A 71,555-nucleotide genomic window follows, 5' to 3' on the forward strand; every position below is an offset into this window, starting at 1 on the left:
CAAATATTCTTAGCTGGAATTAGCTTTCTCAGAGATTTCTGTGTGCATGGCTTCATCGCAGGTGCTAAGTACTTGTTCACAGCCTTTCATTTCCTTAGTCAGAGAGATCTCTGTAAGTAAAATAAAGCTGTGTTTTCCCTGTGGCTGCACTGATATCCACATAAATCCTACAAAATGCAAAGTAGTGGTGGATACAGTCCTGAAGTATTTGGGGGTCTCCTAACCTATACTCTCAGGTTTGTGCTGGCAGCTTATGAAAAAGAGTAGTAAGGTGCCCTTTGAGGAGTGCATGTGCTGGAGCTCTCCAGGATCTCCCACACTGTATGTGAGCCACATGACTTTGACACAACCGTTCTTGACCACAGCCCTGTACGTCAGGAGACTCACCCATGCTGTGCTTGTTTTCACAGCCCCGAAGCCCCAGCTGATGCTCTTGACGCTCTCCCAGTGGCCAGGCACTCAGCCCTGCCGTCCCTTCCACCCACCACCCATCCACAAGAAGTCCCCCTCAAAGCATTAATGGGATCAGGCCCTAAAACTTCTTTTCAGACCTTGCCAAACTGCAAATTCTGGATGGTTTCAACTCAAAACCAGGAATCTAACCAGATTTGCTTGAAAACAAGCCCAGTTTCATTCAAACCGTGTTACCAACTTCAACAAACAGAGTCTGGGTTTTGATTTTCTTGTGAAACTTGAAACCACATGTGTTCCACATGGTTTAGGTTTTTGTTGTGAATATCTTACACAGCTCTATGGGAATAGCCTTTTCTTGTGGGCTTTTAGCATTTCCTATCCCAGCCAGAACCATAAAAAGCAAAGGCTGGAAAATATGAAAACTACAATTATGTGGAAAAAAGGGGGACTTAACTTTTTAAACCTTTAAGACAACGTTTGTGTTCGTTTAGAGCACAAAGTGAAGTTTTGAATTAATTCGTGTTTTATTTTAACTGTTAGCCTTAATTAGGTGCACTCAGGAGAAATCACTTCCCCTCTAATATAAAATCATGGAGCTTGCGACACATGGAAATTATAAACACTTTGGAGTGACTTGAGAGATGGGTGTTGGCTTTGCAGCAGCAGAAGAGCAAATATTTACAGTACATTAGGCTTCGCTTCACTTCTAAATTATTATCTTCCCCTTTGGAATAATCTATTTTCCAAAGACAGACTGCTACTAATGCTAGTGCCCTCCTCATCCATTTTGTTGCAGGCAATTAATTTTCCTTCATTTCTATATTGAAACGTCTTGCTCTAGCTCTCCGCAGAGCCAAATGAAAACTGAGGAAATCCTTAATTTGCTGTCTCTTTTGTCTCTGAATCACACTGTGGCCTCTGGCAAATTATTACACTTCTCTGAGCTTCAGTCTTCTTTTTTTCAAAATAAAAATACCAATGCTTAACTTCCCAACAGATGTGTTAATTAATTCATATTCATGAAAGGACTTTAAAATAGAAAGTGATATATAACGTTCATTAGCGGTATTGTGATTGCTTATTCCAAAAGCCCAAAGAAGCTGTTACTTTATGGATTACTTAAATTAGTGTTAAAATATTCCCATCTTTGCTCTCACAGGGCTCAGCTATGGGAAGTTAAATACAACGAAAGCAACCCTGTGACATAAAGGGGAAGAAATAATTACATATGCCGTTTTTGTTCCCCTGATACATCTTTTGCAGAGCGTGATGTGCTATTAGGTTTTGCAGTAAAAGTACAGCAACCTGGCTTTGCGCTTACAATAGCTAAAACCATCTGCGTACGTGTAAAACCTTTGCTGGCAGGTTTCCATGTGCGGTTCATGCATTCCTTCGCCTGTGCAATTTGAAGCTGTCAAAAACTAATTAAATAATTATGTGGTTGTTACTGCAGCTGTGTGTATTCTTCATTACGTTATAAGGCTGCGGTTTGAGGCACTCTCCTGCTTTAGGTTTCAAAATATTAGTAATGGAAGGTGTGTTGTCGGTGCATGTTCGGCTGCTGCCAGAAAAAGCAGAGAGGGAAGGGAACCATCCTGAACGTCAGTCTATCATTGCACTTTATGCTGTATTTCACCGTATACAGCACAGGGGTGAAAATACAAATTGGCTTCTGGCAGCCTTCTGACGTTGGGCAGAATTCAGCATGGCCTGGCCCATCCTGAGGACAGGACAGAGACAACTCCCCACAGTACCTCCGCGGTGGATGGGTATCTGAAGCATGTATGAGGCTTTGTAGCACCTCTCAGCCTGGGCAGGTGACTTGGAGGGTGACAGCAGAAGGAGAAGAGCAAGGCTGTGGAGAAGACCACCTCCTCTCCTCCCCAACGAAGAAGGGGACTGCTCTCAGTCCTGCTTTTGTCTCACTCCCTGACCCCAAGGAAATCGCTCCCTGAGCCCACCTGCCCGATCAGTAAATCATGGATAACACTGTATTATCTCCTCCAAGAACACATCAGGTGGGTTTGTTCATGATAGTAATTCAACTTGATCTCAGACAGAGGGGGCAGCACAATATTACAGTTTTCTCTCATTGGCAATGATGCCGAATTACCACAACATCACTCACTAGCACTAGATTTTCAGTGGAAGAATAAGGAGCTGTCACTGCAGTAAAATAACCCCTAGTCCTCCACCTCCTCTGTCCTGGTGGAAATTACTCTTGTAAACAGAAAAACATAGCTATTACTTACAGTGACTAAAATAGTATATATGTGCACCAGGGGTCAGCCCTATAGACATAACCCTGCCTCATGTCTCCTGGCCACAGTGTAAGATAGAAAGAAGGGTAGCAGTCCTAAATGAAAAGGCATCTGAGATCTCTTTGCTGAGGAAGACATTTCTCAGGACTACTTAATGAGGCTACTGAGGCAGCATAAATCCAGGTAGTGCTGCTTTTTCTGGACCAAACCAGCCCACATCAAAGATCACAGAATCATAGAATCATAGAATGGTTAGGGTTGGAAGGGAACTCAAAGATCATCTAGTTCCAAACCCCCTGCCATGGGCAGGGAAATCCTCCACTACACCATGTTGCCCAAAGCCTCATCCAACCTGGCCTTGAACACCTCCAGGGATGGGGCATCCACAACTTCTCTGGGCAACCTGTTCCAGTACCTCACCACCCTCAATGCAAAGAATTTCTTTCTTATATCTAACCTAAATCTGCCCTCTTTCAGTTTAAATCCGTTGCCCCTTGTCCTATCACTACATGTCCTTGTAAAAAGTCCCTCTCCAGCTTTCCTGTAGACCCCCTTTAGGTACTGGAAGGCTGCTATAAGATCACCCCGGAACCTTCTCTTCTCCAAGCTGAACAGCCCCAACTCTCTCAGCCTGTCTTCATAGCAGAGGTGCTCCAGCCCTTGAATCACCTTCGTGGCCCTCCTCTGGACTCGTTCCAGTAGCTCCATGTCAAGATGGTTTTCACTGTCACAGAAGACATGCCCTGGTTGCACATACAGTCTACAATTTAGCTTTTGCAAAGCTGCAAAACACAGAGTGTCTCCAATTTATTATGTTTATGAAGCAACTTTACTTTTAATAAGATTTTCCTCTAATTTATGGAACCGTCTCATCACATCACCAGTTGTCTGCTTGGCTAAATGTTCAAAAATACTAATGAAGGGAAAATTCCAGATGCTAATTTTCTTTAACAATTTTCTTGTATGCACCCACAGTGCACACATAAGCGCAGATGCCCTCCTCCTAATGTCTTCATATGATTTATGACTATCAGTCTAGATGCCACGCAGCCTTTTTCGGTGTACTTAGGCAGCCACAACAAAGATGTTTAAAACTATGTTAACTAAAACAACCTTTTTTCTAAGACCGTTTCTCAGACTTTCCCTCGGAAAGCTTATAGATGAATTTTAATAAAATTCATGAAAATTAGAAGTAAAGGAAATAGGCTACTTTCTGAAAACCCAAGTTGGAAACGGACGATCCTTCAAGTTCACAGGGACTGCTGGAAAGCAAGGAAGGCGCGTCTTTGGGTCCCTCTTGTGGTCTGGCAGCAACAAGCTGCCATCATCGACGTACCACCATAAACGTAACCCTTGCATGATCCCAAACACACCAACACAAGGGGAGACACGCACGTTCCCAGAGACACAGCCAGACCCCGCACAGACCAAGGAAGAACAAAGATGCTGGTAACCTGCATGAGAGCTGCTCCAAGCCCATTTTTCATTATTATTACAAATGTTGGAATTCCATTTTACACAGAGCCAAAGAGCTCTTCTGCATTTTCATGTTGAAAATTACTTTATGCCACAGTATCAGGTAAACATAATGAAACTACTGCAGGTTACAATCCAACATGCATAAAGTTATCAGGACATGACTGTGTTTCACATAACTTTCAGATATATATTCATGTACATTTAAGATTTTGAATAGATATATACTTAAGATTTTGTATATTCAAAATTTGTATACCATATATGTGTATATTCAAGATCTTGAAGGCATTCTTCTTCTTCAGCATAGCCTTGGGGATCACTACAAAGCAAAGTTTGTCTGGGCCAATATAAATTTGGTTGGAGGGGGGGGGAGTCTTGTTAATGATTGCAATAGGATAAATAACCTTATCTGCTCTCTCTGAGCTCCAGCTTGTTTACCAGCTAACAACCTCAGAAACAACTTCAGACAAGTAGGTAGTAACTTGACATTGTAAATTTGGGGAAAATAAGAGGAAAATGAAGGGGTGAGAAAATATCCTTAAAAATGGATGGCCTTGGCCAAAGCAACAAGCTCCTTTTGGTACCTGTCTCCACCAAGCACCAAGAGGTAGCACAAGAAAGGCATGTGCCATCGGGTCCTGTGGGCATGGTGTTTCAGAGTTGCCTAAGCAGTGTTGTCTCCTCTGTCCAGCTCCTCACACTACTGCTACAGATCCTCGTTGGGCATGAAAGGGTCAAAGAGATGTGAAGAAACAGCTGGGCAAAGAGACCAGTGCAACATCTGAACCCATAAAGAACAGCATCATGCAGGTTTGAAGGATTGTGTGCTAATGAGGGAGGCTCACCCCAGACAAAAAGGCTGCTTGTTGTTGCCCTCCCTTCACCATCATCCACCCAGCTGCCTGCACTGGCTGTGACCATGCTCACCTTTGCTAACTAAAGGGGAGCATGACAACCTCAGCAATCTCCTTACCTCTCCCAGACACAGCTCTGTGCAGCTTTGGCTATGTTCCTCAAAAAACTTTCCTGAAATGCCACTCGTCCCTCCTCTCTCCTCCAACAGCTCCCCATAACTTCCAGGGTTTCTTCTGAGTGCCTTTCTCCTACCTCCAACTAATTTCTCCCAACTTTCTTCCTCTACTTGCATCCTCCTCCCCAGCAGCAGCTCTGCCACTACCACAAAGGCACACTTTTCTGCCCCCAAAGAGCTAACTTGCTGTCACCCATAGGGAAGAGCTAACATGCTGTCACCCATAGGGAGGCAAAATTCAGTTTTGCCTATGCTACAGAGAAGCCTTAAACTACTCTGAACTTATTTATAATGTTGGCTCACTGTTACTTGTCACAAAGGAACTATAAAAAGCAGAACTGATTTGCTTCAGACTAAGGGCAAATGTACTAGTACATGTATCAAACAAACCAGCAGTGTTTTGTGTAACAACTTGCATTTCCAATTTTGGCAACTAAACTGCGAACCCACTTTCTTGGAAGCTATAAATAGCAATATATATCACTATGTCCAGAAAAAAACTTCATTGTTTCTTTCCAAATAATCCTTTAATCCACATATCTAATGACCAACATCTTAAAGGCAGTCTTAAAGCTTTTGGCTTAAGACTGTCCACTTCCCTAGTTTGCCCATTTCAGAAATATTTATGTCTTCCTACATTCCTCATATACTCAAGGGGCTTTTTAAACTTGTCTAAATACAAATAAGTTGATGCATGTGAAAAGGTTATACAACATATTTCTAATGTTGGATGTTCTGTGAGGTATATTTTGATATGAATACAAAAAACATAGTAAAATTTGTTTGCCTTTTATACATAATTGTTGTTCTGCTTCCTTTAGTAGGAAGGCAAACCTTTTCCATTCAGAGACAATTTGTCTCCACTGCTTGGAAAACCACCCCATAATGATGCTAGCAATTCCCTAAATGCCAGCACTGCGTAGTTAAAGCTGACTGGAGCTAAACCCACATTTCCTCATGTCAGCTGCCTTCTTAAGAATACATAAACTTGCACGGGAAAACAAGTCTAAAAAAGTGACCTTTTTCAGTAGTTCTTGCTACTCCTTTGTGTTACCTCCAAAGAGAAATGTTACTTAATTTTTATCAGCTATGTGCTCTTTTCCAGCTTGAAATCTTTTCTGGGGAGATATTGGGGACTTCCAATATTTACATTACATTTTCAGGCATCCAACAGCCTCAGAAGAAAGGCAGTGCATGTTCCCAATGCACACCTGAAAACCCTCCACATGCCCCTCAGCCACAAACAGGCCATCTGACATCTGGATTCCAAAGCACTCGCAGTGGAAAGCTTGTCCTTCTCTGTTTATGCAGAGCGGCCAGAGACAGGAGCTGCAGCTACAGAGGCACGAAGGACGTGCTGTCCCACCGCAGGGGTTGGGGCCACGGGACGAAGTGTGGGATGAAGTGCAGGTCCTCGAATGAGCCCGTGAGGACCACATCCAACACAGCTCTGTTCACCTACACCTGTGCTGTGCTGCTACATGACACCCGAAATACTCTTCAGAGCGGAATGATTTTCTGGGTCTTGTCCTGCTGTGTAACTGTAGATTGTTAGTGCTCCAAAAGCTGTTTTTGGAGAAAAAACATGGGAAACTCCCCCCAGAATGAACAACGGTACAAAGCCTTGTCCCTCTTCATTCGTCTGTAGTTTCTCACTTAACTCATAGTACAAAATCACAGCAGCAACAAGAGTTTGCTTTAAAATGTAAGCAAACATTTTCAATTTAAATACCTAAAGATAACGCACAGGTCTTACATAGCCAACCTGATCTTTAGAGATACTAAACACCACCACTGAATGCAGGAGGAACTGAATGGGAGGAAGATCAGTAATTTCATAGCTCTGTCATTATAGGCAATCATCTTGAGAAAATCTTGGCGTAAGAGGATCTTTGGTCCATACTGTTTCCTGAATTGTGGTTATTGGAAGTCAATAGAGATATGTTGGTTCAAATTAACGGAGCATCTGACCCGTCATACTTATGTATTCACATATGCACACATACATGTATGTCTACCTGTGTGTACATAGGCTGTATTTAATGAAAGTATTTTATTTAATTCTTTTTACAAAGTATTGCGTCTTATAAACAGTAAATTAGGGAAGTCAATACTATCTATATACTTTTTACAAGAAATTCTCACAATGAGCAACTTGTCATGTTCTCTACCTCTAATTTATTATAATGTTCAAAAAATCCGTTAACCTGGGAACTAAAAAACATGTGGGGGTTGTAAAACTATCCACTATAATAAAAGACTTACAACATTTTTAGCTAGCTGAGAAACTGGGAATTACGTTGATGGAAGGGATTATTGCTTAATATTTTCCGTAACATCAGCAATCTTGTCAAAATCCCCTGGCTGCTTTGAGAGCAGGAGACATCTGTTTTATGGAGTGAGCACATATCCTGGAATGTCTGCCATGAGGCAGCGTCACAACCAGGCTTCATTACCCCTTCACACGATAGGCCTGGTTTACACTTCACAGCACCGTGGAAAAATCACACTTTCTGCTTATGCCAGCAAAGGCCTTGCTGCAGACACAGTCCTACAGATTAGAAAGCCCCTTTGCCAGTAACATTTAGCTCATGTGGGGAATGACTGCAGGCTGTACCAGCACATGAATGATTTTGCTGTTTCCGTTGTACCACGGGTTTGCCATGTAAGCAAATTTGCTTGTATAACTGTCTCTCACTTTCTAGCTTTCAGGTTGTGATCAGTGGCAAGAAGTCCAGTTCCTACTGGTGTGCCCCAAGAGATAATACTGAGGCCTTTACTATTCAATGTTTTCATGAATGACCTGGCCACTGGTACAGAGTGCACTCTCACCAAGTCTGCAGACAGTACAAAGCTGCGAGGAGAGGCTGATACACCAGAGGGTCCTGGACAGGCTGGAGAAATCAGCCCAGAGGAACCTCATGAAGTTCAACAAATGGAAGTGCAAAGTTCTGCCCTCGGGGAGAAACAACCCCAGGTGGGAGGACATGCATCTCCATCCTTCAAGATACTCAAAATACAACTGGACATGGTGCTAGGTAACTTGCTCCAGGTGACTCTGCTTCAGAGGGGTGGGTAGGCTAGATGACCTCAAGAGGTCCCTTCAGCCTCAGCCATTCTTTGACTCTGTGACAATGGTATTGACAAACCTTTGGCAACTGGAATGGAGTTTACAGATCTGCGTCCTTGAACAGACATCTCTTCTAGTTCCATCTATGCCAGCAGAAAGTGCTACCTTTCCATTTATGGAATTTTTCTTCCGACCCTTTATTTCTCAAGTTATCAATTTTATAACAAGTATAAGCATGTTGCACGTCTGAGGCAACTGAATCCATTCTCAAGAAAAGATCAGATACGGTGGTCATCTAGAGCTTTTTGATAGAATTGTGATAGTTAAATGTATTTCACTCGCATCTCTTTCACAGGCTCTGTGCTTCAGAGCAAAGAAAGTGTTCAGGTGACAGTACATTAGAACAAGACAGTGTTTCACAGAGTGGGAATCTATTCTAAAATATTCTCTTAGATGCTACTGACACGGAGAACGAGTGCTTGGATGTGGCATAGGGAGGTATAGGCATGCTAGCCTTAATCTAGTGAGCCTGGGGAACGGCAGAAACCGCAGCCAGGGAGGACAGGCAGAGTGCAGGCTGTATGGAAATCGTGGCAGACTAGGCTGAGGATTGTGCTGTCATTTTTCACCCCCCTTGTCGTCCTTACCCAGACTAGCTAAATTTTTAATCACATTTTATTGTCACACCTTAATTTCACTGCATAAGCTTGTCTTTAAATCCTGTCTTCATGGGCAGAGTGAGCTATAGTTTTTCAGCAATTCTTTTGAATCTGCTGCCATCTAGTGAGCAGATATCAAGCTGAATCATAGAATCATAGGCTCATAGAATGGTTTGGGTTGGAAGGGACCTCAAAGATCATCTACTTCCAACTCCCCTGCCATGGGCAGGGAAACCCTCCACTACACCAGGTTGTCCAAAGCCTCATCCAACCTGGCCTTCAACACTTCCAGGGATGGGGCATCCACAACTTCTCTGGGCAACCTGTGCCACTAGCTCACCACCCTCAGAGTGAAAAATTTCTTCCTTAGATCTAATCTAAATCTACCCTCTTCCAGTCTAAAGCCATTGCCCCTTGTCTTATCACTACATGTCCTTGTAAAAAGTCTCTCTCCAGCTTTCCTGTAGGCGCTCTTTAAGTACTGGAAGGCTGCTATAAGATCACCCTGGAGCCTTCTCTTCTCCAGGCTGAGCAGCCCCAACTCTCTCAGCCTGTCTTCATAGCAGAGGTGCTCCAGCCCTCGGATCATCTTCGTGGCCTCCTCTGGACTCGCTCCAGCAGCTCCATGTCCTTCTTGTGTTGGGGACTCCAGAGCTGAACACAGTATTCCAGGCGGGGTCTCACGAGAGCTGAGTAGAGGGGCAGAATCCCCTCCCTCAACCTGCTGGCCACGCTCCTTTGGATGCAGCCCAGGATACGGTTGGCTTTCTGGGCTGCCAGTGCACATTGCCGGCTCATGTTGAGCTTCTCATCAACCAGCACTCCCAAGTCCTTTTCCTCAAGGCTGCTCTCAATCCATTCTCTGCCCAGCTGAAATGTATAGATTTTGCAGCCAGCAGACATGCAGGATTTTGTTACACTCTCCTCCGTGTCAAGCTGCAGCTTGTGGTAGGGTTTGCATGCTTTACCCCAGTAGGGTGCCAGATGTAAAGATATAATTGATATGAGGCCTCCTCTGACTTACACCTTACATCCTTTCTGGCTAATTCTAAATCACTACATTTTTAACACCTGGAGATTTTCTTTAGACTACTCTCCAGTAAGAAATCCATACTTGAACATCTCTATCTAAAACTTGTGAACATCCAGGATTTTGACTGTGTGTACTGGTTTTGGCTGGCATAGAGTTAATTTTCTTCACAGTAGCTAGTATGGGGCTACGGTTTGCATTTGTGCTGGAAACAGTGTTGACCATGCAGAGATGTTTTTGTTACTTCTGAGCAGTGCTCACACAGAGCCAAGGCATCTCCTCCTTCATACACCACCCCACCAGCGAGTAGCCTGGAGGTGCACAAGAAGATGGGAGGGGACACAGCTGGGACAGCTGACCCCAACTGATCAAAGGGATATTACATATCACATGATGTCATGCTCAACAATAAAACCAGGGGGAAGGCTGCGGGGGGGCAGTGCTGCTGCTCAGGGACTGCCTCTGTATCGATTGGTTAGTGCTGAGCAATTGTGTTCATTTGCATCACTTGTCTTTTCTTGGATTTTATTTTCTTTTCTCTTTGTTATTTTTCCTCTTTTCTGTACATCATCATCATCATCATCATCATCATTATTATTATTATTATTATTATTTCTTCTTAATTATTAAATTGGTTTTATCCCAACCCAGAAGTTTTCTCACTTTTACCCTTCTGATTCTCTCTCCACCCGACTGGGTGGCGATTAAGCAAGCGGATGGGTGGTGCTTAGTTGCCAGCTGGGGTTAAACCTCAACAGTCCTTTCTGGCACCCAATGTGGGGCGTGGAGCGTTTGTGATAATTACAGATTTGACTACAGCATATTAGAAGGGATTCATGTCTGTTAATAGTTGCAGGTCACGATATTGATTCCTCTGTTCTCGATATTAGTTTATCTGATCTGTGCCACGCTCTTTTTTTTGTGTATATGTTGAAGATTGATGTTGGTTTTTGCAGTTTGCTGTGCTCTGTAGTGGTTAGTGATATTTTTCCTGAGAGATTTGTTATTAAAACAGTGGCCTTGAGCTTAGTCTAGTATTTGGGCTCTGTATTAGAGCTATTACTGTACTTCAGGTACCATCTCATGGAGATATTTAAAAATTACACTTCTTCATCTGAGAGGCATCTTCACCACCTTCTTCTTTGATGTTTTATCTCTCATTACAATAACTTTTCAGTATCTTGAACATACTTGGGTAGTTAAAATATTTCTATTGATATTACTTAGGAATATTGTTTCAGCTTTTTCTAAGGTTAGCAAGCTGTTTAGGAATATGACCCAGGCCCTGTGGCAGCATGGTCACGGGTGGCAAGGCATGTGGGAGAATATGGACAGGTATCTAGAAAACTTCTCACCTCCAACAGTCTGGAACGTCACTTCCACAAGCACAGGCTCCTGATGAAGTGGTAGAATGTTTGAAAAAAAAAAGTGTCCTGGCTATTCCAAAGAGGCACAACTTAACCACACTGTGCTGGGACCTCGCCAGCACTTAGCAAACACTGCTCAATATTAATGCAGCACCCTCAAGGAGAAGAGAGAGTCTCTGGATCTGAAAACATACCAACAGACACTATGGCTAAACCAGAGACTGTATCAGTCTCCCCTATAATTAAAAAGAAAAAATGGAAATGGAAGCCAACTCGTTTCATAAGAGGTAACGACACTTCTCCTAAGAGGGAGCAGGAGAAAGAGTCAGAAAAGGCGGCCTGTTCTGCAGCAAAGCAGTCACAAGAACAGGAGGAGGAAGAGACTGAGATCATAAATGAGACAGAAACCACCTGATCCCTATCCCTTAGTGAGCTGCAAGATATACAAAAATATTTTAGCAGTCAACCAGGTGAGCAAATTCTCTAGTGCTGGGATATTGGGACCAATAGTCAGGAAATAGAGAGTAAGGAAGCCCAGCAGCTGGAATCCTTTGCTAAGGATAAGGCCATTGACAGAGGGACTGGAAAAAGGGCAGGAGTCCTCAGTCTTCAGCGGTGACTCCTGTCAAGTGTCAAGGACAGGTTCCTTCTTCCCTTCAAGGAAGAACATGCAAATTCCCAGGGGAAATGGACCGCCACTGAGGGAGGTATCCAGTAACTGAGGGAATTACCTGTGGTGGAGGTGATCTATAACAACCTGGATGATGACCAGGCACCCAAAGATCCTGAATGAAATCCAGTGCACATGATCCATGTGGCGAAAGTTTATACGAAGTGTACCGACAACATACACCAACACCATGGCAATAATGAGCTGGACAAACACTGAGGCACCAACTCTAAGAACACAAAAATAATCTCACTTCCTCCCTACAGGCCTGTTTCTCAGCTGTGAAGGAATTGTCTGAGCAATCTAAGAAGGACAGGTCATCACGCAGATGCTCACGTACCCAAGAGTTGGGCCACTGAAAAACATTGAAACAATGAGTGGGTGGACCAGGCTGCTAGAATTGAAGTGGCTCAGGTGCTTCTGAACTGGGAACACAAGGGTGAGCTATGTATAGCTTGATGAGCCCATGACACATGAGGACATCTAGGAAGGGACGCAACATACAAATGTGCTCATGATTGAAGGGTGAACTTGGCTATTGATGCCATTGCACAGGTTATCCATAAACGTAAAACGTGTGCCATAATCAAACAAGCCAAGCAGCTAAAGCCTTTTTGGTACACAGGATGATGGCTGAAATATCAATATGGGGAAGCCTGGCAGATTTATTATATCACGCTACCATGAATCTGCCACGGCAACCACCACGTGCTCATGATGGAAGTGACTACTGGATGGTTGGAAACAGACACTGTGACCCATGCCACTGCCCGCAATACTATCTTGGCCACTGAAAAGCAAGTTTTATGGCAACACAGCACCTCTGAAAGAACTGAACCAGACAAAGGGACTCATTTCCAAAGTAACCTCACAAACGCTTGGGCCAAGGAGCATGACATTGACTAGATGTAGCACATCTACGAAAGTTGAATGATACAATGGACTGTTGAAATGTACACTGAGAGCAACGGTAATTGGGACGTTCAAGCATTGGGATACACATTTAGCAGAAGCCACTTGGCTAGTTAACACTAGGGGATCTGCCAGTTGACCTGGCCCTGCTCAATCAAAACCCTTGTGTACTGTGGAAGGAGACAAGGTGCCTGTAGTACATGTAAGTAACTAGCTGGGAAAAAACAGTCTGGGTTATTCCTTCCTCAGGAATTTGTGAGATTGTTTTTCTCTGGGACCTGAGTGCACTTGGTGGAGAACGTGGAAGGATGAGAAAGTCCAAGGTGTACCTCAAGGTGATTTAATCCTGGGTGAAAATAATCCATGGTGTGAGCTGTATGATGGCAGTGTTACATGATGCTGTATGTCACTACTACTGTGCATGCCATATATGAAAGGTATTATAGCAAGAACCTCTTGCTGCTAGCCACGTGAGAGGCAAGAAGAAGAATTCATTGCAGTGTTAAAACTTCTGGCTAGTTCAAAGGGACCGGGGTGGAAAATGTAACGGATATATGTCCTGGTTTTAGCTGAGACAGTTAGCTCTTCTTTTTAACAGCTAGAAGAGCTCTGTGTTTTGGTTTTACTCAGAGACTTTCTCTGAGAAGAATGCTGATAGCATGCTGATGTTTGTGGTTGGAAGTGAGACTTAAAGGACTTTTCAGTATGCTGTGTTCTGGCTGGAGTGCAGAAGCACGGCGGGATAAGGGGTGAGCATAGCTGGGACAAGGGGGCCACAATTCCCCTTGTGGTTTGTGGTGGAACTTGGAATTGAGGGCCAGACTGGTCAATGAGGTACTCCACATCATTCAGCGTCATGCTCAGTATAAAGGTGCGGGGGAGCCGGAAAGAAGGGCTTTTTGGCGCTCTTGCCCTTTTGCTGCTTTTGCTCTTTTGCGCTTCTGCACTTTTGTTCTTTTGCCCTTTTTCTCTTCCAGTACTCCCACTCTTGGAGTACTATCTCTCTCTCTGCCCCTCTCTATTTCGGGGTCTTGCGTTCGTCTGGGATTGCAGCTGCAGATAAGAGGGGGTGGTGAGCACCTACACTGTGTATTACTTATCTGTATTAAATTGTTCTTATCTCAGCCCATGGGTCTCCCCTTTCTCCTTTAATTCTCTCCCTCATCCCTGGGGCTGGGGGAGGGTGAGTGAATGACTGTGTAGGGTTTGGTTGCCAGAGCAGCCTAACCCACGGCAATATACCTTTAAATTGTTGTAACCCATAATTTGAGTTGCACATTACAGGAAGTACTACAGCAGAAACCACCTGAAACAATGAAGGACAAACCTCACAAGAAGCAATGCAAATGCAGCAGTGACCTGACTTGAGCTGGTTTTGGTGCTCAGTAACTCCATACAACACACCACCTCTTCTATACTGAGTGACCATCATAACAGATGAAGCTCAAAGTCATTGATCTAATGAACTCAATGAACATTTTATGGATATTTATGGACTTTTCACAAACATCTTATGGGGAAAGGAGTGGTTAATGAGGATGCATTGCAATAGGGTGGGACCTGACTATGACATAAATGGTATGGAATAAGGGGTGGAAAACGTACTGGTTTAGGCTGGGACAGAGTTAAATATCTTGACAATAGCTTGTATGGGGCTATATTTTGGATTTGTGCTGAAAATAGGGTTGATAACACAGGCATATTTTAGTTATCGCTAAGCAGCTCGCACAGCCTCAGGGCCTTTTCTGCTTCTCACACTGACTTGACACAAGAAGTTGAGAGGAGACAAACATTGGGACAGTTCTTTTCAGGTGTAAATGGATCAGTTCCACTGTCTTCAGGAAAATCTCACCATAAAATATTTGGCAGACAGGTTTTCTGACTTATCTGCAAGTGGTACAATCTTCCACTGAGGTAGGCATGCAGAAACATTTTCCACAATTCTTAGTAGCTTTTCAATCTGGAGAGTGTTGCACCAGTGAAATGCTGAGGTGACAAAGTGTCCTGGTTTCAGTGGGATAAAATGAGAGAATTGGTTTTCTGTTCAGAAAAACTACATTTCTAAAGTAAGCTGCATTTTTAAGAAGACTGCAGCACTCCAGTTGGTGAGAACAAAGTTGATAAAACACTTTGCTTTAGTTTGTAGCCAGCCATGGTATGCAGGTATCCATAGCGACCAAGGACATTTCATCATGATTTTGCTAATGACTCAGATGTCCAAGAACCTGGGGGAAGCACGGCCAGGGTGGTTGACACTTAAATTGGCAAATGAGTATTCCATATCATGTAACGTCATGCTCACTATAAATGGGAAAGTTTGCTGGGGACAGCCTCTCTTTCTCAATAGTCGCCATCTCTGGAGAGTCTCACCCATCATTCTGCTCCCAAGGCCTTCTCTCTCTTCTGAGATTGTGGTTTTAGGATTTTCCTGCTTCAGGATCGCTGGCTGGAAATGGACTGGACGTTGGTCAAGGGGTGGTGAGCAATTGCAGCATACACTACTTACTTTTTATTTATTTTATTTTATTTTATTTTATTTTATTTTATTTTATTTATTTTATTTATTTTATTTTATTTTATTTTATTTTATTTCAATTATTAAATAGTTCTTACCTCAACCCACGGGTCTTCCTTCCTTTTCTCTATTCCCCTCCTCGAGTGGGAAGGGGTCACTGGGTAATAGAACAGTTGGCTACTGTTTAGCCTCAGATACTCGCTAAATGTAGATACAAAGACAGCAGATACGGGGTGAGGCTCCAAGAGATGGCTGAGTCACAGCCAAAACAGGCATTCCACCTCTGCTTCCTACTACTCCTACACCTGGGCAATCCCATTCCTACTAGCACCAGTATGGCAGGTTTCTGATCTCTAATTGGCACAGTTTATCAAACAAACCTACAGAAAACCTCTATCTTTTTTTCTTGGTAGGCAAGCTTTCCTAAAGAAAAATAGTATCTGTCACATCACACAGAAAAAAAGTTATTTTAAAAATATACTGAATATGTGTTTGAGCTAAGTGAATGGAGTTACAAAGAAACTGGAAATGCAATGACTTGCTTAAGCTGAAGCAAAAAGTCAGTGGCAGGTTCAAGATTAGCACTCAAGAAATTCCACAGATTTCATCTATTTCAAAACCAAGTACGATTCTGTGATGCCCCATACTGTGATTTGTTCTTTAAGTTCAGTCTTATCATTTATGTGTATCTGGCTCATCTTACTTGATTTAGTGAGTTGTACTCTTTTAATATTTTTCAATTTCTCTCTGTTGTTTACTTTTATTCCAGGTAAATTTAGCAAGATCCGGTAATTCTCTTTCCTGTTTCAGGATATTTGTATGCTAAATTTACTTTTTATCACAAAAGCTAACTCTTCATGCTACCTATTTAGAAAAAAAATTAAGTTTGGGTTTTCCAAGTATCATGTATATTTAGGACATATGACCCTTTTAGATCGCTTCCTCTTGTATTTGCCTGATCATAGAAAACGCTAGTATTTGAGTATACAATAATCTCTCTATTTGAAACATAAACCAGAATCTGTGAGTTTCATAAAAGCAACAGGAATTTTTGTTTCAGAAAAATAACAAGAACTTGAGACAGCCTTGCACGGGCTCACCAGTGAGGAGCTTCTGTAAGACCAAACATTGTTTCACCCCCTGTATTCAGTGCTGAGCCTGCAGCCACTCAAAAAATTTATGGAAGGAGGCAGCAAGACAAGGCTCAAAAACATTTCTGCGTTTGGCTTCCCAGCCACATCTGCTCACAACAATGGTTTTGGTACATTAAGCTATCCATCCATGCCAGGCCCTCTCCAGAGAGCATCTTGCAAGAAGACTTTTCTTATTCTAAAGGGGTCATATAGGTAAAGGCGAAAGTAACTTCCAAGTGCTGATGCAAAGCACTAGGCTGTAAAGCTATAATGTCCTGCCTTTGAAAGGCACTGTAATTAAATCTGAGAAGCCTCTACTACTTGACTCCCTTCAAAATCTGTATATTTTTACACACTTTGCTAAGGAAGTCTGCATTGGAACAGGAAGGTGAATTCTCATGAGGACTATCTCATGAGGTGGGTTAAGAGCACCCCTTTTCCATCAGTATGGATGCAAAAGAGCAGTGGGAAGAGACCTCCTAAACTAGGCAGTAATTAGTTAATGAAGAGGGCATGCAGAAACAGGAGGAAGCTGCAAGAGGAAGAGGCTGAGCAAGGACAAGCAATACTCACAAAATATACAGGTCACTAAATTCAGTGAGAAGAGTAATTTAATAACCACAGAATCATAGAATGGTTAGGGTTGGAAGGGACCTCAAAGATCATCTAGTTCCAACCCCCCTGCCATGGGCAGGGACACCCTCCACTACACCAGGTTGCTCAAAGCCTCATCCAACCTGGACTTGAGCACTTCCAGAGACGGGGAATTTTTTCCTCTACAGGAAACCCAGTACATACGCCCTTCCCCACCTGCCCTGTTTTTTCCCACTTCCTGTTGTGTTTCTGTTTCTCTTGCGTAATTTGAACTTCGTCTAGGGTGGCTAATTGGATGAGAGACGCAGACTATACGGGCTCAGGTTTGGTACCCAGTGGCGTGGCAACGACTTCGGTTCTCCAGCGGCCGAGCTAACAAAGGTGACATTCAGGGCTATTCTGCAGCCGTTGCTCACGTTGTACTGTTTTTGTGATTGCTCACGCCAGCCCATTTATTTACCACCGCACCGCCAGGAAGGTGACCGAAGCGCACACCCTACGCCTCCTTGATTTAGCCGGGTTCCACAGAACACCGACCGCCGCGGTCTCCCAGCTGCGGGGAAGAGCCTCCCACGCGCACCCGCGGGTCCGGCGCGGGCAGCGCTGGCCGTGACACACCGGGAGCCCGCCTGGCGACACGCATCGGACACGGCTGCTGCGGTCCCCTCTCGGCCGCGGGCGGGGCGAAGGGGCGCCCGGGGCAGCCCAGCAGGAAGGGACTCGGAGCGACCTCCCTCCCGCAGCCCAGATTCGCCCGAAACATCCCACCGACGCCTTCCATGAACGCCGCCGCCACGCCCCGGCGGGCGGGGCCGGGCTGCCGGAAGACCCGCGCGCATCAGCCGCGCCGTGGATCGGTGTCGTTTCCGTCGCAGCACAATGGCGGGCCGGCCGTGAGGCGAGCCTTTGGCGGCTGGTGAGTGCCCTTCTCTCGGCGGGTGGTGGCCGGTGGCTGGGCAAGGCCCTCCCCAGCGGCGGGCGGCGTTCCCTGCCCCTCGCCGGCCGCTGCGCCTCCCTTCCTGACCCCGGGCCGCGGCCCGCCGGCCCCGCCGCCCGCAGGCTCTCCGGCTGAGGCGGCGGGACAGGGCTGAGCGGGGCGAGGGGCTGCTGCGCCGCAGTCCCCGCCGCTGCTCCGCACCGGCCGCCTGGCTCTCCGTCCGCCTCCGCCAGGCCGTTCTCCGGGCCTCCGGCTGTTCGGAGAGCGGCGGGGAGGCAGGACGGGGCTGGGGGCCTTCGGCGGCCGCCGGGAGGGCTGGAAGGAGGGGGCCGCCGCGTGGGAGCAGGCGAGCCGCGGCCCGCGCAGCGTATTTCTTGCGTGGCGGTGACGGAGGCGGTGTCGTAACGCCACCGCCTGGGTCGCGCTGGCAGCTTGGCCGGCGCTGCCCGGGCTTCGGCCCCGCAGGGGGCCGTGCCGCCCCCCGGCCGACCCTCTGGGGCGGCCCTGCCGGGCGAGCGCCCCGCGCCGCGGTCGGGAGCCGGGGGCGAGTGTGGGTTTGGATCGTGCTCCCTTCCCGTGGGAGGGAGTGTGTCATCATCCAGCCTGGCGGCTGGGTGTGGACGCCGCTTCTGGGGACGGCTCTAAAGCAAGCCGGTGTTAGGTCGCTTGGAAATTCGGATTTGGCGGCAGCATCTTTCCTGAAATAGGAAGCAAGTTCACTTTGAGACTTTGAAACTTTTCTTCCGGCTCTCCGCTGGAATAGCTGCATCTCCACAGTCACACACAACTGGCCATGAATTCAGGTCTTTGGGACAGGAATCTCACGTGTTCTGTCAGTTGTCTAAGAGCAGAAGATCCTCTCCTGCCTAAGAGGAGGATAAACACTAAAAAGCCTTGAGCCTATGGAAAGCAGACGCTGAGATGCCTAAGGGTGCCTGTGGGGCCTGCGGAACTGAAAAAAGCAAACCAAAAACATTTAAGAAAATCAGGTAGCCTGCTGCCATATTGAAGGCCACAGGAGGGCATTTCCTGCTGTTTAGGTGTTTCTCATAACTGCTCTACAGCCTTGTCTGTATCTTTAGGCACATACTAGTCTTTTAAAAGAGAAAACCTTTTTTGTTTGGTTGTATATAGCTATATTTACATCACACAGTATTCAGTGTCACTATGACTGCTGCTGCCCACATGTGTTTAGCTGGTCCCTTCCAGGTAACTCCTCCTTTCACAATCCACATGAGTTTATGCTAACGTTGGAGCTACAGCTCCCTGGAAATGTTTTATAATAAGAACACGGATATGCGAAGTTGGGGCGGGAGGAGAGCAAATTGGTAGCCCAAATATTTTAGAGAATACTGAAATAATATGAAATATGATTGCTACTCGACTTCTATATCTCTATCTCCTCTGATCACAGTTTTCACTCTTAACAGGGTGAACAATGCCTACTGTGGGGAAAGGGGAGTATTCAGATGATGTAAAATGGGTTTGGGGCCATCCTGGGTATTACCTCTTACATATTCTACATGCTACAAAGTTCCTTCAGTCATTCTTTCAAAGCTTTCTTGTACTGAGCTGAAACTCTGATATGAACTCTTAAAAGTGGTTGTCTGTCCTAAAAGCATCTAGACCTTAGGGCCTCAAAAAAACACAGGCTGTCTCTGCAGTTTGGTTGGAGCAGATTTTGCTTTCCACCAAGACTTGTTTGCCGTGGTGGTATTACAGAGCCAAGGCTTTGATTATTGAGATTTCCATAACAAACAATAACCAATGTTTTATCACGTGATTAATTTTAAAATAGAACTTTTAACTTTTTCATTTCTAGGTGGGAATCACTAAATAGAACAGCAATAACCATGGGAGATGCTGCGAAACCTTGCTTTGCCAAACAAAATAAGGAACAGGAAATTTTTCATCAAGAAGGATTAAAAGGAAGTCCCTTACAGAAAGACTACCAAGTCATGGATGAGTACGGAAATGGCCATAGCAATAAAATAGATACCAGCCTGCAAAAGAAAAAGGGAACACCGTGTCATTATGGAAGCAGTCCCAGAAGAGGGCCACGTAGTGTTTTGAGTAGCCCAAATTCGCTTAAAAACACAACTTACAGCCAAGGGTCAAAGTTAAATGATACCCAAAGAGACCAAATGAAGAAATGGGTGTCTGATGACCACCGTGGTACTTCTGACAGCTGGAGAGAGTACAGATCTGTTGCCTGGATTCCTGCGCATAGCAGGACAAGAAGAGACTCTCTTCATGAAGTTGAAGGTGCTGGAAACAGAAATGTAAGACGACAACTTCTGGAGGACATAATGGGTGAAGACATGCCTGACCTGCAGAAAGGAATCTCTGGTAATCAACAAGTTTGTTTGGTTTTAGGCAGCTATCCGGTAAAGCAGCTGAAAAGTAAAATTTCAAGATTCACTATTAAAGCAAAAAATAATGTTTGTTCTGTCATGTATTGCAGACTGTTGACTGTACTATACTGCAGCACTTTAAACAAATTGTTACAGCAAACAGTACAGAACTTGTTTTATAAATTGTGTTGTCTTTGTAAGTTAGTTTATAAGTGGTAGGAGTGAGTAGATTGCAACATCTGTGTAGTGTCTCTGTTTGCAGTTTCCAGGTACAATTTGGTTGAATCTGTCAAGGTTGATAAAGGATGTTTCAGTTAAGTTGATACAGGGTAAGATTTTGGAGCTACCAGTGAGGTCTGTAACAATGTATCTTAATGAAGATCGAAAACAATGTCTCATAGATGTTGTGAGAAGTTAATACCAGCAATGATAATATAGCAATAAGACAAAACTCATTCTCCATGCATATTGAATTTGTCTGTCAACAATTCTTACTAATAACAAGAGTGCAAGCCCCAGGTGTTGAAATGCAAGAAAGAACAGGCTAAGGGAGGATAAAGTCATCAATATCATAAGATATTCATTGAATGTGAGTACCAGAAGGAAGTTTTAAGTAGATGAAGGCAAAAAGAGGAAGCTTTATAGAGAATATAATTAGATAAAATAAGAAAGGCTAAGGCACAGATGAGGTGCTGCTAACACAGAACAACTGCCTGTTAGCAAGAAATCTGTATTGTTTTAGTTAAGACTGGGTCCAAAGACAGTATTAAACTTCTCCCCTGCTGAGAAGGAAAGCTGGCTGATACCAGGAAGTCCAGGAATTAAATGTCCTTTCCCTTCATGTCAGCTGTCACTAAAAAGATAAACTGTGAGCAGGTGCCCAGTTTGTCTTATTGTTAGAAGTAAGTTGCACGGTTAAGCTCAACGTCAGATTAGGAAAGATCAGAGGAGACTGGTTTCGCAAGTCTGTTCTCAAATTTGCTGAGTCTTGTGAACTTTGTTCTGTGAAACTTCCGGAGCTCACTGAAGTAGATTTTTGGAAGCACCAGCAATCGTACCTGAGAACTTATTCAGGAGAAGTCAGCTACTGGTACATAGGAAAGGGCAAGTATCTATTCAAAATGGAAGTAAAAAAATGGTATGCAACTTCAGTCTTGGGAATCTGTTCTGGAACAAATAATGCAACCTACTGTAAGTATTTCAAAGGTAACAAAGAGATGAGTAGCAGTAAGCATGGATTTGTCAAGAAAAACGTATGCCAAATCCTTCTAATTTTCTTCTTTAAAATGTCGATCAGTCCCTGTAGACTTGGGAGAGGCAGTTGGTAGATACTGGTAGTACTACGACTGTAGAGCTTTAGACACTCTTACATGACAGTCCTGTAAGTATACTGGAGGAAAATTCTCTACATGAAATTAATACAAGAGGCTTGCAGAGCTAATTAGATAACTAAAATCAGAAAATACTTCAGTGAAGATTTTGTCAAAGTGATAGGAAGCACTGAGCAAGCCTCTATGAGGATTCTGTTCTGTTCAATGTTTATTACACTAATCTGGTGATGAATGAAGACAGCATGCTTATTAGTTGTGTGCTTTTAAATTTGAATATGCTGTTGAGCTAGTAGGAACTGAATGTGGAAAAGCAGGAAGGTCAATTAAAACAATTTTGCACAATTGGAGAAATGACCTACATATAAGGTGAAATACGAAAGAAATATGTGCAAATGTCATTTAAGCAGGAATGTCAACTGTACAAACAAAGGAGGAAAAGTTATTATAAAGTAGTATTTTTTCATAGAAGAATCTGAAGTGAATCAGAAAATGGTAATGAGCAGTGAGTGTCATGATGTTGTGAGGCATGAAAACGCTCACAGCCTGAAGTACTCCTTTTTCTGTAAGTCTTTGGTAAACTCATTTGCAGTGCTCTGTCCAGCTTTGGCACCCCACTTGAATGAATGAAATGGAAAGAGTTCAAAGAAGAGCAAGGAGAAAGCCAGGGCACATAGAAAACAGAAACTACACAAACTGTGGACATTCCCCAATCTTTCTGCAAAAGGAGAGGGTAGGGAGGCATGATAAGAGTCTTCAGCTGTCTAGAAAGGTATTAAAAAGCTGATGTAATAATCTAGCTTGTGTCTTTTCAATAGGTGGAGTACAAAGCAATGGGCCTAAAATTGAGCAAGAAAGGTTCAGACGAGGAATAAAGAGAAAGTTTCTAGTGGTAAAGCTAGTGAAGTACTGGAGACGTTGTCTGGGCTGCTTACAGAATATGTGCCTGGAGGCCTTTAAGAACGAGTTCGGTGACCATCACTCAAAATTAACAAAACTCATTTCATCCTGCCGCAAAGCACGGGCATAGCATAGCTCATCTCTTGAGGTGCCTTCAAAAGCTCTAATTCTATGTCAAGTAGCAAACAATTATTAAAAATGTTTCTTTTAGCATTTCCTTTTACTTGAAATCTTTTATGCAGTCGTCTCTTTCCCTTTACTGTAGCTTGTAAGGAAGTTTACCCAATCTCTGAGGCACTGATTTTACTACAGGAGCTTTAACTTTAACTTACTTTTAGTACTTTATTTAGTCATTAATCTATAATTAGATTGTCACTGCTGTAACTATCAAATATTAGAAGTATTTATTTACTTTGTAATTTTTTTTAAAGTGTACTTAGTGGTTACAGAAATAATTGTTAAGTAGTTAGTTGTCACATACTTTCCTGCAAAGATGTTCATTAAATAGACATTTTTCTCCAAGTCCTGTCTACACTAATCAGCAAAGATGTAGTCAAACCACTGTGGCAGGTCTTGGGAGTTTGAGCCCGAGAGTCAGCATGGAAAATGGAAGAGATCTGTAAAGTTTAGAGACTCAAACTCCTGTTTCTGCTCCTTGGAGCTTCCTTTGCAGTACTGTCCCTGCAACCTACTAAGCCTTAGTTGTGTTTATTCCAGCATAAACTTGTGCTGCTACTGAAACAAATTATATCACCATTCTTGTCCTGTTCCTATTACAACACTAGTGCATGCTGCCTAGTGAGGTGAATCAAACAGCTGATTGAAAAGACACAACCAGGTCCTTTCTCTATTGCCAGTTATTAGAGACAAAAATTGTGGTTGCAGGAAAGAAACTTCCTAAGTGTATCTGGTAGGGAAGTTGTGTTTTATGGTGTCTCTTTTTCTTTTTAAAAAATTATTACAAATTAAAGCCTCATGCTATGATAAGGGTTTTGGAGTCTAAGGAAGTCATATAAGCTTTCTCAGAAGCAGTGAACTTTAGTAAATTCCATGTATCTGGACATCCTGTATAGCTGTTCAAATGAAAGGTAAGATGCGATCTGAAGTCGTGTGAAAATCTGACCTGTGTGTATTCATTCCTGAGATGATTTTTACAGGTATTCTTTGGACCAGTAGCAATTCCTGCTTCAAAATTATGATGTTTGTTTAAAAGTGGAAGTGGTATTTACATTAATTTGTTCCAGAACTTTTGCTGTAAACATAACAAGCTTTCTAAGCATATTTATTCTACCAGTTTTATAGCTTTATTAAGCAAGGTGTGCAAATACTTAGCAAGTTCATTATTTATTCACGTATGTAGCCAACAGAGGTTGTTATTTTTTTTTCTAGTTGTCTATTTAGTAGGGTGAAGGGAATACTGATCCATATGGTTTAATTGAAAGGCAAATGACATTAACAGACAATTGTTACTAATGATAATAAATTGTTGTATGTCAGCTAAGCCATGGCAGTGCTATATCATAGTGCTTTTAGCTCTTACAGGTCATACAGATTGGCCTACAGTCACTAATTCTGTGATATTCGTAGTGGTCTATGGGTCAGTTCACTTTCTAGCTTGTTGTCTACCTAAGCCTGACCAGATGTCCTGAAATCTTCACATATATTTTACCTTTTCATTATGATGTCATGTGGATATGTCCCAACTAGGCAGTGAAATCTACTGCATTTAGATTTATTTTTTTGCAGTTTTAACAAAGCTATCTAAATAAGGTCGGTGACTTCAATGGGACAACTTAAGTGTTTTTTAATAGTTTGGAACAAAGGTACTTTAGATTATGACATAAATATATGCTCTTGCTGTTATCAGACTTGCACAGAACAGGTGAAACCATGCGGGGTGGATGATTCGTATCTTTGACTTGCACATAAGTGAAATGATAGTTAAAGAAAAAAAATGCTGTGTGGTACTCTGAAGTTATTTGACACATTTCCTCTCATAACTCTTTGTAAGAAATGAAGCAGCTTAGGAAACCAAGAAGATCAAGAAGAACTAGAAAAGATGAATGTGATGAAGATCAAGAGGATGGTCCTGTCATAGATGAATCTCTGCTATCGGCAAAAGAACTGCTAGGGTTACAGCAAGCTGAAGAACGGTTGAAGAGAGACTGCATTTATAGACTGAAGAAGGTGCCATTGTCTTGTATGGTCTTCTCTTATTTTCTTTTGTATATGAATACAATATAGAGGGTACTCTTTGAGCAATTTCTCTGACTGTGGCTAGAAAGTCTAGTTACAAGAACTGATGTAACATACAAAGTGGGTGCTGTTAATGAATTGTTAAGAGGAGGCAGGTTATCCTTTGTTTTCTTACTATAAAAAAATCTTGGTTCGGCAGCAGTTTAAGCACAAATAATGGCTGCTTGTTTAGTTCATGAAGTAACATCAGATCGCTAGGTGCTGGGGCAGTGGACCAGAAAAGTTTTATTGTGTGTTTGTTCAGTTAATTTGGGTATTTTCCGCTTAAAAAGACAAAGTATTGGGCTTGACTGGCCCAGTACCACCATTCTTCTGGTATTATATTTGATAATGCAAACTTACTGTAATGACAAAGTTAGGAAAGCTGACGTTGGTATTTCTGGACTTCAGAGTTAGTCATTCAACCTAGCAAGAGTATTGAATGAAATGAAGGTAATATCTTTCTATATTTTAGGGTTTTTTACTATCTTTATTTTAGCAACCTCGAAGCTACCCATCAGCAAAATATACCTGCAAACTGTGTGATGTTTTGATTGAGTCGGTGGCTTTTGCTCATAAGCATATTAAAGAGAAAAGACACAAGAGGAGCCTGAAGGTGAGTGTCTTGGTTTCAGCTCGGATATGGTAAATTTTTTTGTTAGTAGCTAGAATAGCTCTGTGTTTTGGATTTAGTATGGAATTTGGTATGAGGATAATGTTGATAATATACTGGTGTTTTTAGTTGTTGCTTAGAAATCAAGGACTTTTCCATTTCCCGTGCTTTGCCAATGTGCAGGTGCACAGCAAGTTGGAAGGGAGCGTGGCTGAAGCAACAGACCCACAACCCCTGGCTTAGGATGTGGGCTTAGGCCCAAATTGGCCAGTGGAACATTCCATATCATGCAATGTCATGCTTATTGTATAGGTGAGATTTGTCCAGGAAACTCATTCTCTCTTCTGGGATTGCAGTTTCGGGATTTCTTTCCTCTGGGATTGCTAGCTGGTGTCAGGCTGGGCATTGGTCCAGCAAGTGGTGGGCAATTGCATTGTGCATCACTTGTTTGTATATTCTATTATTTTTTAATTTTTGTTCTTAAAAAACAAAAATTTGTTCTTCTCTTTGTCATTATTACTTTTAATTTTACATTATTTCAATTATTAAATTGTTCTTGTCTCAACCCATGAGTCTCCTTCCCATTACCCCTTTGATTCTCTCCCCAGTTCCCGAGGGGTGGGGCAGGGAGAGTGAGTGGGTGCATGGTGTCTGGCTGGATTAAAACCACAACAGTGAGTTAAGGACAAGAAAAAGTATACAATGCAGATTTATGAAACTGTCATCACCGTGCTAATGACAATGAAACTGCAATGCTTCTAAAATAATTCTGCGTTTATCTTTTACCGTGCTTGAATCTTCTTAAAAACTTATTTAATGATACTGACAAAAAGAATAATCTCGGGACCTGGACTTTGTTTCTGCCCTCAGCTTTGGAATTGAATTTGTGTCTTGTCATCTCTATTATTATTAAAAGAAGTCCTCATTTAAAGTGTAACTCAGTAATATTTTGTTACTGGTGATTGAAGTATAACAAAAAAGCTGTACCAACTGACTCTTCTGTTTTGCTGTTCCGTAATTCTTCTTGTAGACTAGTTATGTGTATTTTTAATGTATATTTCACTAGCATATTTCAACAATGAAGAGTTTTGATCAAGTCCAGAGCAGTGAGGAGTAGAAATAAGCAAATACAGTTGGTATGGTAGAATTCGAAATTACAACCTATATGTCAGGGTGAAGAATTCAATTCAGAAATACTGTAAATGAAATTAAGAACTTGTGGAGCATTACAGACTTGTTTATATGTAAAGGGAATAGGTTTGTTTTGAACATAAACATCAAAATATCTTCCAGAATAACGTCGATTTTACTTAATTTTTTTTAAATTAAATATCTTCTCTCTTCCTTCTACTTTCTCAGCTTGAAGTGGACAAAAAATATTTGCTTTCTGCAGGTTTTGTATTTCTTCAGCTCCTACCTTTTCCTGCGTCATAGGTGATGAAAGAATTGGTGATCTTTTTTTAACATTCAGAATACATGTATACATACCTCTGCACATTACTGAAGCCTCTTGGAATATCTTAATTTTTTGTACCTGTCACAGTTTGTCTCTTCATGTTCTTGCTTCCTATTACCTCCATTATCTGGAAAACCTGTGGTGGTGTTACTTGGAATGAGTTGCAGACATTCATTCTACAACATTAATCAATGCAAGAAAATCAATAAAATCATTAAAATGTCAATCTTACTATCTTTAAAGGAAAAGCAAGAAGAGGAGATGCTGACTGCACTGCCTCCTCCAACGCCTTCCCAGATACAAGCTATTGGTGTTGCTATTGAAAATGTAGTGCAGGAGTTTGGCTTAAATAATGAAGATCTAGAAGAAAGACTCAACATTAAAACAGTGTTGGAAAACTTACTGCATCAAAAATTGCCAGGTATTATTTGCAATTTGTTTTAAATTCTAGAAATACCAACTTTACAGAAAAAAAAGATAACAACAGCTCATAAAGTGAGAACTTAATTAAAAACCTTGGCTGTCTAAATTCTAAACCAGTATATTTAGTTGCTAGTCAGTTAAACGTCATGACGTGGCAATATAACCCTGTATCAGAATCAAATTACAATGGTGTTCATGACCCAAACAGACCTGTAGTAAGAAATGAAGATGAACAACACACGGGGGACATTTGACCTTCATGACAAGCCTTTACTAGCAGCAGCATGGAAGACAGAATTTACTAACACAGTTCTGTGCTAGTGGAAGAACCTTCTTTATTTCCAGTGGTTATCAAGACTAGATGTAGGTTTAAGATCTACTGACAACACTGTAAAGTAGCTACAGACTTAGAATTAGGTATAGAGTAAATGCAGTATAATTCTTTTTGTTGCAGAGTGCTCATTAAGATTGTATGGCTCCTCCTATAGCAGATTTGGTTTCAAAACTTCAGACATAAACATAGATATCCAGTTTCCTGCCAATGTAAGTAAGACCATTTTATTAAGTACGTCTAAGCGGGTTTAGATGTTTGCACCTTTATGTAGATTATAGTTTAAATATAATTTACAGTGTGGTAGTAGCACTTTTTATGAAAATGCATTGGGTGAAACAGAGCTACCACATTAAAATGGTCTTAAAATAACATTCCTTGCTTCTTACACCAGTAATGGTCAGACAGTATAATACAGCTTTGTGTTGTATCAAATCTTCCTTGTGAAAAACTGGAAACACCTGAAACATCTGTACTCTTAGCAGTCCTGCGAGACAGAATATTCTCTTCTCTTACAGCTGGATTAAATGGTGCTTCCATGGTCTTGTTTCTGTACTGATATATGCACACCAGAGTTTTTGATTGGTAGGATATTTTTAAGCCATGAAACCATCTTATGTCATTTATATGTGAAGTAATTTTAAGTCTTGTTTTGTCATGCTAGTTGTTTCTATAGACCTTTTATGCTTGAACACTGAAGAAAAATTAAGGGCTGTGAAACACTTGATTCTATACTTGAACTTACTCCTGCTGTAGTTGATTTGGCAGTCTCGTAGTTAAAATTTAGCACTAGGAAACAAAGATGGAAATGTTGTAGGGAAAAAGAATCATCCAAGTTCATAAAGTGGATACGACACAAAAAACCTATGATTCCAGTCTGATGTCAGGTAGATCCACTATGTCAGAAGGCAGTCATATTTAAGCACACCGAAATAGTATTTCTCTTGGTGTTTGTTTTCCACAACCAGGTCTTTGATAGAGGTAAAAATAGCTTTACTTACCATCACTCTGGAGTTTTTTATTTTTCTTCAAAATAAGCAGAGTTTGTGTTCCTTTTGATACAATTCAGTGATAAGCAAGGACTAAGAGCACTTTTTTCTCAGTTGCCATTATTTTATTTCCTTCTTGCTGCCTTCTTTGGAAGGGAAACAGAAGTGGCTGGGGGCGATGTAAAATTATTTTTTGAGTTGTGGGAGATCACCTTTTTGACAGCTATGAAAACAGCTCTATTACTTTTATTGACAGATGACTCAACCAGATGTTCTCTTACTTGTGCAAGAAAGTCTCCAGAACAGTGGTAAGAAAAAATTGCTCCCTTCTCAACTCTGTTAAACTATTACTACTTAGTATTGCTTAATTCCACCTCTGTTGAACAGGTAAACCAATGCTATTCTTTTTTAGAAAGAAGTGGGACTGAAAAGTCCTACAGGAAATAGTATATTGGCAGAACTAACTTTGGTTTGGTGTTCAGTTTTACAGCTATTGAAGTCTCATTATTTGTGTTGATATGAGAAATTCCTAATGAGAGGTTTTCTTCTACGTTGTAAGTGAAGTTGTCATTAACTTAAGGCACACTGTGCTGTCTTTCTCCAGACTGCTGTATTAGCCCTGTATAGTAAGAAAGTAGCGTAAGCTCTTCTAAGATGTGATCAGAAACTTGGTGATGTACTTTCAGATTATGGTCTCTTTTCCTACAATTATGTGCACATGGAGTGAGGCCATGTACAAATGACTGTATACAGACACATGTTTTTTTTCGGATAATGAATACAACTCTGTGCATAATACAATAGAGTCTAATATAACTCTTTACTTTACAGGCAAGTAAAGTTGAAGATCTTAAAAAAATGCACTTACTCAAAACAATTCAAGCTTTTACAGGCAAAAAAAGGAAAAGCTGAGAAAGAAACTCTGTCCTTTTAAATGTAGACTGCAAAAAGTAGCTTTACTGCTTTCTTGCCTTGCTTTATGCCTACAGTTGGGAAATCAGACTGTATGGTTTCAAATATATATATTAAGCATGCATATATTTACTCACTTAGATTTTTCTCATCGCCACCCGCACCCCCGCTGTTGTATGTACATCTTCTTGTCTGGTCAGATGGCCATTACAGTCTTTGAGAATGTGGTTATTTTTCAAGCAGACTGGAGGAATGAGGACCCACATCTCGTAAGACTTTAGGATCTCTAATGTGTTTTGAAAGCAAGCAGTATTTGCATTAACACCTTGTCCAAAGCCTTTTTCTGTGAGGCAGAAGATACAGGGACAGACAATTAGGCATTTGAGGTACCTCAGTGGCAAAAGCAAGATGTTTTTAAAATAAGTCAGGTGTCCAAATGGCTAGGTAACATCGAGAAAACCTTGTCATTTCAGAATTTTTGAGTTGGGTGTCTAGAATTGTTTCATACTTTCCTCTCTACCTGACCCAGTAAAATAGTAAGGCATCAAAAAATAAGCCCAGTTTGGATCAATAAACTCCACTTGGAGAAAGGACTGCAGTGGTATCTGTACTTTTTTAGTGTTGAGGTAAAAATGTAGCTGAATGGTATTTGGAAACCTATATGAAGAATTAGAGGAAAAAATAAAAAACTAAGCATAGCTAGAAGACATTACATCATATCAAGTAGCCTGTTCTGTACTTAAATAGAGCACTTCTAGATTACAAGGGAAAATAAACTTGGATATTTTCTTTCTGTCTAGTACTGACATAACGCTCTGGTCTTTTCCTCTTTCACACTAACGTTTTACAGATGTCATTGGTCTGTCTGTCTGACTGGATTACAGAAGCCAGCACTCAACAGAAATATACCTACTTAATTATACTTACTGTGTATATGAATTTTGAAAAGTTCCTTTTTTTCCTTGAGTATTTTCTTAATCATATAGACGATACTCTTCCCATCACATGTAAAAAACTTGCTTTAAAAGAGTGACAGGATTAATCTATCAGATGTACTGAACTATTTGTCTCAAAATTAGTCGTTTTATTAAGAAGTTGCTGTACTTCTCTAGTTGCATCCAGTTCAACATATCTTTTTTTGTCAGCACCATGCGTAATGTTGCTTCTTTTTCTTTCTCCCCCCTAGAATCTTTTACGGAAGTTGATGCAGATTTCCATGCTAGAATACCAGTGGTGGTGTGCAGAGAAAAGCAAAGGTCTCGGTTGTCACTTTGTGTGTTCTAGTAGTATATAGCAATGTAAATTATATGTACCAACAGCTGAAAAATGACGTTTCTGTACTAAATTATTACAGTTCCATGGATCTTGAAACACAAACTAACACTCATGGGCAAGTCATTCCTAGCCTAGAATAAGAGGGTAAGGGTTGTTCTGTCCTCAGCTGTGTATTTCCCAATCCTTTCAACCATTATGGCTTCCAGCATGCACCCTTACCCTTCCATTTGGGATAACTGCTTAAGCAGAAACTTTCCTTCCTTATAGGCAATGTCAGTAAAATACTAAATTATGGATTTCTGTAAGGGCAAGATCGGGTTGCTTAGCTTCGCTAGTATTGTGAGAACAAGTGAAAGACATTTTATTTTGCCCAGGTAATAGATATCACTGAAGATTCATGAAACATTCTATAAACAGCTACCAATACAGAAATATTACCAGTTATTTGCTCCTACTGGGATCTTTCATGGTTTGAAATTCTTTCTTGTGCGGTGGAAAGAGCATAAAAACTATATTCTGGTGGGTGTGGTATGGGAAGATGGTTTCGATTCATGAAGGAAATCAGTACTGTAATTTTTATTTTTTTTAATTCAGTGAATTTATGTAATTAGAAACAAATACTTAAATTTGTTTTCCATGCTTCTTTTAATGCAGATACAGTGTCTTTGAGAGGCTGTCAAGTCATTCCTTACAGCCTTCTGCCACACTGTTTTGTGAGATGTCATCTGACCTATGGCTGTTCTTACAAAACCTCCAAGATATTTTACTTTGTTTCTTTTTGGGTTTTAGTGGCCTTATTTGTAAAGTGAGTGCAGGGAATGAGAATGCTTGTCTGACAACGAACCATTTGGCTGCACTTGGAAAACTGGAACCTACTGTGGTACCTTTAGTGATTGCCTTCAGGTACTGGGCAAAGGTAAGAGTCATTTGTATTCTCCCATCTGCCAATAAATATTGAATAAATGTTAATATTACACTGGTAAGACTGTGGGTATGGTTTAGAAAACAGTGGTTGAAACTCCCTTTAGAAAAAGAGTTGTAAAAAAGTTATTTAATTTTCTATAAATTATAAATTTTATAAATTATATAGCTATCGTGTGTGTTACAATGTTCCACTACGTTTCAAAAGTGGAATTTTAAGCTTCAGCCAGTGACATGCAGACTCTTAAGTATACTGCTGTTAGCAAACAAGTCAGAGGAATGTATATGAAATGGAATTACTGGTTTGCCATGAGCATAATCTATTGTTAAAAAAAAAATAGAAAGAAAAAATTGTTTGTGTCCATATGTACATGAAAACTTTCTTATGAGTTAAAATAACTTGTTCCAAAACTTTGTGTACCTGCAATTAATATATGTTGTAAGAAAAACATTGAAAAACTTTTGACTTATACTATATCTACATAAAATGAGTCATCATTTTTGCAAATGTGCTGAATGCTCCCTGTTTTGCCAGTCTGCATCCTATGGGCCTTACACTGAAAATACTATCTATGATAATACATGACTCCAGTGAATATGCAGGCCTTGAGAACAAAGTCCACCTCACATGAGGTCAAAGATGTCTGGGTTTCTGTCAGTATTTAACATGACAGACTACTGAACAGTTATTAAAGACCATTTTTCATGATATCACTTGAAACTTTAATGACTGCACAATTTATTTTTACAGTTGTGCTGTGTTGATCGTCCTGAAGAGGGAGGCTTGTCACCTCATGTGTTTGCTTTAATGGTTATTTTCTTTCTACAACAAAGGAAAGAGCCTTTTCTACCTGTCTATTTGGGATCATGGGTATGTGTATTAATACACTGAGTAGTACAAATGAGAAGATAAATCACTTGTGGTGGTGTGTAACCTGTCAGCTTCTTGCTATTCTGAGCAAGCCATAAGCCAGCCATTTCTGCAGGAATTCAGAAAGAATGTGAATTCAGCCAGACTACACCTAACCTTTGTATACTTGGCTGTAAGAATGCAATTCACAGTCTTAGTCATTGAATTAAGTGCTCTGTTGCCCCTTGCGTAAGTAGAGATGGACCTTGAATAACGCACTTCCTAACAACCTTCTCCTTCTTCGTTTCTTCAGCCTTTCTTCCAGACTCTTGAGAACTCTGAATTTGTATAGCCATCCCAAAACAATGTCTTGGATTTTGACATCTGATTCTTCAAAATACAGACCAAAGTTGGGCAGCACACTGATATGATGTCTGCTCGAGGGATCAGACTAGGGGTTTAGAGTGTGTATTTCTTGAGTTTAGAAGCTGAAACACATCTTATTATCAGGAGTTGTATTATGGACAAAATCCAGAAACCAGTTCTCCAGGACACGATTCAGGTGTTACATTCATGGCACCCCTTTTTGTTCTTATAGTCACCTGTTATAGTTAGTGTGCATGTTGAAGTTTCCATAAGCAATTACATGGTCCTTGCAGTTAACCATCTCCTTCAGTACATGACTGACTCATTTCTAGAGCCTCTCCACTCTCTGCATTGAATGAGAGAACAGTCCTATAGTCTATGGCCCTATAATTAAAAAATACCTGTTTATGCTTGTGTAATGTGCAAAGGCAAGGTTCTATGACAGATAGATACCCTTCCAAAAGCACTGAATTCTGTAGACGTTTTTGTAGAGAATTATAGGGAGAAGGGAGAAGAAGATTGGGGCGTGTTCTAGGCCTCAAACAGCTATTTTTAAATTTTGTTCTGTTTTAGTTTGGCTACTACCATGAGAAGAAAAGATTTAAAGTTCATGTGATGTTTAGCTGTATGTTTACTTTTCTATTTCCTTTAGATTGAAGGATTCTCATTAAACAAATTAACTAATTTTCATCTGAAAGAAGTTGAGAATGACGCTGTGGTTTGGGAGCATAACCCCATTGATGATTCGGGTTTGCCACAAGAAACTTCCTCAAGAAGGGGCAAGGTCTGGACTATCTAATTTACTTCTACAGTAGTCTAACAGTCATTGCTGTTCTCAAAAAAAGAACCATCACCATGTTTTTTTGTGTGTGTGTTTATGTTGCAAAGCCACAAGCTGAACTAAGGGATTGCATCACTGCTTGATACTATGCTTACTATGCTTACCTCTTGGTGCCAAGAAGCTAGCGGGAAACTAGGTGTTATTTCAAACTCTTTGATAAGACCCTGGGTATTAAACTGTCAGAGGAGAATATAGTTTATAGAGTTGAACGAATTTTATCTCAGAATTAGGTTAAGCATATGAAAAATATTTCATTTTAGCTCTGAACTAGTCTTACAAATTATTTATTTTGTAACGACTTTGCAAGAAACAGTATCACTATATGATTGCATGTTATGACAGTTAACAATACAGCTTAGGCTTTGCTAAAAAATAGGCAATATAATGAATTCTGTCCAATTAGATTAGATATGATATTTTCTTGGAAATTTACAAATTATGGCATAAACACTTAAATAAGCAATTGCTTTTAGTCACTGATGCTATTATTAATCATTGCTGCAGTCTTTCATTTTGAAGTTCTATAATCTGAGTTTATACTATGTCTTCCAATTTTTTGATTGCAGTTTTTACTGCAATTGCAGGAGTATAGAAGCAATTATAAATTTTGTAACGTTTCATTGCAGATGAAATACAAGGAAGTGTAACAGCTAAACACCTGTGCATTAAATATTGCTTAAGCTTTTCTTCTGTATTTGACAGGTTCCCTTAGTATTTGGTTCAGGACAGCAATGTTCAGCACATGCTGGTCAGCTCTGGGTAGAGCTACTTCGTTTCTATGCCTTGGAGTTCAACATGGCTGATTTGGTGATTAGCATTCGACTCAAAGAAGCAGTGTCTCGTGAGTCAAAGGACTGGCCTAAAAAGCGCATTGCTGTGGAAGGTATATATATATATACAAGCTTCAATTTAATAGCTACTTTAATTTTGTAGGGTACTGTCTTGGCTATTGACATTGTGTGTGATAACTTAAAATTTTTCAGTATTGGACTGTGATTCCCAATAATATGGTAGAATATGTTTTGAAAAAAAATCGATGTAAGTGATATTTCTCTTTTTTTTTTCAATGTTATCAAAAGTAATCAAGTGGACTTAAAAATTGTCTTCAGCATAATTCGTAGATCTTATGTCCCTACACAATGTTTTAGAGTAACTAACAGTAGCATATCCAAATTACGTAAGGAAGTTAAGTGTATTCTTTTTTTAAAAAAGTTAACTCCTGCACTGCTGGCTTACTTCTTCTTTCTACTAGACCCATATTCAGTCAAAAGGAATGTGGCAAGAAGTTTGAACAGCCAGATAGTGTATGAGTATATTCTTCACTGCCTGAGAGCAACTTACAAGTATTTTGCCTTGCCTCACAAAAAAAATGCAAAATTGAGCAAAAAATCCTCTCCAAGTACCAATGAGGAGACATTCCAAATGCTAAGCCATGGAAAAGATGCTATAAAGCACGAAAATTCCGAGTTCCAAAACTTGGATGGTAGAACAAACACAGCCATGGTGGAAGATTGCGTAACGGAGACTACAGGTATGCCCCAGGCACATAGAATTGATCCATCAAAACTGTGTGATGGCTCAGAAAGCTTCACAGAAGAAGAACTGGCTGATGATATAAGTCATTTGGGAATTGCCCATGAAGATTCAGACTGTATAATTGAGGAAGTTATTTCTGGAGATAATGAGGATTTTAAACCAAGTTGTGAAGAGACAGAGAGTGGAAATGAAGAGGAAGAAGAGGAGGAAGAAGAAGAACACGAACAACAAAAATGTAGCTGGAATGATATCTTGACTACTGAACAGGGAATAGATGAAGACAGTGACAGTGGAGATCTGCCTGTCACAGTGAATGAGCATGATATAGAGACATGTAGTACCTCAGACTTCGAAGGTTTTCAAAATGCTGCACTTACAGAGAGCGATGAGTTTGGCTTAGAGTGTGGTGGTATAATGGATGGCAAGATTGACATTGATGAGGAGAGCACTGAAGGTACTGATGAACTGGATGAATCACCCCAAAAGTTAATACGTTCAGCACAGAGTCAAATAGCCCAAATGAATAACTCGGATGATGAGGAGGAAGAGGAGGAAGAACTAAGTCTTGTAGACCAGAGAAAGTGTGGTGTTGTCGTAAGAGCTGGAAATGAACTAGGCAACACATACACTGGATCTGGAGAAGATGATGCACTGTCAGAGGAAGATGGTGATTTTTCCATCCCAAATAAACATGAGGACAAACATTTTGAAGAAAATGCAGATGAACTTCTGAGGATCAATTTTAGTCAAGAGGATCTTACTGAGAAGGGAAGCCTTTTTGAAGACAGCACAGCAGTAGAACAGTGTTTGGAATCTGAACTCTTTTACGAATTCAGTAAACCGGCTTTTACAAAGGGCAAGGTAAGGGAGCTGTGTCAGAACATAAACATATTGCTTGTGTTCTGGTATCAGTTATATGAAACTGTTGCTCAAATTCCTTAAAACGGTGTAGTTTTTAAAACCGATCTTGCTTTTTGTTCATGCAGTCTCCTACAGTAGTCTGTAGCTTGTGCAAACGAGAAGGTCATTTAAAGAGGGATTGCCCAGAAGACTTCAAGAAGATTGAGCTTGACCCACTGCCAGCACTGACACCCAAATTTTCAGTTATTCTAGATCAAGTTTGTGTCCAATGTTACCGTAAGTTTTTTCCTTTGAATATTGTTGTGCGGTAGTTAAAGAGTTGGAAAAAAAAAAATTAACCACAGGCTAATGGTGTTCTAAAGGAGGCCGGTTTATTTGCTGCACTGCACTTAGATAAAATTCTAAGATTTGCAAGGGCTTTAATAGGACTACTGAGTAGTTTGTATCCAGAGAAGTACAAAGTGTTTAGGTTTATCTTCCACACACTGGCTGGCTGATTACTCATTCAGGCATCTTCTAAGAGTTAAATTCTGGGTGGGTTTTTTGACTGATGCTTTTACATTTCTGTCTACTTTGTTACTGTTCTTTAACTTGTGGGTTAGTAAACAAAGACTTCAATGTTCTAGAAAAAATGGAGTCAAAATATTGGTTTGTAACACTTCTCCACTTTTGTTCTTTTCAGAGTGACCCAACTTTCCTCCTTTCTCTCTCGCCATTTCTGACCAGACAAAATGCATTATTTGTCTAATTAATGTTTTTCTTTGAACAGGTATTTCTCTTCTACTTCATCTTTGCTTTGTTTCCTTCACATATGAATCTTCTCTTGCTTTTTCTCTCGCCCCCCCACTATAAACTCCTCACTTTTTTCATTTGAATCTTTGCTGTTGACTCTTTCTACAGATCAGATTGCCTGAATTGTTGTCTTTTTTTTTTTTAAGATGATTTTGCTTCAAATATTGTAGAGGATCAGGCTCGGGAATATATAAGACAAAACTTGGAAGATTTCATTAGACAGGATTTCCCAGGTAATTAGGCAGTTCTAGCTTTATATTTATACTTTAGTGTGTTCATATTTGAGTGTTTTCCAAGAAAACATACCGGCATAATAAATACTTTCATTTTAAACATGTAACCTATGTTGTTGCTCAGCATTGCTATACTTCATTACATTGATTTCTGTTTTAAGTCTTTTAAGGCTTTGGTTTAAGTCTTTTACTTAGTCATATATACAACACATTAGTAGGAAGCAGCAATGGCAAGTTAAGAAGAAAACAATCAAAACAGTAGTGAAACAGTTTTTTAGTTGTTATTTTAGCCTTATTCATTAGCTAGCTTTCTTGTTGTATCTGCTTTTATAAACAACAAGTTTTTTGTAGTCCTTCCTACTGAAACTTACTGGTTTTAGAATGTTTTAAAATATAGGCAAATGATCTGACCTGTCAGCAGAACTTAGCTATTTGATTTTTTTTATTATTTTTTTATTTCTGCAGTTTTTACCTGTAACACCTGGACTTCAGTTCATAGTCTTTTAAAATTAGCAAAAGATTTTTTTGGCTGAAACCTGGTATGTGGACAGATAAGTCACTTATCCTGAAAATCTCTGTAGAGAGCAGTCTTACGTATACTATCAGGTTTCAGCTTGGGCCTGCATGCTGATAATTTAATTATTGAAAGACTCAGTTTGTTTCTGGATCTGTCAGGCTACTTATTTGAACCAATAAAAGTTAGAGATTCTTTCCTCTTCAGCGAAGTTGATAAGCAAATAAGTTTTGATACACCGTAGAAAGATAGTAATGTTTTCATGCCTGTATTAAAACCACCGTGCAGTGGTTTGAAGCTATGTACAATTTGAGATTCTCCATTGATTTACGCTTGTGACCCATCATGTCTCTTACAGGAACAAAGCTGAATTTGTTTGGCTCCTCAAAAAATGGCTTTGGCTTTAAACAAAGTGACCTTGATATATGTATGACAATGGATGGGCTGGAAACTGCTGAGGTAGTTTGAAAAGCTATTTTTTTTTTTTAAATAAAGTGCAGAATTTTATAGTTTTATTGTGTATGTGTTGTAATAAATTTATTATTTTATAAAAGCTTTTTCAAATTAGAAGAAAATGCAAATAGGTGCCACAAAGAGATTATTTTAAGGGATCTTGCTGTTGGTCTAGGCATGAGTTTAAGAACTACTCTCAGTAGTCAGTTTTCTTCTGAATTCTGCACTATCGTTACTTTTAGCATTAGCTGTGGACATAAATAACATGCTTGATGTATAAACAACTAGAATGGGAGACTGTAAAAGGATGTAAATCTCCTTTAATGCCTTACATAAACTTTTTATAAGCCTATGTTAAGATACTATCCACTGTTGATTTGACAAGTGCTTCTTTGAAAAAATTTCTGGTGTTCACGTAATTCTGTATAATAGCAAACTCTCAGTTATACAGCTTTAAGCTTAATGGCAAGTAATAAAAGGTTTGCTTAAAGTACTTGTAGCAGATACAGCTTTCAACTTTTTTTTTTAATGTCTTAGGGACTTGATTGCATCAAAATCATTGAAGATTTAGCAAAAGTTCTCAAGAAACAGTCAGGTAACTTTCTTTAAAATAAGTGGTTCTGTTTATGTGGCTTCAGTTGCTGTAGTGAGAACTTTCTGGGGCACTGTAGATGAAAATCAAGATAAAGCTGTGCCGAAGAGCTTCATGTTAGTAAGAGTGAGGTTATACGTTGCAAACATCTGGATTTATTTTTGTTTGCATATATAGATGTATGAGGTTATAATGTTATAGGACCACATCTGAATAGGACAGATAGTGTATTTATAACCTGCATGCATAAGAACAAATCTTAAGTTAAAGCTTGAGGCTTCATGTTGGTAGTTATGTTGTATTTGTGTGTTCAGTGCCTAGTAAGTTAATAGTAAAACATAGGCTGATGCAAGTTTGCAATGGGAATTCTGTTTTTTTCTACAAGAAACTATCATTTTATAGTGCTTTTTTTGGTGTATCTCACTTGAATTTAATATAATTGGAGTGAACTATCAATGGTCTCTTAAGCTTATTTTTCTGTAACATTTAGACTGATCTTTGTTTTGTTGGGGATCTAAATGTGTATTTGTATTTATTACATTTAGCAGTTTCACCATATTTGACAAATGCCTAAAAATAATATAACTGAAATACAATTTTGGTATCAACTAAGATTTTGTTTTGTAGCCTTTTTACTACAGTTTGGAGTTATTTGTAGAGCATTTGATACTGTTATGACTGTATTGCAGTTGTTCAGTAATTAAACATCTCCTTCTAGGTTTAAGAAATGTCTTGCCTATAACAACTGCTAAAGTCCCGATTGTCAAATTTTTCCATGTCAGAAGTGGTCTTGAAGTAGACATCAGTTTATACAATACTCTGGTAAGGTTCTCGCCTTTTTTATTTTATTTTTTTCAACGGAGAAATGTCAGTCTGCTTCTCGAGATTGAAGTGATTTTTTTTTTTTTTGGTTGAAGTTCAATAATCAACTGTTTGCAATTACCCATTGCAGTTTTAGATTTCTGAACAACCTCTTTTAATTTTATTTTTTTCTATGAGTGGAGTTAGTTGCACAATTGCGACTTTAGAGTTGTCACTTCTCTAAGAAAATATATTAGTTCTTCAGTAATAGTAAGAAGTAGTGGTTTAAGTGTTCTGTAAATGCAATAAAACAAAATAATGTAACTTCAGCTTTCCTACACCTCACTTACCATCATGCCTTAAGAACTGGAGTAGCGCTTTTGAACCTAGCTTGCCTGAACTGGAACATGAGTTAGAATTTACAAAAAGCCACAACTTCTTGGCAAAATATTTTAAAAACAAGTTTGGGGTGTTTTTTTCAATGTCTCTGAACGTCAAAAGCCAGTTCCTTGAAACATCAAAGGAAAACAAGTTTTAGAGCCAAGTATTAAACTTTCTGAAGTTTTCGTATGAGCTCAAGGGGAATCTTGAGGAAGATACTTCAACCACTAAGTAAGTCTGAAAGTTTTCTTCAGTTTATGCATCCGTATGGATCAGTTCATAGCTCTCACATTTCTGGGCTCAAATCTCTTCGTTCAAGAATTTACCTTTTGAAAATACAGTAGTAGATGAATGTGTCCCTTTCTGAAGTGCTGTTCTGTGAATGCTGCATTGTACCACTTCTGCACAGAGTAAGGATATTGATCAGCTTTTGAACGGAGCAGGTGATAACCAGAGTGTTGAATGCTTCCTCTCCCCATGTACGTTCTACCACACGGGGCTTCACATCCGCATTTCTTGAGCACGCGACTTAAGACTTTCTGGTTTTCATGTTTTCAGCTTATTCCTTCATTTTTTCAGAGCTCCTGTATTTTCTATGTGACTTTCTTATTTTTACAGGCCTTGCATAACACAAGACTCCTGTCATCATATGCAGCCATTGATCCTAGAGTAAAATATCTGTGTTACACAATGAAAGTCTTTACGAAGGTAAGTATATTTCAGATGTTCTGGAAGCAGCAATGCCTGAAGCAAGAGACAATAACCATGAAAGATACAAACTGTGTTTCTTTTTCTAGGTATGTGACATTGGAGATGCATCTCGAGGTAGCCTTTCGTCTTATGCATATACTCTTATGGTGCTTTATTTTCTTCAACAAAGGAATCCACCTGTCATCCCTGTTCTTCAGGAGGTACAGTATATTAAGAAAGAAACGAGTATCTGTACACAGTATTGACTAGAAGAATGTCAGTGCTGAATCTGATGGGCTCTTCTAATAAGTTTAAAATTATGCTTTCAGATCTACAAAGAACCTAAAAAGCCAGAAATTTTAGTCGATGGCTGGAACGTTTATTTCTTTGATAAGATAGAGGAGTTGGTGAGTAAATCAGAAAGGTTAATTTGAAATGGTGTTACCTATAGCTTTGCAAATGAAAAATAACTCCTTTTAAGAAGCATTGTCCTCAAATATGGTGATTGGATGTAGAAATGGAAGTGGAGTAGCTACTGCTTTGAAAATCCCAATCCCATGCTGTAAAGCTTTAAGAATATTGTTGGTTGTAATTCATTTCTGAAAAAAAAAATATGCAAAATCTGGAAAAATAGATTATGCAAATATTTTAGGATGTTAACGATGATTAATTGCTCTGTATCTCACATTACTGGGTGGAGACAACTCCTACAAATATCAGCTGCATATCGAGTCATAGCTGGTTAATCCTGTTGAATAATTTTGTATTAAATAGTCATATTAATTATTATTTTTTTAATAACAGGTAAAACATATTGTTAGAAGTTTTATTAGCTCTCCACTTTCGTTGTTAATATTTTTCAAAATATTTTAAAATTTATATTGGATTATTAATACCAGTTATGGAAGGAAGGGAAGTATTCTGGTGTAACTCAAGTTGTGTTTCTTTATAAAATAAAATATACATTGCTTGAGTTTCCAAGTTACGGAAATTATTCTGCTTAATATAAGTACTGGAAGTAAAAGTATTTCTGTCGTTTTCAGTCAGTTGTTTGGCCAGACTGTGGCAAAAACACTGAATCCGTTGGGCAACTGTGGCTGGGACTTCTCCGTTTCTATACAGAACAATTTGATTTTAAAGAGCATGTAATCTGCATTCGGAGAAAAAGTCTGCTTACAACTTTCAAGAAGCAGTGGACCTCCAAGTACATTGTAATTGAAGGTAAAGGCATGTCAAGTACGTGAATGTAGAATTTCCTTAATGCCTTTTCACAAGGCTTATTTATTTTCCTATTACTAGATTATAAATTGTTTTTTGCTTATGTTTTAAAGTCATTGTAAAATTCTCATTGAGTTTCAGTAGTGCTAAAAATTATTATTAGTTTGTTTTTTCCCTCTGCTGAAAAGAAGCTGCAAAGCAGACTTCATACTTCTCTTGATGACAGTAACTGACAGAAAAATAGATATAACCAAATCCTTTGCAAAAGAAATTAGCTGTAATGCAATTGAAGTTTTCTCACAAATACTAAGTTTAGCTAATTATACGTTTACATGACCGGTTTAACTCTGTGTGTGATTACACTGTTAAATAATACCATGGTGTCTATCATCTATTAATGCATTTTAGAAATGTTCCCTAGACTGCTTTCTGGCCCATAGGAATTTCTGCTCTCTCACTCACACATTCAATTTACTCTTTTGCAATACTTCAGTCTGTCCAGACCTGGATGGCTGTGAGCCTTTGTCCCTTGAGTTAATTTCTTTTCAATAAATTTGCAGACAGTTCAATTTCAACATATTAATTCTACATCGGGAATAGCTGCCTTGCATTGTTCCTGTGTATGTATACATTGCTGATCTTGCCCTGGAGTTGAGTAATACTTGTAATGCTTTTTGTGCAGACCCCTTTGATTTGAACCACAATCTTGGAGCTGGATTGTCAAGAAAAAGTAAGTCTCCTGTTAACAAATTTGGGAACCAAGTGAAGATCTTGTCTTAGATCTTATTTTACTGGCTTGTTTGATGTTTGGATGATGTTTTCTCTGCTTTTTTTTTTTTCTTCCCTAGTGACAAATTTTATAATGAAGGCTTTTATCAATGGCAGAAGGGTATTTGGTACCCCTATAAAAATATTTCCTAAAGAATATCCATCAAAAATGGTAAGTTGCTTCTAAGAGCAGTATGTGCATGCTCTTGGGTGTGTAACTTAACCACTTGCAGGAGTATGGTTACACTCTTTTTAAGTTCTTTCTTAAATTTTAAAAGTACTCTAAAAATCTTTATGGGAATTATTACTGAGTACTGTTTTCATGTTGTTTGCATGTAAAATATGTTGGCATGCAGAATACTAATCAAGCCAGAGCTTTGTTGTATAGGCTTACATATTTTAGTCCCTATCAAAACCAGCTTACCATTTCTTAAAACTGCAGTTTTAGAAAAGAGCTTGCAGACCTTGTGGTCAGCAGGCTGCCTGTAAAGGAGAAGCCAGTGGCCAGTTAATTTCATCAGATCTTTCAGGAGTTCAGCTATACACACAAGACTTACTCTTCTCTGTGACTCTTAACTGCTGTTTAATACTTGCTTATCTTTCTTGATTCCCAAGCGTATGGATTTTCATTTTAAATGCATGGTTATTCCTTTAGGAGTACTTTTTTGATCCAGAGGTATTAACGGAAGGAGAATTGGCACCAAATGATAGATGCTGCAGGATTTGTGGTAAAATTGGCCATTTCATGAAAGATTGCCCCATGAGAAGAAAGTGAGTATGGTTTTGACATCTGGAACATTCCCTTATGTTTATTTAGAAGAAGGATTAGGATAGTAATGCTAAAGCAAAACTTCTACATGCTGCAGATTATTTCCTTTACTGTTGAAATGGAAATATTTCAATACTGGTTTTGGCAGTGGTGGATAGTGTTGTTTTTTTAAATTTTGGTCTGTGTTGAGTCAATACTTAACTTCTGCCAGCATCATCTGTAGTGGTTTTTAACAGAATCTTTTCATAGAAGGCTGCAAAACTACTTAGATTAAGGTAGTAATGCTGACTCTGCACTTCATTATATAGGAAGACAGTAGTCAAAGAAAATGTAAATGCAGAGGTGAATAGCTGTATGCTGTGAAAAGCTCTCACAAATCATTTTATATATTTCCATTTAGCAGCTTCTACTTCTAGAATCTTGCTACTCTCAGCAAGACATGTTTTTGTTGTGCTCACAGAATCATGCAATTCATGTCAAAAAGCAAGGCAAGAATGTCACAGCATTATTTTTCTTAAGCACACACACAGGAGAACAATGTCCTCTTTTAAATCCAAGAGAAGGTTTCCTGATCCTGAGTAACCAGATGTCTAAAATTCAGCAACTGTCTTCTTGTAATAAATGAACGCTAAACTGATCTTCCTGCTCTTCATATTATGAACTGTCAAAACTAATCCATTGATCTTTTTTTTTTTCCTAGTTAAGACAAAGCTCTTTAAAGACTTCATGTCTATAAAATAGTGAAAATCAGCAAATAAAACTTCAAGGTGACAAAATCTTGAAAGCCTTTGTGCTCACTTGTAAGGTGAATGGAAAAATCTAACCTTTGATTAGAGTCTGTCTATGTTAAAAGCTGTATTTAAAAATCACCTGTACTTTTATCGGTTGAAGTAGCCTTTCTGCTACACAACAGGGAATTGTGAACTTACGTTGTTGAGACTATTAATTTTGGAATTTATTCAACTTAATGCGAGGACAGTAGCTGATGATAGTTTGAAAATTAAGCAAGCCGAAGGTGGTGTGAAAATCCACTCAATGTCTAAACTGCTGTTTCAGATGAAATGGATTTTTAATCTTGCACTCTGGAGTGAAACCACAGTTAATTGCACATACACAGCTATGTTCTATACATTAAAGCAAAATTCAGTGGGATTTTGCATCATAGAAAATAAATGCAAATAAATGCATTACAGAGTAAGATAACTGGTACATCTGAGTCCTCTGTCCAGGCATTGCAATAGGAGATGCTGTCTATGGAGGGCACGCTAGCTGACTCTTTCTGTATTCGCTTCTCATGCTTTCCCCCAGCATCTGCAGTTGCTGTGTAAGAGATTAACTTAGAGCACATACATGCCCTCGCCTAGTAGTATTCATTTGTGGACTGGAATTGTTTGTGATTTTGTTACTTTTGTTTGGTTGTTTTTTTCTGAACTTGATGCTCCTGTTTTCCTTACAATCTTCTGTGGCATCCAGTTCCCTAAGTTTGCTAACTGATGTGTAAAGTAGTACTTTTGTTCATCTGTTTAAAGCCAATCTCATTTTAGTTTCATAAGCGTTCCACAGGTGTAGCCTTGTGGGATTTAGATAGTAATGATACTGCCTTGATGATTTTGTAAGCCGTGATTGTGTTCACCCTCTATCTTCTTTCCAGGTTGGAGGGTCTTGGCTTTTTTACTGTCTCTTCCTTAAGCTCTTGCTCTCTTCATGTTTTTAGCTGCCTTTCTCTGTACCTTCTCTAACTCTAGTACTTCCTTCTTAAAATATTGAGACCAGACCAACATGCAGTACCAAGATGTGGGCATGCCATGGTTTTAAGTAGCAACAAAATGATGTCTTCTGCCCTGTTCTTAGTGTTTTATCCATCCTATTGCTACACTCCCTGATAAAGAATCCCTCCTCATCTTTGCTGTAGGCCCCCTCTAGGTACTGGAAGGCTGCTATAAGGTCTCTTCAGAGCCTTCTCTTCTCCAGGCTGAACAGCCCCAACTCTCTCAGCTTGTCTTCACAGGAGAGGTGCTCCAGCCCTCGGATCATTGTCGTGGTCCTCCTCTGGACCTGCTCCAACAGACCTATTTCTTTCTTATGTTGGGGTCCCAGAGCTGAATGCAGTATTCCAGGTGAGGTCTCACAAGAGCAGAGTAGAGGGGGAGAATCAAATCCATGATCTTGCCGAGCAGAGGTGAGACTGACCAGCCTGAGTTCCCCAGGTCTTCCTTTTTTTCCCCTATTTTAAAAAAGGGAAGCTCACTTTGAAGCGCATCTGCCATTCTTTTGCCCATTCATTCAGCTTTGTGAGGTATTTCAAGTTGCCTGCTGTTAGTACTGCATCTAACTGACCAAAGGAGCCTAGTGTCATCTTCAAACCTGGAAGTTTCACTGATGTCTCCTTCTCTAGATCATGTATAAAGAAGCTAGATAAAATCAGTCTGGCAGTGGTAGCTGTTTTCCCACTGCTAGATATTTAAGTCACATAGAATGTCAGAAGTTTCTCCCAGTAGAAGAGACTTTGAGATACTGTGAATGTACACAGTTTCAGAAGGACGGAAGTGAAATTTCAGAGTTGTACAAGAAGAAGAAAAGAATAGAACTATAGGCCTATTTTTTATATTTTGTTAGCATTTTGCTCAGTGTTTCCTTTTCTTCCACTGCCTTTGCAACTCCAGCACCCAGATTTTCTGTCGTGTTTATATTTTTTGAGATATAATTATTCGAATTCAGGAACGTCTTGTAATCTAATTGTAAAATTAAATTATTAAATATATGTTACATCAGTGTAGCACTGTTTGGTAGGAGAGTCAAAGGGACAGGTACATTACTTCACTTTATTTAACCCACTGCAGAAATACATTAAATACGTTTGTAGTCTGTAGACAGCACTTGGTTTTGGGGTGGTTTTGGGTTTTGGTTTTTTTTTTTTTTTTTTACTCTGAGTATGTATGTAAAGCCTATGAACTCTGCAGCATTTTTCTACTCCTGCAGATTAAGACGGCGTCGTGATTACGAAGAAGTAAAAAACCAGAGGTACACAGAAAGCAAGGAGAAGAGAATCAAAGAGGACAAAGAAACTCAGAATAAAACAACAGAAAAGGAGAGCTCAATCAAGGAGGCGAAGTTGCATCTATGTACACCTCAAAAGAAGAAAGTAGCAAGGGTGGCAGTGGAAACTGGAAGAGAGAAGACTCCCAGGCAATCAGCAGAGAAGTGGAAGCGCCTGGAAGACAGAGACTTAAGAGAAAAACGTTGTTTTATCTGTGGAAGAGAAGGTCATATTAAAAAGGAATGCCCACAGTATAAAGGAGCTGCAGGTATGAAACCAATCAAGCTGAGTAGTTTAAACAGGGCTTATGTTTTTTGGTTTTTTTAACAGGGTTGACTAAGAGGTAAGGTTTTTGCTTTGAATGGCATCACATAAATCTTTTTTTTTTTTTTTTAAATGTGGTCACATTTAGTCAGTTTTCCCTTCATCCTCCCTTACCTTTCAGAACTTTGCTCTATCCCAAGAGATTTGACACGGTCTCTCTTAGCAGGTAAGATGCTTGTAATAGAAAGCATATGAGTGTCTAATACGTTGAAATTGCTTCCATTGTCCTCCCTATATAAGAGTTTGCTAAAGTTTCAGATTACAGCTTCTTTCAGTACATCAGAATTGCAGCATAAGCCAGCCTTATGGCTCTTCACATCACCTAAATAAGAATTATCCCATAAAGACCCTGAAGTCAGTATGAAAGTGAATATGAATTCTATATGAATTCTTCATATAGAAAGATTCTTCATATAGAATATTGTGAATGAAGTAAAATAATGTTCCTGCCAACCCAGCAGTCAGAGGGATAGAGCAATCTGTCTTACTTGTTGTGGAGTTAGCTTGCAACTTTGCCTTAAAAAAAAAAAAAAACACTCTACAAAAATGTCCCCAAATCTAGATCCTGACTGACAGACCTGACAAAATAATTAAATACTTGCTTAGCAGTATCAAAGTCATGCTTCAAATAAGACAGTTCTCTCATCTGTATTGTAAAAGAAAGTCATTCTAAGATAAAATTGAGACTCCTTAAGACACTGAATGGTACTTTTACTTAGCTTCCAAGGGAACAGAGTAGGTGAGTAAACCTAGGAGCAGTTAAATTCATGCTGGAAAAATTTGCTCTACAGATTACTCATGGCTTGACCTCTTAAAGTAACAAATAGGAATCCTTTGTAATAAGGATTGTGTAGTAAATTGTGTAATAAACACAACTTCAGACCAGCTCTCTTCAACTAGTAAAAATGTTCTGTCTGGCTTAGATCAGGCAACCTTTCTTAATCAGGTGTAATTGGTGGGAGAGAGCATAAGACTGTGCTAACAAAGTGCTGGAAGCGGGATGAAAATGGTGCAAGTATATCGAGAACTTTCAGGGTATTTAGAAGTGTTCTTTGTTCAATAGACCACTAGAAGCATTGGGTGGACAGATAAAAAATGTTTAGAACAGAAGCCACGTTTTATTCAGCTTGTGACCTTTTGAAGGTGCACATCAAGTCTAAATTTAACTTTTGAGTTTCTTTGTCTTTGACCTTGTCTTGTTGAGCGTTTCTTTCTGCCATTTCATTTGCCATGGTACTGAGTTTGCCACGGTGGAAGGGAGTGCACCTGACTGTTTTGTGTAGTCAGTGACATTGGTGTATTTTATAACATTCATCACACAAGAACTATGCTGAGGCTGTACAGTACATACGCCTGAAATCATGAATTCTGGAGCAGGTGTTCTTGTCTATTATCTGTATTTTGGGAATTACTATATTTGAATTTGAAAAGAATTGCTCTAGGTTGGGCTTTGTCTTTTTTAGCTTGCTTAGTACCTGAAGTGTTCTCTGTAGTTCAGTAGAGGACTATGAACACCTGGACCTAAGAGGTCAGACTTGATTCTTTGCTGTGCCACAAACGTTTTGTGAGACTATGGACAATTCACTTATCACCGTATCTTCATTCATTCCTCGCAGTTCCCTGTTTCCCTCTGATTCTGGAGGAGGATACAAGGTTGTAGGTTCCTAACTTACATGCTTAACTATAGATGCATCTTACCTCATTGTGCCAGTTTTCCATGTTATAAAACCGAGCAAAGTGACAATGTCCTACCTTCTACGTACTGTGAAGTTAGATTGCAAATATTTTGGTATTTTTGTATCTTACAATAACTGAAATGGAAACAAGTTTCAAATTAGCAAGTCTTTGTTATATTATGATCTTTTCAGGTGGTTCAAAACCAGAAGTGTTGTGTGGATCCCCTTCTTTACCTAGCACTGCCAAACATGCTGGTAGATTAAATCAGGTAAACACTAAGTGTCCCTTTTCTTAGATCTTTTTCTCTTTAAATGTTCTGAAGTCCATATAAAGTAAGTAAAAATAGTTTTACTTAAGCTTTCAATGAGAACATTTATTTTTTTATTGTGGAATGCCATCATTCAGTTTTGTTGGTTCATCAATGCGTATATGTTGTTTATAGGGAGTGCTTATACACGAAGAAAAACAGAAACAAAAAGGCAAAGTGTTTTTGAGTCCCCAGTCAGGTTTGTATGTCTTCATTTCAATTCAGAAATTCTACGTAAAAGCATGTATTTTTAACTTGCTTTCCCCTTCAGCCCTTATGGGAGCTCTGCCTAATTTGCAGAATGCAGCAGCAGTCTGGACAGGGTGCTAGATAATTCTGAAGCAAAGCCACATTTTTTTGCTGGAAAAGCGTGCATTTTTTTCAGTTTTATTTTGGAAGCAAAACTTAGGCATGTGAGTTCTGTGCGTTTTTATTTCAACTTTGGTAGATGAATTTTGCAGGAGGACATGGTGGGTTTTTATCAATCTCCCCTCTCTCCTGCTTCGGCATAGATGGAGTTAGGTATTGCTTCAGGGACAACATGTGGAGCACTTTTTTGTGAGGCTTCCCCAGAGTGATTGTCTAGAATTCCACATGATCAGCTAACTTAGGAGAGATTGTCAAAGCACATCCTTGGTCTGAGCTGCCAAAATGCAAGGAGATTAAAATTACACTTACAAGTAGCAGTCAGATGGTGATACATAGGCCTTTATGTACTCTCTCTGAATGAGAAATGTTTTGTGTTTAGACGTATGGTAATTTCACACACTTACTAACAGTTACAATGAAGATTTAAAAGGCAACTGCTTTTTTTAATTACTTTGAGTTTCTAGTGCAACTCTGCAAGCCTTTTGGCAGCTTGGGTTTTTTCAATAAAATATATAAATCTCTTCTAGTGCACCTGAAGGGGACCTAAGTAGACTTTACAAACTTTAGAAAACTAAACTGCAATTAATTATCTCAAATTAAATTCTCGGGTTTTTTGGGAAGACACAGTATTTCCTGTTTTCACTGCAAGGCTGTTTCAAATCTAAGTGCGGGGATTTTAAACACGAAGTGATTTGTCATTAGGCGTTTTAGTTGAAAAAAAACACAGTAGTTTTCAAATTTGTGTTTTAATACTTCCTACTGTCCTTCAGCAGGTAATGATCTAAAGTTGATCTGTGTGTGCTTTCATTATAGTTTGACTTAACAGTCATTTTCTCGTCTGATTTTTTTCAGTTGTTTTATGTCTTGTCTTTTTTTCCTTTATTTTTCTTAAAAAACCTTTAAAGTCTGATGCTTTCTTCCTCCCAATCTTAGGCAGCCTTTCCAATAAATACATGACTCAGGGAAAAGCCTCACAGAAGAGGACCCAACAAGAATCATGAGGGATATTAAGCACTGTTAAATTGCAACACAGGCTCTTCATTCATTTTAAAAAATTTTCTTTGACTAAAGCATCTGGATTCACAGGACAGCAGCATAAAGAACCTTTAACTGAGGTTTAATGAAATATGGGTGGTTTATTTTAGATTGCTAGTACAAGAAACTGTGGATTTTAATACAGACCCCCTGCTCTTAAATAGATTGTTTGAGCATTGTAATAGAAAGCCATGATGTTTTGTATTTGTTTACTACATAAATCATATAGTAAACGGCAGGTACTAAAAATGGACTGTTTTCAAGTTTTGTTGTTTCACCTGACCATTTAAAAATGCACTAAAATTGTGTGCAAGCCAAATACATTATATTTTCTTCAAAAATTGATTTTTTTGAAGGAGCAAATAATATTTATTAATGTTGATTGTTTACTGAATCCTTGTGTAAAAGTGTTTGAAATGTTTGTAGACCGCTATATTTTTTTTTCCTGTAGAGTAATGAAAACATAGACACTAGTAAACATATGTAAAACAATCTCTGGACAAGCAGTGCCATTGGGATTTCTTGGGGTTTTTTTATTTCTGTGATTTATGGGAGTTCATTTGCTGCTGTGCTTGTGTACAAGAAGAAAGACTGAGAAACAGGTCAGTCCTGTTTGATGCTGCTAAGAATCTTTTTCAAGGCCTTGGGGATACAGACAAAAATGCTTTAAAGACCAGAGGTATTATATTTGGCAACTGGGGAAAACACATGTCCGTTTTCATGAAATGTGAAGAGGATCCTTGTACCAGCCAAGAATTTAATTAGTAATACGAACTCGAGCTTTACTTGAAGTCCTTCCAGAGTTGGTAATGTACCGTCTTATCTTGTTCAGGACAGAATTAGTTACATGGTAAAATTGAAACCACTGTTATTTATGACTTTGAAATAAATTTTAAAAAAAATAATTAAAAATCGGACTTAAGTTTCTGTATTTCTTCTTAAGTTGTAGTTTTCAGTATTCTTGACTTAAATGTTGAATTACTAGAATTATCTGGGTTTAGAAATGCCAAGTTTAGTTTTTTCCTTATCAATCTATTTTTATTAAAGTTCAAAGCTAGAACTGTCAAAGTGGTCTTCGGGCACTGGGATTCTAACTCCAGTTTTGGTTTTCATCCATCTGTAGCCAGCTATCTGTAAACTTCTAGATGTGCAAAAAAAAAAAAAAAGGCAAAAAAAAAGTTTTGTATTCTTTCCACAACATATTTTCAAGCAAAATATTAGCCAGCAAAAAACAGAAAATAATTACTACTTTGTCTTCATATATTTATATTTCATCATATGAAATTGAGTCCATTTTTTTTGCTCAAAAATAAGTTCCTTCTTGTAGTTTTTCATTCATATCCCCCAAAAAAAAGAAACTGACATGCTTTCTGTATGTCTTATTTAGCCCTCCATTCAGAGTTACTTTGAGTTTTGCCTGATGAGAATGAAATGTGTAAGCCTGTAAGGGACTGTGGCATGATCTCAAAGATAGAAGTTATTTTAAAAAAAAAAAATCATATTTATGTCTACTCACGCTCTTCCGTTTGTGATACTTTGTAGTTTAGCAGTGAAGTTTTCAACTGGAATTTCTAAACTCCCATCTGAACGAAAACACATTTTGCAGGTGCACCAGTCTTCTCACTTTGAAGCTTCTGCTTCCTTCTGCAACTATAAGTTCTATACGGTTACTAATCTCATAGACCTAAAATAAAACCTCCAAACCTGGGTTATATATTACGAGCATTAAACGAGCAACTAATAAATCCTTTGTTTGCTTAAAGGGCAGTTAAAGAGCACAGTCATAACAATGTGGGACAGAATAAACAGGGTCGAGGAGGCATACATATCTGCTGGAATAATTTGTTGTAAAATTTAGTAAATGGATTGAAAATTAAAATTGAAGAAAAGTAAGTTCTTCATAACAATTCTTGATATTCAAGATCTTGCTTGCCTTGTGGGAGTATGCAACTTGCCACGTACAAAGAAAAATACTGACAGAACACTGTGTTAATAAAAAGTTTCTAGGAAAAGAACTATATCAAAACTAACAGTAAAATAGTTTTAGTTTACCACTAAATTCATACTAATAAAATGCAGCAGTACATACCAATAAACTAATAGTTTAAAAGACCTCTTCTGGACCACCTGTATACTTAGTCCCTCTAATGATACAGAGGGACACTGAGTTAGTAGCACTGTTCGTTTGTGTTGCTCTTTTAATTTAAAAAAAAAAAAAAAGTGCTGTTGTCATATTTCACGGAAATTTCACATGCTTTTGATGTCCCTGTTTCCAAAGTTGGAAATGTGTTGTGCTGTGAGTAGTTGGTGAAAAAAGGAAAAGGGCAACGTTTTGCTTCAGGTATGCAGCACAGTTAACTGTCTTCCTTACCTGGGTAATTTAGCCTCAGCGGTGTAACTGTTGTAGTTTGGCCCCATTAACTAAGCACTGCCCAGCTGCTTGCTTCCTCTCTTACCTTCTTTTGGGAATGTCCTGAAGATGAAAAGCACCTTAGGAAAAGGCTGTTTTTCTAACCCGTGCTCAGTCTTTTAATAATACTGAGATTCATTCAGCAGACAGGTGACTCAAGAATGATGACTGGAAGCATCCTAAAGAAGAGCAAGAAGGTAAAGTTCTTCCTGCCTGATGAATTGTGGATGATGGAGAAGGTATTCGTCCCCTCCAGGCATGCCCATGGCTGGCTTCAGCTTCAGCCTGATAGTGCGTGTAGCCCCTCACCCCAAGGTGGGTGTGTGTTGGTTGAGGACGCGTGCCTGAGCTGCATGAACGGGGGTGCAGGAAAGAGACGCTTTGTGTAGCTAAAGAAAAGACAACTTTTTTTATACACTCACTGCTTTTATATTTGAGGCTGAAGTACTGAAGTGGATTTAAAGTAAAATTAACGGAGTACTTTAATAAAAAGTACTTATTAGGCAACGATCAGTGGCATAATTACGTATGTCAAAAAGCACATTTACTGACAAGGTCTTCAAAATGGCTAAGGCCAGAACCAGGCACTGAAAGCAGGTGTGGCCATGAGATGCGGGCGTGCTGCTTGTGCTTTGCAGATACAAATAAATCCAGGTTTGACGCGTTATCTAGCGTATTTAAGGCTCCCGCCAGAGGAAATGAAAAACGGGTGCTCGTTTTCCTGCTGGCATAGCCACCATTCCATTTGAAGTAACGGGATCAGCCCTCCCGTGCCGAGGCTGTCAGGGCCCCTCACGAGTACCCGGCGGTCGCCCCAGCCCATCTCCTCGGGCTGCCACCCGCAGTTCGGGAACCGCAGCGCAGTTCTCCCGGCAGTTCCCGAGCCGTCTTCTCGCGGCGACTGTGCGTCGTGCGGGCACCGGGAAGGGCTGCGGCCGCTGCACCCCCTCACCCGGCCGCTGTCGGGCGCCATCCCGGAGGGGCGGGGAGGAAGCTGGGCGGTAAGAGAGCATACACAGCGAGCTCGCCATGACAGCGCTTGTCAGTAGACGTTCGTGTTCACCGCGTGTACATCTCGTACCCACGGGGCCCCCAGGGACAGCCGCTTCCCTGCCCCCTCCCCGGGCAGCCGCCGGGGCCCGAAGGGCAGGGCCTCCTGCCGCAGCTGCCCTGGCCAACTCTGCCGCTTATCTCTGCGCGCAGCCGGGAGGCCCCCCCGACCCGCAGCGGGCGCCGAGCTCCCGCCCCTCCGCCGCCGCCCGCGCACCTCCCCCGCCCCGGGGCGGTGGCAGGGGGCGGAACCGCAGCCGCCTGCCCATCACAGGCCGCTGCCCAATAGGGGCGGGCGCCGGAAGCGTGCGGTGCGCCGTGGCGTCACGGCTGTGACGCCTTCAGCGCCCATGGCCGAGGGCAGAGGGCGGGGCGGTGGGGGGCGATGGCCTCGTCCGTGGTGCGGGCCACGGTGCGCGCCGTCAGCAAGCGGAAGATCCAGGCCACGCGCGCCGCCCTCACGCTGGTCAGTGCCGGGCAGCGGGAGGGAAGCGCTCGGCACGGCCGCGGCCGGTGCCTCCTGGGCGGTGCGAGAGCTGCGCCACGGGCCGGGCCCGCCCGTCCGCCCCGCCGCGGGGGGTGCGCCGCGGCCGCCGGGCCGCCGGTGACAGCGGGGCGGGCCGCGCCGCGCCGGGGACGGGCTGCCCCGCGTGTGGCAGCGGGCAGCCGGCGGAGCGGGGCGGGGCGGGGCAGGGCAGCACCGCGTCGGGCCGGGCCGGGGGCGGCGGGCGCTGCCGGGGCGGTGTCGCGCCCGAGGGCCGGCGCCGTTCAGCCGCGGAGGTTGCCAGCTGCGTGCTGCGGCGGGGCTCGGCTCGGCAGGAAAGGGCTGCGGGCAGGGTGCGGGGTCTTCCCGTCGGAAGCTTCCTGGGGGGAGCTGTTGTTCCTAGAGAATCCCGCTGAGGCCCACCGCTCCCTGCGCGGGCGGGCGGCGGGAGAGGGGGAACGTCAGTGCCGTCCCTTCGTGCGGGGGCCTTTTTGCGCAGTCACTCGAATAATTGCGTTTGTTAAAAAAAAAAAAAAAAAAAAAAGCAAAACCAACCAACCCCACAATAGTGGCAATACATTATCTACAGAAGCAGACGAGTAGGTTGCTTCCAGGGAGGCTTGCTTGGTTGAGGAGGCGCGTTTGCTGCTAGCGCAGTGTGGAGGGGGTCGCTGCGGAGGAAAGCGCGGTCAGTGCCCTGCGGTGGCGGGGGCAGGTCCAGTGCGTGCAGCTCGGTCGTCTGTCAGAGCAGGTAATTCAGCAGCGATTCTGTAACAAACGAAGGTTCGCAGCTCTAGTTAGAAAAAGGCTTTTGCTGTAGACGCGGTTGCAGTTTGCGTCGCGCGTTCCAGTCTGCTCCAGGTAAGAGCTTCGCGTCACTAATGCTTTTCGTTTTTGCGTGGTCTTAGAAACTTGTAAGCATGCAGTGGAAACTTTCTGTTTCTTTGTGTTCTTGCATTTCTGCGGCGACTAGATCTTCACGAACGGTGAATTTATCTGCTGTAAGGTCACAGTTCCGCTCTAGCTCAGTGGGAAGAGAGAAGCAGGCCATCAGCACTTCTGTACCTGATCGATTTTTTTTCTGTTATATGTGCGTGACAGAAGTTTCACGACAGCAGCACTACTGAGTCGAATTGTGGTAGTGATTTTGGGGAGGGGGAGGGAACAACAAAGCACCCTAACTGCTGCAGTTCTTGAACTGTCTGTTTGCCAGCAGTGTGGGTGAGGAAGGGAGCGAAGAGGGGTTGTGTTCTGCGTGGGTTAGATTCAGCAATCCGTTTTACAGCAGAGTGTGTATCTTCAGGTCAGACATCGGTTCCAAGCAGAACACAGGCTAGTCACTACTGACGGGTGGCTGATGCTGGGGGTGGGCTTCATAGATAGGAGACAAATGTAAACTAAGAAAATCGCAGTGCACAGAGTTGCAATAGAAGTCTTTTATAGTACAACTGAGTACATTGCACGCTTTAATAAGTGCAAGCACTCACTGCAAATAAACCAAAAACACCTCTTTCAAACCGGTGGATGTACTTTTTGTTTTTCAGACCCCATCAGCTGTTCAGAAGATAAAACAGCTTCTTAAAGATAAACCTGAGCATGTAAGTATAAACAGGGCCACCCTGTAGCTTGTGCTAAGGTTTTAACACAGCTCATATTCGCAAAGCATTTGTGGTTAGCTTGGAAGTTTGAAATAAACACTGAAGCATTTACTGGAGGCGTTGGTATCTTATTTGTTTGGAGAGGAAAGCATAAGCTTGTTTGATAGATCAAGCTCTGTTTCTTTATAAAGTGAAATACAGGAAATACCAGACTCTGGTGACGTTTCACTCTACAGTTACTTTTGGGTTAGATCAAGTTGAAAAAATTTAAGCTTCAAAATATTTCTGAGCTGCATTTTAATGAAGCCTTTTAGTATGGCATAGTGGTGACTGCTGGTAGGGAAAGAGAGCTTCAGCTCTTGATACTAACACATTATTAATTAAGTTCTTGCAGGAATTCTCATTGTGAAGTATATAATAATAAAAGTATAGATTCATACCCATTGGAAAGCATCTAAATCTTTGTAAGTTTGCCAGAAAACGTTTTCTTTAAAGTAATCAGCATTTCTCCAAATAACTGTGTGTTCTTCCCCAAGAAGAAGAGATGACAAGCTCAATCAGAGTCTTGCTTTCTAATTATTATAAAAAGAAGCATTAGATTTTCTTCTTTACAGTAGGTATTCTTTCAGGAGTAATGTTTTCACTTGTAACTTTCATACAATACCTATTGTTTCTTTCGCTTCCTGCACATCTGCAAGTAACTAGACTCTTTATTCTAATGTTTTAAACCATCCTAAGGAAGCTCTAAGCCTACAGCTCAGCTGGTCAGTCATCCCCTTGCTATAAATGGTGTTTGCGTTTTCCAGCCCATTATTTTTAGTAGTTCTTGTAAAGAAAGGTATTTAGTCTGAAGAGATCAAATGCTGTTTGTCTGAGATCACACTTGATGACAAGTGGTACGTTCTGGTACGTTTTTTTAATAACATTGATTACAAAGATAGACAATGTAATTTGCCTCTTCTGTTATGAAACATTGGTGCCTGGAAAGTGGTACAGATACTTTAGAAAGACTGTTGTGCACAAACAGTTTTCTGTTTCTGTAAAACCTTTTCTCAGTCCTTTACTTACACAGATGCTGTTATTGTCAGACTTGCTGGGTACTGTGAATGTTACAAACCTACTGACTAGGTTGGCTTTTAAGGTTGGTTGAAACAATAAGAGAAAAAACATACTCGATTTAAGGAGGGGATTGCTTTTTAAGTGAGACTGGCAATAGAGGTTACAGAGAAATCAAAGTACGTTTTTCGAAACTTTGGTTTGAAGTAAGTTCTCTGATGGCATCATTACAAGAGTTTTGTGAAAATCTAGTAACTGCCCTTGTCTTGGCCTCACAGCTTCATAATTATGTTACTGTCAATAATCTTTACATAGCGCCTGGATTAGCATCTGAGTAAACTTTAATTTGAAGTCACAAAAATACCCTTCTTTGAAATTTGACTGTCTTTGTGAGACCGGACACCTACAGGAGTACCAAGAGTTTACTACTTCAAAACTTTAACATACTTCAGAGCTTGATCCACAGTAGCAAACACCTGATGTTTGCCTTTACCTTGGCAGTCAGTTTTGTTAAAGGGAAAAAATGTTACCTCTTAATCCATTAAGCCAGTTCATTTCTGCTTTGAGGCAGTGGAAAATAATAAATGTCAGCATTTCGTTGTTCTGCATATTTTTTATCTTGGTGTTCCAGGTTTTAAAAAAATCATTAATGTGGTGTTGGATTTGTTTGGGTTTTTTCAGGTAGGCGTGAAAGTAGGTGTTCGTACAAGAGGATGCAATGGACTTTCTTACACGTTAGAATATACAAAATCAAAAGGAGACTCCGATGAAGAAGTAGTTCAAGATGGTGAGTTCTGATGCAGCAGAGAAAACTTCTGTGGTGGTGGTGGTGAAGAATAATGTATTACAGGTTTGCTAAGGAACAGGTTAGAATTTACGTGAAGTAACGAGTTACAGGAAGAGGTCCTACTGTTCTGTTAGGAGAATCGTTGTCACCTTAGTTTCTGTGTTGAAGTAACCAGTTAGTTGAGATCTGCAGCTTTGCAGTCTCTACATTCAACACTACTCCACTAGAGTAGTCTCGTCATCGTTCATGTCTTTGGAGGTGGCTAATAGCAGGTATTTAGAGAGTAATACAGAACAATGCATATATAAAGGAATACTTTATCAGCATACCTAAACCAAGGCTTGGCAAAGTAAAGAGTGTATTTGCAAGGGATTTTCCCCTTTATCTCCTCTAACTAGTTTTATTCTCCATTGATTAGTGATTTTTTTTTTTTTACTCTTTTATGCTTCTGACCTTTACATTACTTTGTAACAAGGGGTTCTATGGTTTTCATTTAAGAGTATTTTAAAAATTGTTTTCATATGCTGGTATTTAAGCTTTCTGCCTGATAATTTCATTGAGCATCCCGTGATAGGTGTGTTGCTAAAGTTCTTGTTGTGGTTTAACCTCAGTCAGCAGCTAAGCACCACACAGCTCCTCACTCACTCTCCCACTGTGGAATAGTGGGCAGAATCCAAAGGGTAAAAGTGAGAAAACTTGTGAGTTGAGATAAAGCAGTTTAATAGGTAAAGCAAAAGCCTCCTGTGCAAGCAAAACAAACCAAGGAATTCATTCAGCACTTCTCATTGGCAGGCAGGTGTTCAGCCATCTCCAGGAAAGCAGGGCTCCATCACCCGTGACGGTTACTTGGGAAGGCAAATGCCATCTCTCCAAACGTCCTCCCCTTCCTCCTTCTTCCCCCAGCTTTTATTGCTGAGCATGATGTCATATGGTATGGAATATCCCTTTGGTCAGTTGGGGTCAGCTGTCCCAGCTGTGTCCTCTCCCCACTCCTTGTGCACCCCCAGCCTACTGGCTGGTGGGGTGGGGTGAGAAGCAGAAAAGGCCTTGACTCTGCATAAGCACTGCTCAGCAGTGACTGAAACATCCCTGTATTATCAACACTGTTTCCAGCACAAATCCAAAACACAGCTCCATACTGGCTAGAAAACTGACCCTATCCCAGTTAAAATTAGCACAGTTCTATAAGTTTTTCCAATTTTATAAAAAATTCTGTCAGTGGTCTTTTTGTCAAATATGTATTTTTACAGAAGTGTAAATAATGTTTATTTTGATTTCTGTTCTTTTTCTGAAAATTCCTAAAATTCCTTTTGTAGGAGTGATTTTGCATGTTTTTACACATTACTGAACTCATTTACATTACGTTCAGGAATATGACTTGTAATTGATGGTAAAGTAAGATTTGAGTCTAAGCGAGATACCACAATTATTTTCTTATAGAAGCTATGCTGCTAGGCAGAGCCCATCTTGACATCTGTCTTCAGAATACCTGTGACCACTCATAAACTTTATTCTCTTAAATGTACAATTAGTTGGAACTTCAGCAGATGAATAAAGGGAGCCAGAGTATGTGCCATCTAATCCTGCAGGTGCATCTTGATTACAAATTCACCTGGCTTCTGGAGTTACCTCTTCTGCTTGACTCAGAGCTGCTCTAGATTTAGAGGCCTGGAAACATGTTTTTCAGAGGGCATTTCCTGATTTGAATCTTAAGGAAAATAAAAGCAGTTTCCCTCAGTCAGGTCAGAGACCTTAAGGTCCAAAGCCAGACAGTGCTTCAGGTGTGCCTGTGTGCTTTCTGGTTTTTATTCGGTTGCTTCTAGACAGATTTCCAGTGAAGGCTCTGACTTCTGTATCGCTCTGTGCTCAGTGAGCTGGTGGCTTTGGATCCCAGCACAGATTTTCTGGCTTTTAGGTAGCAAGTGACTACTTCAGAGAATTGGGTCCATAAACTGTTTATTTAGGTTTAACCTTCACTGTCAGTTACTGTCCAAATTGGCCCCAAAAATGTGTAGATTCAATTCAGTTGCCCACAGACTTGACTTGTGTAACACGTTTTGTCTCAATGTCTGCTATGATCAAACAGCTTTCCAGCAATCTCTCATATACCTTAATAAGTTCTTGTTGCTGTTTACTGGTACAATTTTACATTTTTATTTTTATTATTTCCTAATCTGTGGACAGCTAAAGTAGTCCACTCGCACCTTTATGTCAGATTTTCAGTTTTAAAGTTCAGTAACTTTCCAGAAAAGTACTTTGTGTAGGAGCTCTTTCTAGTTCCTAAGATGGCCTACTAATCCTACTAAATTCTTAAAGGTTGTGATGCCATTGAAGGTTCACACATTTGCCTTATTAAGGGATTCAGTATTGCTGATAGTTAACATAGACCTAATAGTTTTGGCAGAGCAAAAAATAGTCATTTTGAGAGAGGAATGTATGGTTTTCAAGGTTTTGGGGCATCTTGTTGGATGCACAGACTTTAAGAATGGTAGGAAATAAGTTACTGACTGTAACGCATGGGAATTGAGTGTTGAAGCTGAGATTTGTTCTCAGGTTCTACGTTTTGTTTCCCTGAGTATCATGTTTTTAAATCCTCACCCCCCCAAAAAATATGTACGTTCATTTGCATGCATAAGTAACAGTGCTAGGCTGTTGCTAAGGTTTTATAGGTAGAGCAAAAACAGCGATAGGAGTGCCCATGTTAGGCCAGGGAAACCAAATTGTTCTGGGAGTCTTCATGTTTAGCTTCCTTTTTTTATCACTGGTTGAAAGAGAATTTTGAAGTGAATGGTGATTTTTACTGTATGTAATTTTTTTTCTTTGTCATCTTCAAGGGGTTAGAGTGTTTATTGAGAAGAAGGCACAGCTGACCCTTCTAGGAACTGAAATGGACTATGTAGAAGACAAACTGTCCAGTGAATTTGTCTTCAATAATCCAAACATCAAAGGAACATGTGGATGTGGAGAAAGCTTTAACATCTGAAATCTCAGGACTGCTTCTTTGACTGTGAACACCCGAAAACACTTATTGTTATGGCTTTTGGAGGCAAAATGCGTTTTCTTCAGGTTTGTAGGCTGCGTAAAGTGTGGTTACCATTAAGAAAAATAATTTCAAAATTGTAAATTGCGTGTTAAACTCCACCATTAATGTAGTTACGCTGTAATTTGTGATGAGTTGGGATTGGAAAGGTAAGAACAGCAAGTGCTGTAGTAACATCTCTGTACTTTCACACGCCAAGGAAATAAAATCCCACTGTTATTTTCCTTTGTCATTTTCTTTGTCCACTCTACTGACACTTCCCCATCCAAATCTGTTTGAAAGAATGCGTTGCCTACAGGTTCTGCTTTGATTTGGGGGAAGTTAAAAAAACAACCGAACCAGCCATTTGTATGTGTTTGGTTATAAGGATTTCTGTACACAGGCACGCAGTCCTCAGCTTCAGAGTTCACTGTGATTATGTAGATGCTTGCTTTGTTTCTGTAGTTTTCGGGTGCTTTCATCTTTATATGTATGGGTTTTTCTTGTGGTTTATTTTCCCATAAATCAGGGTAGGTCCAAAAAGAAGTTCATGTATTAATATAGTGGTAGGTTACTGTAGCACTTCTTGTAGAAATAGTTCAAAATGGGCTAACCCAATTTTAGTTCTGTTTCTTTCTTTGTTGAAGGTACAGTCTGCTGTACTTGGCAAGTCATTTTCAAGAACATGATACATATTCGGGCACTGGAGTACTAAAGCAGGATACACACAGGCTTCATTTCTCACATTTCTGTGGCTTACCTTGACTTAAATTGCAAAGTTGGTAAAGCTGCCTCTAGATTCTGGTTCCACATGTTCACAAAGTGTTCTGTCTGTGCACCAAAAGCTGTGAACGCTTTTTTTGAGAGAGAAATAATCTTAGACTTTTCATGACTTTTTTTTTTTTTTTTAGTTAGGTCTGCTACTGATTTTGTTACAGCTTGAAATCTGTTTTGTAGCTCTGTAGGTAACTCAAGTGTTTCACCAAAGCTTATGATAACTTCTGTTTAACTCCTGTCTTGAGGTTAACTTTTTAACAGGAGAAAAAGCATTTATAATTTAAAAAACCCTAGTATTTCATAGTTGTGTTAAATGATTCTGGACAGTAATTACAATATTATGTTTATAGAAGGCTGTTTTTTCTTTGGAATTTAACTTGCTTTCTCCTAATCAGAATTTTGGTTTTGTAAACCAGTGTTTTCAAGCTTACGGAGTCTTCAGCAGTTCTTCCACTGGTGCTCAGGCAGAAGAGTAAATGTCTCTCCAGGCCTTCCCAAAATCTGGTATGGGAGAATGCTGTTCCATCCTTTTATCTCCATGTTTCCCTGATTGTCCAGAGATGACATTGTGCAGCTAAGCTGCTGACTTGTGTAGAAGAGAATGTGTCTGCCTGGGCAACTGATTGGAACAGCTGGTGAAATGAGTGCAAATAAAAAAGTAGGGGAGAACAGGGACTGGGATCTTGCAGTGAAGGACAGGAAGGTGTTGAGATGGGAGTGACCTGAGAGCATTAAGGCTGCGTGTTGAAAATCTGGAGGTCACGTTGATATGTATAGTAGTTGTTACCCACATGCCTGTAAACAACTTTGGAACAGTAGTGTGCTGAAGACATAGGGTTGCAGCCAAGTTTTTATTCTTCCCTCCTCACCTTTTCCCAAGCCATTTGTAGAGGGAAGAATAAAAATGAAAAAATAATTCTTGATCTGTTTTATGTAGTGCACAGGAACAGAAGGTCAGAATTTTTACACCTATAGTTTGATAATAAATACTTGAATTTTGGTTGTATACTGTATCACCTTTTGATGTAAAAACACTATTTCCTTCAACAGTCAACTGTTGTACGCAATTTATATAGTAATTCAGGAATTACTGGTAATACACTGATTAGGTGCATTTATAGTGCCGTAATTCTTTCGGTCTTGCCAAGCAACAACAACAAAAAATGCAGTTAATATGATATAGCTGCATTAATATGTCTAAAACTCCAAGTTAAGGGCATTTCTTTAGATTGCGTTTCTCTGCTTATAGCTAGAGGATGAGACTTCGAATTTGGTGACACTGGTGGTTGCTAAGAGTCAACTTACTCATTTAACTTGTTCTGATTTGTTTTGGAGTGGCTGGGGATTTGTTTGGGGTTTTTTTTAGACCTCTGGCATGTATAGCAATCCTTTTCATGTGTTTTGTCTATATGCCTTGAATGAAAGTGTGCACTTTCAGGCTCCCATGAAATCCTCTAAATTGTCACTTTACTCGGACACCTGACGCACAACATGTTAAGCTTCTGTTAAAGTGCTGTTTACGTTTGCGTAGGAACCTGGCTCTGTTGATTGGTCCATTATAATTTTGTGCAATACTGTAGAGTGTGTAGAGTTCTCAGTTATCATAATAAATATTGCCTGTCGGTAAACATGAAATATTCCTATCTTGAATGAGTCTGTTTGCAATAATAAACAAGCACTGGAGGGGGAGAATAGGTTTGTATGCTGGGAATACAAAATAGATACAACATTACTGTTACCTAAGTTAATATTTCTCAGAAATATTAAACATTTCCAAATATTAACAGCATTGGAATAGCATAGAAACGTGGCAAAAAAATTAATTAACTGTGTACAGAAGGGTATTTATACATACCAGAAGGGTGGGCTGTTAATGCATAGACTTCTATTCATGACGTCCTGTTCATAAGGTAAAAATTGTAACTGACAAATCCTTGTTTTGAAGGCTTCTGGTCCTGATTGCAGCTGGGACAGAGTTAGAGCTCTTCTAGGTTTGGATTTAATATAGGATTTGTTAAGGATGTTGGTAGCACACTGATGTTTATAGTTGGTGCTGAGACATCAAGGACCTTTCAGCTTCCCATGTTTTTGCCAGTGTGCAGGAGCGCAACAGGCTGGGGGGAGCATGGCGAAGACAAAGGGTTCCCTATGATTTGGACTTAAGACTTAGGATTGATGGCCAAATTCTCTAATGAGAGTATTCCATATCATGCCCAGTATATAGATGAGGGTTGAGCAGGGAAGTTTGGGAGGCTCTTCTGAGGACTCTCTAAGACTTAGTCTCTCAGAGTTCTCTCTCACCCTCACTTTGGGCCTCTCACTCATCTGGGATTGCGGTGTCAGAATTTACCTGTTTTGGGATCGTTTGTCGGGATGGGACAGGTGCTGGTCACCGGGTGGTAAGCAATTACATTGTGCATCGCTTGCTTGTAAATGTTATTATCATATAATTTTTTTCATGTAGTAGTAGTATTTTACCACTATTACTTTTAAGTTTATCTTATTATTAAGTTGTTCTTGTCTCAATCCATGAGTCGCCTTCTCTTTTTCCTTTTAATTCTCTTCCCCATTCCCCAGGGGGTGGGGGACTGTGAGCGAGTGGCTGCCTGGGGTTTAGTTGCCAGCTGGACTAAACCATGACGCTTCTACATGCCAAAAAGTCATTATATTTTAGTGCAGGATAATGATTTTCATCAAAGTAACTGTGGACATAAAAGATTTTTGATTGGCTAGGCAATTTGAGGGTGAGAGTCAATGAGCATTCCTGGCCATCCCGCTTCAGTATTCTGTAGTGGCACTAATACACTATACTGTATTATGTTTATGACAGGTTTTAGGTTTTCTTGTAGATACAGTCTTTCCTCCTCCAAGTTCCTTTTTTGTGTTATGTGAAGATTCTGAATGATAGGGGCTGAATAATAAATTTTGGAAAAATGCTGGAGAGTATTGGTACAGTTGCATATTCATGATGCTGTAAAGGGAGAACCAAATCCTTCATACGGTCAGGAACCTGGAAATAAACAGTTACCTTTCTGCTGGAGTTCTGTAAGAACTTCTGAAAAACTATTTGCTTACACTAGCAAGTCAGTATTCCTGACCCACCCCTCTTCATAGCTGTCTTTGAATGGCTCAAGAAGAACAACTTTAGGAAAACATTGGACAACTAAATATGCAAGTCATCCTGACAACAGATGATGGGACAAAATTAATTTGAACTCCAAAATAAAAATAAAATGCAGATAATGAGATTGTGAAATTTAATGTTGAGGAAATTATTTATTTTTTGAGTTAAATTGTGTCTGCAATAGGTTGCTTCTATTGTTTGGGTTTTTTTATTGTAATTAATATTCTCATTTATTTACATCAGCACTTTCGCTAGTGGAAAAATTCTCCAACCGTACCACTATTGTGCTTACACTGCCTGGCTGTTTATAAGATAAGATTTTTATGATGCTAAAATTTTGCAGTTTCTTTTGACAGAAGAATTCCATAGTTTTCTAACATGGCAGAATGATCATCTCTGTTCATCTCAAAAGAACTCTCAAAAACGTACATGAAACATTACTTTTTGTCATGACTAGTACAGATTTCTTGTCTATAAAGTGCTAGAGAGTGAGTAGTTTGGCCTGATTGGGATTTGACAGATGGACCACTTGGTGGATAAGGAATTGGCTGGATGGTCACAGTCAAAGAGTTGTGGTCCACAGCTTGATGTCCAAGTGGAGACCAGTGATGAGTGGTGTCCCTCAGGGGTCAGTACTGGGGCCAGAGCTGGTTAACATCTTTCTCAGCGACACAGACTGTGTAGTGCACCCTCATCATGTTTGCCAACAACACCAAGCTGTGTGGTGTGGTGGGCATACTGGAGAGAAAGGACAGAGGCACCTTGAGAGGAGGGCCTGAGCAAACCTCGTGAAGTTCAACAAGGCCAAGTACAAGGTCCTGCACATGGGTTGGGGCAATCCCAAGCACAAGTACAGGCTGGGCAGAGAATGGATTGAGAGCAGCCCTGAGGAAAAGGACTTGGAGGTGTTGGTTGATGAGAAGCTCAGCATGAGCCGGCAATGTGCACCTGTAGCCCAGAAAGCCAACCGTGTCCTGGGCTGCATCCAAAGAAGCATGGCCAGCAGGTCGAGGAAGGAGATTCCACCCTTCTACTCTGCTCTCCTGAGACCCTATCTGGAGTATTGCATTTAGCTCTGGGGTCTCCAACATGAGGACATGGAGCTGCTGGAGCAGGTCCAGAGGAGGAGAGGAGGGCCGCAAAGATGATCCGAGGGCTGGAGCACCTCTCCTATGAAGACAGGCTGAGAGAATTGGAGTTGTTCAGCCTGGAGAAGAGAAGGCTCTGGGGAGACCTTCTAGCAGCCTTCCAGTACCTAAAGTGGGCCTACAGGAAAGCTGGAGAGGGATTTTTTTACAAGGGCATGTAGTGAATGGACAAGGGACAATGGCTTTAAACTGGAAGAGGGTAGAGTTAGATTAGATATAAGGAAGGAATTCTTCACTGTGAGGGTGGTTAGGCACTGGAACTGTTTGGCCAGAGGAGTTGTGGATATGATTCTGCGATTTGTTCTTTACTGCCGCTTTTAACGTATCTGAGATACGCTACTTCAACATGGTGAGCAAAACCGCAAGAACTGAACGCAATTCCACTTGCGCTTGGGTTTGAGAAGCATTTGAATAGCAATTTTGCTATGCAATATCTGGCATTTTTCTTAAAAAGAGATACAGCAAGGGAAGATTTACAGCTGAATTTAAGCAAGGTCTTTCCTAGACCAGACTTGAAAGGCTGATTCATGGGAACAGATATCTACTGACACTGGGTGGCAGCAGGTTTCCAGTCCATGCATTTCTGAAGGTGAATCACCTCTTTCCTGACACAGGTCTTCCAAGTTTCCTATTTTATTTCCTGAATATCAGCGTACTTTTGCTTGTACTGATGAAAACTATTGTTCAGCTGTGCTGTTTGCCCTTCTTGTATTCTGTTCTGTGCTTTTTACAAAAATGCCAAATCACTTATCATGGAGTTGTAGAATGGTTTTGATTGGAAAGGACCTTAAAAATCATCTAGTTCCACCACCACCACCAGCCCCCCAAAACAGGAAGGGACACCTTCCACTAGAACAGGATGCTCAAAGCCCCATCCAACCTGGCCTTGAATACCTCCGGGGATGTGGCATCCACAGCTTCTCTGGGCAACCTGTTCCAATGTTTCACCACTCTTACTGTAAAAAATTTCTTCCTTATCTCTAATCTAACTCTGCCCTCTTTCAGTTCAAAGCTATTGCCCCTTGTTCCATCACTACATGCCCTTGTAAAAAGTCCCTCTCCAGCTTTCTCATAGGCCCCCTGTAGGTACTGGAAGGCTGTTAGAATGTCTTCACGGAGCCTTCTCTTCTCCAGGCTGAACAACCCAAACTCTCTCAGCCTGTCTTCAGAGCAGAGGTGCTCCATCTTCAGAGCTCCTGATGAAAAGAGAAGCAGAGGCGCAGAACACAGCTTTCTGACCAGCTCTGGCTGTTGAATCATTTTTTTTTTCACCATTCCTTTCCTTGCTAGTAGCGTGCAAATGTACCCCAGTAATGTTGTGTCCAGCTCTGAATTATTGCAGATTTGTTTCTGACAGTTAGCTTTAACCTCTAGGTACCAGAAGTTCCTTACTGGGATGGTACAGTCCATGGGGACAAAGAATCTCATGAAATCATATAGTCTTCGTTCACAACAGAAATGCTCTCATCCCCGACACCTTACTTACCTGGGTTTTTTTACTGATCGCATAATGATTTCATTGCATATGATTTTAATGAAAAATACCTTTTCTAGCTTACTGAAGCTAAGTCCAGACAGCAGGAGCAAGTTCCCCTTAATAGCTGATGAAATGGACACAGCCTCCAAAAATTTGAAATAACCTGAGTAGCAGAATTAATTTCATACAGAGGATTTGCAGCCAGCCACTTCCTTTTTCGACCATGTGTTTTAATCTTTAATTTGTTCATAGTGAGTCATTCATGTAGACCTCTCATTCCTAATCACAGTAGTCCTTTTGATTAAATACTAAATAGTTTATGGAGTGTGGCAAAACTGTGTTTAAATTAGATTGCTTTGCTCTTAATTACATTATTTCCTTCCTTGTGCTTGTTTCACATAAAATCTTAAATGCAAGCAAGTATTCAAATAAGGAGAAAAGGCAAGGTGCTAATGAACATAATGTTGTGGGATCTTATGATGCACATGGATGGTATGGAATGGGAACCGGTCCCTCCTGTCAAGCTCCATTTTCACAAGAGGTTTGCAGAGCACCGTCCTCCTGTTTGCAAATGAGAGCTAGCTGAAGTGTATAGTCAATGTTTATTTCTAGTGAATATCTCAAGAGCACTCTCCCAAAATAAATAAACAGAAAATCCAATACTTGGGTATAAAAGATGATAATATAAAACTGCTGTTTGGAAACTTGCTGAGAAGAGAAATCATATTGCTTCTCCTTGAGATACATCTTCTGAATTTCTGCCTTTACTATTTGAGCTACGAACTGAAATTCAACCAAACAAACACTGGCAAGTCTTGATGAAGTGAGTTTAGGAGGTTTCTGCGTACTTGTGCCCTCTGTTTGAGGCTGCCACTCCTATGGCAGATTTGTGGAATAAATGTCTGAGCCTCAACTGTTGAGAGTGAGTTTACATTAATGTGTTGCACCAAGAAAGAAACCTCTTTACTCTTGCTGAAATATGGGAAAATTCCAGCAAAATGATAAATAGTTATATAGTGAGTGTAATTTACTTAAACTACCCTGTTAAGAAGATCTAGTGATCATCTGCCTATGTCTTAGGAAGCCTGAAATACCTGCTGCAAGGATATTTTAAGTTGCCTCCCACGATATTCTTCTTATGAAGAATCTCTGGTTTCTACAAATAATTTAGAACATTAAAATGCTCTTGAAACCTCGACTCGAAGCTTATTAAACATGTAACATGGACCTTTGCCATTCCCATTTAATGGATGTAGCCCACTGTGGAACCGTGAAGCAGTATAAAGACTCAGAAAAATGGTTTAGAACTCCGTATTTGGACGCTTTCAAAGTAAACTGGTCACGTTTAGATCTATATGTTTGCCATCCTGTGTCCTACTGAAATTTGTGCTACCAAGGCTGTGCTTAAACTGCATAAACCAGCCCTGTGTTACAATTCAGCCCCATATGTTGCAATAAAGAGGCTTTTGCATGCATGCATTTCTAAAAATAGAAGCCTGAGTTTACTATGAGTTGGAAAAATACTTCCTGGAAAACAGCGTTCTGGTGGGAAGCCGCCAGCCCTGAGTTTTGCATGAGGGATGTTTTGGTGCACTGTGAAGGCTGTGGCTTTTTTTCTGCTCTGCTTGATACCTCTGGCCTTGCCAGCTTAAGAAGCTTCCTTCGTAGTCACGCACTATTTAAAGCAAGTCTGCCACAGACCGTGGTAATTTTAATTCAAGAAAGTGGCCTTTCAGACAGGAGGGGAGAGGAGAGTGAAAATTGGCAGAAACCCAAGAATTTTTCACCTGAGGTAAAATATTTATTAAAATATTTAGCCAAATAAATATAAAATTTCCGTTGAAATCATGAAGTATTGTATCTTCCTCATGCCAGCCTGAGCTGCCATTGACTGACACTTGCTTTCAGGGCCCAGAGGCTCTACGAGTTACCCTGTGACTGACACCAGCCTTCCCCTCCTGCTGCACCCGCTAAACCAGAGCTAGGGACTGCAGTCCCACAATGTGGGGTTTCCTACCCCCTTTTGGGTGCGATGGAAGGACCAAGCGTCCCCCTTCCCTCCTGCTGGGGAGCTAATTTTGGACAATTCTATCAATAAGGCGGAATGTGGAAAATTAGGGATTTTTTTTTCATGAACCTGTTGATATCTACAGTCTGTTATAAACATTATAAAAGATATGCATAATGTTACAAATCGATCCAAAGGGAATATATTCTGTCATTATTGTGGAGTGCTGGGAATATGGCCCATCATCTCTTATGTGATCATCCTGCAACTATCTTCATACCTAGCCCTTGATTAATTTTTATGCTATGTTTAGATTGTAAGATTTTTGTGGCGAGGATGATTTGTTTGTATTGTACGAAGATCAATGGCTACCAAAATGTGACTCTTACAAAAATCTCTAGTTTTTTAAAAATTTAAGTACTACTACTAATAATAATAACACTAATAAAAGAAAACTTCTTAGTCATTGATAGAATTTATATTTACAGTCCTGTGCCATTGATGTGAAAAATTTCCTATGTTCTTTTCAGGTATCAAAACCATTGTCATCAAATACTAAGAATGAGCATCAAATGTAGCCATCACTTTTCAAGCAAGCACACATCTCTCTCTTCCGTACTATACAGTCAGCAGTAATATCTAACAATTGAGATGCTGCAGCATATAACAAACACAGCTTCCTTTCTAATGAGTCTATTAGTAGCAGTTGGTCACAAATAGATGTTGCAAAGGAAAATGCTGAATCACCAAGAACAGGAATGAGAATCCCAGACATTTTCACATCTGAAGATGTAAAAGAGCTGTCTAAATCAAAGTCAAAAATATCTGTGGCCGGAGAGCACAGAAAAGTTGATGTTTGTGACCCACTGCAAAAACTTATACTCCCTTATGTGTTTTTGAATAAAAATTGCCTTCTTGTGGATGCCCCCTCCCTGGAGGTGTTCAGGGCCGAGTTGGACAGAGCCTTGAGTAGCCTGGTCTAGTTGAGAGACGTCCCTGCCCATGACAGGGAGGTTGGATTAGATGATCTCTAAGGTCCCTCCCAGCCTATGCCATTCTATGGTTCTATGATTCTTATGCCAGTTTCTCTAATCCAACACAGATGTTTCAGTGGGGAGGTATTATGCAAGATATAACATTTCAGGAAAGAGAAGAAGCTCCAGATGACATTCAAGACTTCCTCCATTTCTGCATTACACGTTTCTGATGGTGAGTGATCTGTATTGATAATTATTTATGGATGTCTCAGAATAGCACAAATGGGATTGGCCAGGAACAACAGAAAAAAAAAATAAAAGAAGGAAAATAATTGAGTCTGAGTTTCAAGAGACAGCTCCTGAATATAAGAACCCAGATTTTACACTCTGAAATAATTTCCTAATAGTAGAAGCATGATTGTTTGGGTCATGGAAAAAGATGTTTGTCAAAGTAAAAGCAGGCAAACGATCTGCCACACTGATTTACACCAAACATTTATTCTTCCACAAAAGGCTGCAAGAAATATCAAAACCCATGCCAGGCATTTGGGAACTCTCTCAGATCCATGATACATAACATTTGACCCTCGTACACAGAGGTAGTTAATACTTACAAGTTTGTTAGTTGCTCCTGGTATTGAATTCTGTGGGAAACTTGGCTTGGATTTCAGTGGGAGCTGGATTCATGTAAACAGTTTTCTCCTCATTTGAGCAAAGCACAAGATTCCCAAATTAATAACACCTTGGTTTTTTTAACTCTACATCTGCTCTGAAGTGTATGAATGAACAGGCTTTTTTATGGATCTGCCACAGCTAATGGCTTGCATACCCTGTGGAGAGGCTACCGCACCAGATTATCTTTGATCCCACTTAGAATCATAGAATCATAGAATGGTTAGGGTTGGAAGGGACCTCAAAGATTATCTAGTTCCAATCCCTGTTACTTGAATAACAGAGGGGAGGATCTGTGCCAAAGCAACACTTTCCGTATTTCTCCCTTCCTCCTCATCTTCATGACTTCAAAGTACTTTAGGGCTTCATACCCATTTTTCATATATTACTCTGTGTGTGTGTGTTTGTGTGCATGTGCACACCAGTTAATGGCTCTGAGTGGCCTTCCTGCATAGCTGGGGAAAAATTAAATCAATTTTTGTAGTTTCTGGATTCTCAGATATAACCTCAAACCTCCAAGGAAAAATTTGGTGGAGACTGTGTATTTTCCACTGTTACAATACAGTCTGCACCTGAAGACTGCCATAGCATCCCCCTCCTTATGGCCCTCAAGAAGCTGACAATTGTTTAGGCAGCTAGTTTCAATTGGTTCTCATACTGTCTCTGCCAAGATGTTCCTCAGAGGCCAGCAGCAACAACATCCATGCCTAGATGACCAAGGAGGTTTTAACATGGGGACAGAATGA

General features: G+C 40.3%; 2 protein-coding genes across 6 annotated transcripts; both read left to right on the forward strand.

Annotated features, from left to right (window-relative positions):
- The first annotated feature begins 18,032 nt into the window (after positions 1-18,032).
- TUT7 (terminal uridylyl transferase 7) lies at positions 18,033-51,078 on the forward strand. 5 transcript variants are annotated; one of them, XM_086629041.1, is made up of 30 exons: positions 18,033-18,050; positions 19,894-20,420; positions 24,665-24,840; positions 25,388-25,504; positions 27,201-27,378; positions 27,835-27,923; positions 28,957-29,008; positions 30,799-30,868; positions 31,677-31,803; positions 32,560-32,679; positions 33,677-33,808; positions 34,568-34,748; positions 35,118-36,262; positions 36,388-36,538; positions 37,201-37,287; positions 38,160-38,260; positions 38,792-38,849; positions 39,565-39,668; positions 40,647-40,736; positions 40,826-40,939; positions 41,048-41,125; positions 41,762-41,939; positions 42,619-42,666; positions 42,785-42,876; positions 43,360-43,475; positions 46,453-46,778; positions 46,956-47,000; positions 48,703-48,779; positions 48,954-49,017; positions 50,121-51,078. In XM_086629041.1, the coding sequence occupies exons 2-30, from the start codon at positions 19,925-19,927 to the stop codon at positions 50,186-50,188; spliced, it is 4,680 nt and encodes a 1,559-aa protein (XP_086485167.1). In that variant the 5' UTR covers positions 18,033-18,050; positions 19,894-19,924; the 3' UTR covers positions 50,189-51,078. The 5 variants fall into 5 exon arrangements, with proteins under 5 accessions (XP_086485167.1, XP_086485171.1, XP_086485168.1 ...); XM_086629045.1 differs by having other exon boundaries at positions 48,703-48,790; positions 50,121-50,151; XM_086629042.1 differs by lacking the exon at positions 46,956-47,000.
- A 2,988-nt stretch (positions 51,079-54,066) lies between these two features.
- On the forward strand, positions 54,067-60,866 carry ISCA1 (iron-sulfur cluster assembly 1). Its single transcript, XM_086629563.1, has 4 exons — positions 54,067-54,148; positions 55,711-55,764; positions 57,502-57,607; positions 60,442-60,866. Exons 1-4 carry the CDS (start codon positions 54,068-54,070, stop codon positions 60,588-60,590), a joined length of 390 nt encoding a protein of 129 aa, XP_086485689.1. The 5' UTR covers position 54,067; the 3' UTR covers positions 60,591-60,866.
- Positions 60,867-71,555: the final 10,689 nt, after the last annotated feature.

The sequence above is a fragment of the Tauraco erythrolophus genome, chromosome Z, assembly GCF_009769465.1.
Source record: "Tauraco erythrolophus isolate bTauEry1 chromosome Z, bTauEry1.pri, whole genome shotgun sequence".
Classification (NCBI taxonomy): domain Eukaryota; kingdom Metazoa; phylum Chordata; class Aves; order Musophagiformes; family Musophagidae; genus Tauraco; species Tauraco erythrolophus.

Coding starts and splice junctions, on each gene's coding strand:
- TUT7 (XM_086629040.1), top strand. CDS start 19,925: ATGGGAGATGCTGCGAAACCTTGCTTTGCCAAACAAAATAAGGAACAG. Junction 40,940..41,047: donor TCATCCCTGTTCTTCAGGAG/GTACAGTATATT, acceptor TTATGCTTTCAG/ATCTACAAAGAACCTAAAAA. Junction 41,940..42,618: donor CAAGTACATTGTAATTGAAG/GTAAAGGCATGT, acceptor CTTTTTGTGCAG/ACCCCTTTGATTTGAACCAC.
- ISCA1 (XM_086629563.1), top strand. CDS start 54,068: ATGGCCTCGTCCGTGGTGCGGGCCACGGTGCGCGCCGTCAGCAAGCGG. Junction 54,149..55,710: donor CGCGCGCCGCCCTCACGCTG/GTCAGTGCCGGG, acceptor TTTGTTTTTCAG/ACCCCATCAGCTGTTCAGAA. Junction 57,608..60,441: donor TGAAGAAGTAGTTCAAGATG/GTGAGTTCTGAT, acceptor GTCATCTTCAAG/GGGTTAGAGTGTTTATTGAG.